The 72,089-nt window shown below is 40.7% G+C and overlaps 1 protein-coding gene and 1 pseudogene across 1 annotated transcript; both read left to right on the top strand.

Annotated features, from left to right (window-relative positions):
• Positions 1-6,681, top strand: part of LOC129457075 (uncharacterized) — an 8,892-nt pseudogene extending 2,211 nt beyond the window's left edge.
• A 32,802-nt stretch (positions 6,682-39,483) lies between these two features.
• Positions 39,484-50,238, top strand: LOC129457074 (uncharacterized). The gene is made up of 17 exons (XM_055228889.1): positions 39,484-39,489; positions 39,954-40,086; positions 40,176-40,282; positions 40,363-40,525; positions 40,628-40,746; positions 40,820-40,981; positions 41,069-41,287; positions 41,362-41,421; positions 41,512-41,646; positions 41,736-41,795; positions 41,875-41,952; positions 42,033-42,113; positions 42,194-42,274; positions 42,364-42,438; positions 42,559-44,091; positions 44,653-45,720; positions 45,817-50,238. The coding sequence occupies exons 1-17, from the start codon at positions 39,484-39,486 to the stop codon at positions 50,236-50,238; spliced, it is 8,502 nt and encodes a 2,833-aa protein (XP_055084864.1).
• The last annotated feature ends 21,851 nt before the right edge of the window (positions 50,239-72,089 follow it).

The raw sequence follows: 72,089 nt of genomic DNA, 5'->3' as shown, positions 1-72,089 counted from the left end.
AGATGAGAGTTGGGGAAGCAGCGAGCTCAAGATCAAGCTGGCAACCTCGAGTTGTGCTGAAAAAGGTTTGATGAAAATATTTACTTCATATTTGGATAGAAAATACATAATACAAGATTGGATTTGTCTAATTGGTATTTGGTTCTTTTTTAGCTGGAGACAACTGTGGCAGAGGCGCCAGTCAGACCTGCTATCGACACAGCACCGACTGAAGATCAGCAGGTATATATCATTAGATTATTATTATATTATATATAATAGATTATCATTATCAGTGGAAGTATTATGTAATTACACCATGTTCATAACAATATCTATTGTGTGTGTGCAGGAGGAGCCTGATGTGAAGAGACCCAGGAGGACCTCTAGTCCTGTTCACAGAGAAGCAGATATGCAGGTGTGTTAATAAAGTGCTAATAATAAAAGAAAATAACATAATAGTGATTAAACATTGTGGTATGTAATCTATATGCATGCTGTGTTTCTGAGTGTGAATGTGTGCTGCTGAGCGTGTATGTCTATGTCTATGCGTGTATGTGTATGTATGAGCGTCTTTTTAATAGGAAACTGTTTCTAATGAAGAAGGTCTGCTGTGGAAAGCAAGTCCCTGTTTCCAGACTGCAGCGGCCGTCACCCGAAGAGTGCAATGCAAAAGTGGCCAAGAAGGATTCCTGCCATGAAAAACAAGCATCTGTTCAACTACAGCCTCTGCAGCATGAAGACAGCAAAGCTCCTCAGTTTGACAATATTGTTGGGTCATTTCATCAAGGACACACAATATTTCATCCACAAAGTAGAGGAAAGCAGTGCACGGCCATTGCTTTGGCTGCAATTGTTAAACACACACACCTGCGGGAGGTGCATGAATGGTCTCAGAAAGATCTAAACATGGTTTTACTGGAAGGTGATCGTCTGTACATAAGGAAGAAGCATTGTATTCCTGGGGATCAGTGTTATTTGGGAGCTTTTGATTTTAAAGACGATGAGAAACTGTTTGGCAAGATGTTTTGTTTGGAAATGGTCACTGTTATTGGACGCCTGCTTTCAGTCACCAACCCTGTGGAAAAAGTATGTTTTGTCACTTTGAAGACAGCTCTGGAAGAACATCTTGCTACTGACAACGCTTGTCTCTTCACTATGTCAGCCACTACATATGCTATTATCGCTAAAAATGGCATGTATGCTATTGTGGACTCCCATGCACGCAGTAAATCTGGGATGGTAGATGGCAATGGTTCAAGTGTTGTTGTGTTTTTCAAGAGCATCAGTGAAGTTTATGACCACATAATCCAACTTCGTGCAGGATTCATTGAGCCAAATGTTCAGTTTGAGCTCAATAGCGTGGCAGTGACTTTGAAAGACTGTGACTGTGATGGTGTGACTGCTGAGCCTACTCTGGGCTGTCCTGAACCTCATGCTGTGACTGAACTTAAAAGTAACCCCAATTCCTGTGTTACTGAAAGTACTGCTGCAACTGACACGGCTGATTTGAAAGCTTCTGATCCTGGGTTCAAGACAAAGAAAAATTTACCAGAAATAGGACACAAATGTGGCAGAACACTAATGAAATCTCCATTGCACAAAAAGCGATCCAGGGTTGACACAGAGTTAAAAAGTGGATCTCCAATTGTCAAGAAAGCCAAACTGCATGATGCAAATGACATTACAATCGTTGGTCATGAGGAAAATGCTTTGCAGTTTAATCCTCTTTCTGAAAAAGTATGCAAGGCAATTTGCAAATTTCTTAATGTTGAATTTGAAAATTGCAATGTTAAAGAGTCCTTATGCGCTGGTGATGCTGGGGTGCCGTTGTTGCCGATGGTAACTGTTTCTTCCGTGCCATTTCTCAAGCCATAAGTGGGACACAGAAACACCATAGAAGAAAAAAAAATATCACTGCCTTTTGAATCAAGAACATCAGCATTTGACTGTGGCAGAGTACATTGAACTGCAAAAGATGTCTTATGTAAACACCTGGGCAACACAAGCTGAAATTCAAGCCACAGCTGATTGCATTGGAGTTGATATTTATACCTTCTATCAAGGCAAATGGTTAAGATTTAAAAACAGTGAAAAACAACAGTCTGCTGAAGGCATCTACCTACAGAATCACGGAGCTCATTATGAACATGTTGTCTGTGTCAAACAAGGTCAACAAAATGACTGTTATAAACTGTGTACGTTTGGTGAGCCCCAGGGACACGTCACAAGATCAGCACATGCAACGAATTTCTTCAGTTCAATTCCTCTTGATGAAAATACTATTGACAGATCACATGAGAACAAAAACATCATTTTGTCAAAGTATTCAAGGAAAAAGAAGGCACAGAAGAAGAGAGAATATGAAAATGTGAAATATCATGAAGAGGAGGGATATCGATTGAAAGAAAGAGGAAGGAGTATTGGAAAATATAAAACTGATCTGCAACATAAAGAATGTGTTAAAGCATACAGTGTGGAAAAATACAAAACTGACCTGGAACATAAAGAGAAATTGAAAGCACTGAGTGTGGAAAAGTATAAAACCGACCAGGAACATAAAGAGAAGTTGAAAGCACTGAGTGTGAAAAAGTACAAAACTGAACAGGAACATAAAGAGAAATTGAAAGCACTGAGTGTGGAAAAGTACAGAACCGACCTGGAACATAAAGACAAGTTAAAAGCACTGAGTGTGGAGAAATACAAATCCGACCTGCAACATAAAGAGAAGCTGAAAGCATATAGTTGTGAAAAATACAGAAGTGATTTGATACACCAAAATAAAGTTAAAGCTGAAAGTGTCCGGAACTATAAAGCAAACCCTGATCTTTGACAAAAATTAAAATCAATAAATAAAGCCAAATACCACAAAGACAGTACTTTCAGACGTAAAGTCCTGGATAAAAAACAATTCAAAAGAAATCAAGAAAAAGTGCTGGCTGATCAGATGAATGTTGTAATGAATGTTTTTTTAAAGCCAACGATGGACCTGAATTTATTTGCTGTGTATGTTTCCGATCCATGTTTAAAGCAGCAGTAGTTCCATACAAACAAAAGAACTACAAAAACAAAGCAGCTCAAGTAACGGCGGAAACATGTGTCTCAGATGAGTATTTGCATGAATGTACCTCTGACTGCAATGCACCATGTCCATTACAAGAATCAAGAGGTGAGCTTTGGATGTGCAAGGTTTGTCATTCAAAGATCCGAAGAGGTGTAACCCCAGCAGAATGGTGGGGAAACAATTTACAACTGGATTCAATTCCTCTTGAGTTGGCTTGTTTGAATCATCTTGAAAAACATTTGATTGCTTTAAACATTCCATTTATGAAAGTATTAGCTTTACCAAAGGGTGGTCAAAATGGATGCCACGGACCAATTTTTTGCGTCCCTTCTTCAGTAAATCATACTTGTTCTGTTTTGCCTCGGTCAAATCTGGAAGGTTGTCTGTTACGTGTTAAATTAAAGCGCAAGCTATCTTACAAAGGACATTATGAATATCACTTTGTCAACACAAATCACCTGAAAGAAGCACTTAAATATTTAAAGGAAAACAATCAATATTATCAAGACATAGAAATAAATGAAGAATGGGTGAATGAGTTTGCTAAAGAAGAAGAAAACCAAGCACAAGACGACTCTAATGGTAATGCACAAAACAGTTCCCCTGAGGATGCACAAGACAAAACTCAACATGAAGAAGAAATACATGCAGAAGAAGTCTCAAACAATAATAATTCAAAACAACCTGAGTCTCCTGATGAAGAAGATGAAACTCTACATGACCGGCAAAACCATTGTATTTATCAAGATTCTTGTTCCATGCCTGTTGATCTTGGTCAAGAAACTCTTGATCAGGGTTTTGAAGATATAATTAATCTGGCACCTGCTGAAGGAAACAATCTTGTGCGTATTTTGTCAGATAAAGATAATGAAGCAAAATCCTTTCCATATCTTTTTCCATCAGGGAATAATACTTATCATACGCCCAGACAGCACTACTTGACATTGGCACGATATTTTAATAACAGAATATTGCACGCTGATGGAAGGTTTGCAAAGTGCGTTGAATACATTTTTTTTGCACAATACATGTCAGAAGTTCAGCAAGTCATTCAGAAAGTGTCAATAGCATCACGCAAAGGACACACAAACCCTGCAGGCCAAAAAGACAACGCTCCACAAAACATTGAGTCTTTGCAGGACATCATTAAGACTGATGAAGGATATCATTTTCTAAGGCCAATAAGAGGTACTCCAAGCTTCTGGCAGGGTGCACAAAAAGATTCACTTGCCATGGTGCGGAATCTGGGAAAACCTACTTTTTTTTGCAGTTTTTCGTCTGCAGACTTGCGCTGGGGAGAGCTTTTAAATTCAATTTTGAAGCAAGAGGGGAGAACTGAAACTTCTGAGAGTTTGGAGTATGCTGAAAGGTGTGAACTGTTGCGTAATCGCCCTGTCACTGCAGCACGCATGTTTGACTACAGGTGGCATCTCTTGTTGAATTACGTGTTACTATCTCCATTAAATCCAATTGGAAAAATTAAAGATTACTTTTATCGTGTAGAATTTCAGCAACGTGGATCACCCCATGTACACGCTTTATTTTGGATTGAGGATGCTCCTGAGATTGGAAAAAACACAGATGAAGAAGTGATGCAATTCATCGACAAGTACATAACATGTGAAATACCGACACAAGATCAGCAATTAGCTGAAACTGTTACCTCCGTGCAGCAACATTCTCAACGGCATTCGAAAACATGTAAGAAAAAGAATACAGCCTGCCGGTTCAATTTCCCACACCCTGTATCTGAACGTACTTTCATCACCAAAAAACAGAAAATACCAAAGTGCCCAAAGTGCCAAGGTGACACTGCAACCAACAGCCAAGAACAAAATAAAAACACTGTGGAATGCATATGCTCTCAGAATGAACAGAACTTTATGAAAGAAGAGGATGCAATGAAAATACTGACAACTGTTAAAAAAGCACTTCTGGATAAAGACAATCCCATTACGAGTATCCAGCAACTGTTTCAAAATGTTGGCATTACACAGGAAGTATGGGAAAAAGCACTTAAATGTGTTGAAAAATGCATGCAAATTGTCCTGCAAAGAGATGTCAATTAAATTTGGATTAATCCATATAATGCACTTTTGTTGAAATGTTGGAATGCCAACATGGACATCCAATATGTGGTTGATGTATATGCTTGTATCGTTTATATTATCAGCTATATGTCCAAATCTGAGAGAGAGATGGGGCTGTTGTTGAAACAAACACACCAAGAGGCAACAAAACAGGGAAATCCTGATGCCAAAGAAGCTATGAAGAAGATTGGTCAAGCCTACCTCCATAACCGTGATGTGTCTGCACAAGAAGCTGTGTACAGAATCACTCAAATGCACCTCAAAGAATGTTCAAGGAAAGTTGTGTTTATCCCCACAGGTGACACAATTTTCAAACTCACCAAACCACTAAATGAACTGAAAAAGTCAGGAAACAATGACATTTGGATGACTGGATTTGTGGATCGATATAAGAACAGACCACAGAATGACACTTTTGATGATATGTGTATAGCCACATTTGCTTCAGAGTATCGTGTGTTAAGTACATCAGAAAAAAAATCCAAAAATGTGATTAAGTTACAGAATTCATGTGGATATATTTCAAAACGATTCAGAACCAAACCTGCTGTTGTGCGCTATGCACGGTTTTCGGAAACAAAGAATCCTGAGCTATATTACAAAAGCCTGTTACAGCTGTTTTTTCCTTATCGTCATGAACGACCTCAAACCTTCATCATTTCATTCTTTTGAACAGTTCTACAAAGAGGGCACAGTGCAGCTTGGCAACCAGACCGTTTCAGTGATGTCAATTGTGAACTCAAATAATCTCACTATGACATTGAAACTGAAGATTTGGAAGAGATAAAAAATAACCTGGACTCTATTGGAATATTAGAGGATGCTTGGGCCATGCTTTGTCCTGAGCAAGAAGCAGAACGTTTGGAAGCCACTGATGAACTTGCACAGAGTAAACTGGATGATGAAGACCCCTTGCCCCATATTCCCGATTTAGGGATAGCTAACAAAGAAACTGCTCATTTAGAAAAACAACACTATGCGATGACTCGAGCTGAAGGTTTGGATTTAATTCGATCTTTAAATGACATCCAGCTGTCTATTTTTTTCAAAATACAAAAGTGGTGCATACAAAAAGTCAATGGAAATGATCCAGAACCTTTACATGTGTTCATCACTGGTGGCGCTGGCACAGGGAAAAGCCACTTGATTCGGGCCATTCAGTATGAAGCCAATCGTCTATTTGCTCCAATGCGACGCCACCCAGACAACATGAGTGTTTTAATAACAGCACCCACTGGGATGGCAGCATACAATCTAAATGCATCTACAATTCACAGTGCATTTAGCATTGGAACAGATGTGACTCTTCCCTACATACCATTAGGTGAAGAAAAACTCAATTCTCTCCGTGCCAAAGATATTGACCTCAAGTTAGTAATCATTGATGAAATATCAATGGTTTCTCATAAACTGCTCACATATATACATGGACGGCTGAGGCAAATCAAGCAAAGAGGTGATGTTTCCCCTTTTGGAAATGTCAGCCGTATAGCAGTTGGTGATTTCTATCAGTTACCACCAGTTATGGCAAAATCAGCGTCTGAGTAATACTACTCCATTCATTCCAATGGGAGCATTTATGACATTGTCACGCCTGCACGGTTGGAAATAAAGGTATGTCTTCATTGGCTTTTTTGTTCAGTATGATGAGAGGAATATGTGTACCAAATTTTCAATGATCTATGACAAAGTAATTATTTTTACTTTGAAAATAGAGGTATATTCTAATTGGCATATTTGTTCAGTATGTCAATAGGGATGTCCATGCCAAATTTCAAATGTTTATGTCAAAGTAATTTTTTTGGTCAAGTTCAAAGGGGCGCTGTGGAGCAATATAATCTCCGACCTGTGTAAATTGTATATCTATGCGTTCAGATCAACATTTTGAAAGAAAAAGTATATTCCTGCCGGGACATAGGACACTAAATGTGTGAGTTACACGCATTTAAAAACTTTTAAAAATGTCTTTTTTCTTTGCAGGCTGGCCACACCCACATTTTATAACTTCTAAAAGAGTAGTTTATAATCCCACATGGGTTTACTTCATTTTGAACAATTTGCATGTTTCTTAAATGAAAATCCGAGGTGCAAAAAATTCAAATGTGAGAGGTAAAATTTTGAAAAAATGGGGTTCCGCCCACAATGGCCGACTTCCTGTTGGGTTTAGAGTGGGGTCATAATAGAATTTTTTACTTGTCTTGACATATTCTATGTTTGTCCCAAATTTCATTTGTACGATGAAAAAGGTCTCTCATTGCCGCAATGTATTTCAAATTTTGAGGTGGTGCTATTGAGTCATTTTGAACATCAAAATAATACATTTTTAACCAACCTTGAATTTTGAGTCCAATAAAATTGACTTTTCGTTAACGTTCAGGGGGTCAAAAGTGGCTTCAAAGCAGCCACCAAAATAATAATAATAAGAAGAAGAATGGAAACGCATTTTCCACCCATTATTTTTCTCCTAAACCATAACAGCTACAGTCATGTGACTTTCTCACATTTTTCCCCATCACTGTAGCTGATATGGTTTAGGAGAAAAACAATGGGTGGAAAAAAAATTTCCATTATTAGGCCCGAGCCTGGGACTCCGTCCCGGCGAGGGACTCATTAAAACCGCGTCCGAAACCCGGAAAATGGCAAAAATCAAGTAGTAAACACGCCCCGACATGGCAGTGAGTGGTGTCAAAAATTAGAACTCGACGAGCTCTAATTGTCACAAAAGACCCTGAGAAAAAGTAACGAAAGACGACTCGGTAGCGCCACCTCAAACTTTGATTTTCATGGGGCCAATGGGAGCCCGACTTGGAAAAAAAGTAAACATAAAAATCTGAAACTCACATAAAAAAATAGAACATGTCAGGACACGACAAAAATGATATTATGGCCCCGACCTAAAATGTACAGGAAGTCGGCCATATTGGATCAAACCCGTGAACGACAAAAGTGCACACCCTCACATTCAGGACATTTTCTCGCACAGTTTTGATCAGAAACACGTCAAATTTGGCCAAATCCCACTAAACCCATGTGTGATTAAAGATTATAAATTACATTTTGATTATGACTTTGGGTGTGGTCAGGGTGAATTTTCAACAAAATTGCAAATTTTGGAATATTTCAAAAAAATATTTGTCTTTCACACATTTTTTGTTGGGAAAACGCTAATACAGCGTTTATGCACATTTGTGAGCTGAACGCAATAATATGCAAATCAAGGCACTTTCTCACAAAATGGCTCTCTAGCGCCCTCTTCAAATTTCATTTTCAAAAATTCGTAGAAGACAAACGCTTTGACGTGGACTTGTGGAAAAAAATCACAGGGGCCTTATTTGTGATGGGGCACAATGTGAGAAAGTCACATGACTGTAGCTGTTATGGTTTAGGAGAAAAATAATAGGTGGAAAATGCATTTCCATTATTATTATTATTCTTTATTATTTTGCTCACGACTTTGAATCCACTTTTGACCCCCTGAACGTTAACGAAAAGTCATTTTTATTGGACCAAAAATTAAAGGTTGGTGAAAAATTAATTATTTTGATGTTCAAAAAAATTAATGTTTCAAAATAACTCAATAGCGCCACCTCAAAATTTGAAATACATTGCGTCAATAAGAGACCTTTTTCATCGTAGACAAATGAAATTTGGAACAACCATAGAACATGTCAAGACAAGTAAAAAATTATATTATGACCCCACCCTAAACCCTACAGGAAGTCGGCCATTGTGGGCGGAACCCCATTTTTTCAAAATTTTACCTCTCACATTTGAATTTTTTACGCCTCGGATTTTCATTCAAGAAACATGTAAATTTGTCAAAATGAACTAGACCTATGTGGGATTATAAGCAACTCTTTTGGAATTTTCTAAGTAATAAAATGTGGGTGTGGCCAGCCTGCAAAGAAAAAAGCCATTTTGTACAGTTTTAAATTGCATGTAACTCACAAACTTAGTGTCCTACGTTCCGGCATGAATATACTTTTTTATTTAAACTGTTGATCTGAACACATAGATATTCAATTTACACAGGTCAGACAATAAATTGCTCCACAGCGCCCCCTTGAACTTTTGAATTGTACCAAAAAAATTACTTTGACGTAAACATTTGAAATTCGACATGGACATTTGGCTTCGCAAACTGAACAAAAAAGTCAATGAGAACATACCTCTATTTTCAGCTATGTTGCCGTGGTAACATAGCAAATGTGTCATTGAAATGAATGGGGTTCAGAGTACTGCACTTTGTTGTAGACTAAATAGATGCTCTACACTCATCAAACTATGGCCTAAAATTCAAGATTGGCAAGAAATGTTGTATTTTGATGTGCAAAAAAATTAACGTAACAAAATGACTCAATAGCGCCACCTCAAAATTTGAAATACATTGCGGCAATGAGAGACCTTTTTCATCGTAGACAAATGAAATTTGGTACAAACATAGAACATGTGAAGACAAGTAAAAAAATATATTATGACCCCACCCTAAACCCTACAGGAAGTCGGCCATTGTGGGCGGAAACCCATTTTTCCCAATTTTAACTCTAACATTTGGATTTTTCATGCCATGGATTTTCATTCAAGAAACTTGCAAAATGGTCACAACTTACTAGACCCATGTGGCATTATAGGAAACTCTTTTGAAATTTTCTGAGTTATAAAATTTGGGTGTGGCCAGCCTGCAAAGAAAAAATATGTTTTTTGAAGTTTTAAATGTCCCGTAGCTCAAACATGCAGTTTCCTATTTTCCGGCATTAATATACATTTTGTTCAAAATCCTGATCTGAGTGCATAGATATGAAATTTACACTTATCAAAGACTACATTGCTCCACAGCGCCCCCTTGAAATTTTTAAATGGCACGTAAAAAAAATACTTTGTCACAAACATTTGAAATTTGGCATGGACATCCCTATTCCTATACTGAACAAAAAAGTCCATAACACCATACCTTTTTTTTTACAGGTGTTGCCATGGCATCGTCTGACATTTCTCATTGAAATACATGGGTTTTGGTCAACAAGGATGAAAAATAATTACTTTGTCATAGACCATTGAAATTTGGTACACATATTCCTCTCTACATACGGATCAAAAAAGCCAAGGAGAACATACCTCTATTTTCAACTATGTTACCGTGGTAACATAATAAATGTGTCACTGAAATGAATGGGGTTCAGAGTACTGGACTTTGTTGTAGACTAAATAGATGCTCTACAGTCACCAAACTATGGCCTAAAATTCAAGATTGGCAAAACAAGTTGTATTTTCATGTGGAAAAAAATTAACGTATCAAAATGACTCAATAGCGCCACCTCAAAAATCAAAATGCATTACGTCAATGAGAGACCTTTTTCATCGTAGACAAATGAAATTTGGTACAAACATAGAACATGTCAAGACAAGTAAAAAATTATATTATGACCCCACCCTAAACCCTACAGGAAGTCGGCCATTGTGGGCGGAACCCCATTTTTCCAAAATTTTACCTCTCACATTTGGATTTTTTGCGCCTTGGATTTTCATTCAACAAACTTGCAAATTGGTGAAAATGAACTATACCCATGTGGGATTATAGGGAACTGTCTTGTTTCTTTTTACATCATAAAATGTGGGTGTGGCCACCAATAAAAAAATATATATATATATATTTTGAAGTGTTAAAATGCACATAACTCACACATGCAGTATCCGATTTCCCGGCATTAATATACATTTTGATTAAAATCTGGATCTACACAAAATGATATACAATTTACATATGTCAGATTTTTTTTTTTGCTCCACAGCGCCCCCTTGAACTTTTGAATTGGAACAAAAAAATTACTTTGCCATAAACATTTGAAATTCAGCATGGACATTTGGCTTGGCAAACTGAACAAAAAAGCCAATGAGTACATACCTCTGTCTGCAACTATGTTACCGTGGTAACATAATAAATGTGTCATTGAAATGAATGGGGTTCAGAGTACTGGACTTTGTTGTAGACTAAATAGATGCTCTACATTCATCAAACTAGGGCCTAAAATTCAAGATTGGCAAAACAAGTTGTATTTTGATGTTCAAAAAAATTATTATTTCAAAATGACTCAATAGCGCCACCTCAAAAATCAAAATGCATTATGTCAATAAGAGACCTTTTTCATCGTAGACAAATGAAATTTGGTACAAACATACAACATGTCAAGACAAGTAAAAAATTATATTATGACCCCACCCTAAACCCTACAGGAAGTCGGCCATTGTGGGCGTAACCCCATTTTTCCAAAACTTTACCTCTCACATTTGGATTTTTTGCGCCTTGGATTTTCATTCGACAAACTTGCAAATTGGTCAAAATGAACTAGACCCATGTGGGATTAGAGACTATTCTTCCAAATTTTTTTAATTTATAAAATGTGGGTGTGGCCAGCCTGGAATAAAAAAAGCAATATTTTGAACTTATAAATTGCGCGTAACTCACACATGCAGTGTCCTATTTCCCGGCATTAATATACATTTTTTTCAAAATGTTGATCTGAACACATATATATACAATTCGCAAAGGTCAGACATTATATTGCTCCACAGCGCCTCCTTGAACTTTTGAATTGGACCAAAAAAATTACTTTGCCTTAAAAAATTGGCATGGACATTTGGATTGGCAAACTGAATAAAAAAGCCAATGAGAACATACCTCTGTCTGCAGCTATGTTACCGTGGTAACATAATTCAATTAGATTAATTTATTTTTGTAACGCCCAAAATCACAACAACAGTTGTCTCGAAGGGCGTTCATGTTTTGGTTGATGGGGGAAACCGGAGTACCCGGAGGAAACCCATCCAGACACGGGGAGAAGCATGAAAAACTCCACACAGAAAGGCCTGGTGACCCGGGGATCGAACCAACCTTCTTGCTGTGAGACATGAGTGATGCCACTCAGTCACAAAAACAGGATCATGTCAAGACAAGTAAAAAAATATATTATGACCCCACCCTAAACCCTACAGGAAGTCGGACATTGTGGGCGGAACCTCATTTTTTCAAAATTTTAACTCTCACATTTGGATTTTTTATGACGTGGATTTTCATTCAAGAAACTTGCAACATGGTCACAATTTACTAGACCCATGTGGGATTAAAGGGAACTCTTTTGAAATTTTCTAAGTTATAAAAGGTGGGTGTGGCCAGCCTGAAAAAAAAAAGACGTTTTTTGAAGTTTTAAATGGCCCGTAGCTCAAAAATGCAGTTTCCTATTTTCCGGCATTAATATACATTTTGTTCAAAATCTTGATCTGAGTGAATAGATATGCAATTTACACATATCAAATATTACATTGCTCCACAGCGCCCCCTTGAAATTTTTAAATGGCACATAAAAAAATTACTTACTAAAAATTACTAAACATTTGAAATTTGGCATGGACATCCCTATTCCGATACTGAACAAAAAGGTCAATGACACCATACCTCTATTTTCAAAGGTGTTGCCATGGCAACGTCTGACATTTCTCTTTGAAATACATGGGTTTTGGATAACTGGGATGAAAATTATTACTTTGTCATAGACAATTGAAATTTGGTACACATATTCCTCTTAAAATACTGAACAAAAAAGCCAATAAGAACATACCTCTATTTTCAACTATGTTACCGTGGTAACATAATAAATGTGTCATTGAAATGAATGGGGTTAAGTGTATTGGACTTTGTTGTAGACTAAATAGATGCTCTACACTCATCAAACTATGGCCTAAATTCAAGATTGGCAAAACAAGTTGTATTTTCATGTGGAAAAAAATTGTTTTTTCAAAATGACTCAATAGCGCCACCTCAAAAGTTCAAATACATTACGGCAATGAGAGACCTTTTTCATCATAGACAAATTAAATTTGATACAAACATAGAACATGTCACGACAAGTAAAAAATTATATTATGACCCCACCCTAAACCCTACAGGAAGTCGGACATTGTGGGTGGAACCCCATTTTTTCAAAATTTTACCTCTCACATTTGGATTTTTTGCGCCATGGATTTTTATTCAAGAAACTTGTAAATTTATCAAAATGAACTAGACCCATGTGGGATTATAGGGAACTGTCTTGGAATTTTCTACATCATAAAATGTGGGTGTGGCCAGCCTTCAAATTAAAAAGCAATATTTTGAAGTGTTAAAGTGTGCATAACTCATACATGCAGCGTCCTATTTCCCGGCATTAATATACATTTTGTTTAAAATCTTGATCTACACAAAATGATATACAATTTACATATCTCAGAAATTTTTTCGCTCCACAGCGCCCCCTTGAACCTTTGAATTGTACCAAAAAAATTACTTTGTCATAAATATTTGAAATTTGACAAGGACATTTGACTTGTCAAACTGAACAAAAAAGCCAATGAGAACATACCTCTGTCTGCAACTATGTTACCATGGTAACATAATAAATGTGCGATTGAAAAGAATGGGGTTCAGAGTACTGGTCTTTGTTGTAGACTAAATAGATGCTCTACACTCATCAAACTATGGCCTAAAATTCAAGATTGGCAAAAAATATAATGCAAAAAAAGTAATGTTTCAAAATGACTAAATAGCACCACCTCAAAAATCAAAATATATTACGGCAATGAGAGATCTTTTTCATCGTAGAAGTCGGCCATTGGGGGCGGAACCCTATTTTTTCAAAATATTTACTCTCACATTTGTATTTTTTGTGGCGTGGATTTTCATTCAAGAAATTTGAAAAATTGTCAGATTTAACTAGACCCATGTGGGATTATAGGCTGCTCGCTTGGATTTTTTAAAGTTATAAAATGTGGGTGTGGCCAGCCTGCAAAAAAAAAAAGATGTTTTTTGAAGTTTTAAATGGCCCGCAACTCAAACATGCAGTTTCCTATTTTCTGGCATTAATATACATTTTGTTCACAATCTTTTTGTTAATATAATTATATAAAATTTCATAGGTCAGACATTATATTGCTCCACAGCGCCCCCTTTAATTTTTAAATTGAACCAAAAAAATTACTTTTTCAAAATCATTTGAAATTCGGCATGGACATCTGGCTTCACAAACTGAACAAAAAAGCCAATGACAACATACCTCTATTTGCAACCATGTTGCCGTGGTAACATAATAAATGTGCCATTGAAATGAATGGGGTTCAGAGTACTGGTCTTTGTTGTAGACTAAATAGATGCTCTACACTCATCAAACTATGGCTGAAATTCAAGGTTGGCAAAAAAAATATATTTTCATGTGCAATGACTCAATAGCGCCACCACAAAAATCAAAATACATTATGGCAATGGGAGACCTTTTTCATCGTAGACAAATGAAATTTTGTACAAACATAGAACATGTCAAGTAAAAAATTATATTATGACCCCACCCTAAACCCTACAGGAAGTCGGCCATTGTGGGCCGAACCCCATTTTTTCAAAATTTTACCTCTCACATTTGAAATTTTTGCGCAGTGGATTTTCATTCAATACGCATTAATATACGTTTTGTTCAAAATCTTGCTCTGAGTGCATAGATATGCAATTTACATATGTCAAAGATAACATTGCTCCACAGCGCCCTCTTTAAATTTATTAATGGCACTTAAAAATTTGGTTTGTCACAAACATTTGAAATTTGGCATGGACATCCGCCTTCCAATACTGAACAAAAAAGTCATTGAAGACATACCTCTATTTTCAAAGGTGTTGCCATGGCAACATCTGACATTTCTCTTTGAAATACATGGGTTTTGGATAACAAGGATGAAAAATAATTACTGTGTCATAGACCATTGAAATTTGGTACACATATTCCTCTCATCATACTGAACAAAAAAAGCCAATGAAGACATACCTCTATTTCCAACCGTGCGGGCGTGACAATGTCATAAATGGTCTCTTTGGAATGAATGAAGTAGTATTACTCAGTCGCTGATTTTGGGGGGAGGAGTGATGTAAGCGGGAACGAAAGGCAGGATCTCCGTTGTGGCAGGATCTCCGCGGTCGCAAGGGGTGGCGAGGGCCTTTATCACTGCTTGCAGTTTTAATTATTATTAGGCCCGAGCCTGGGACTCCGTCCCGGCGAGGGACTCATTAAAACCGCGTCCGAAACCCGGAAAATGGCAAAAATCAAGTAGTAAACACGCCCCGACATGGCAATGAGTGTTGTCAAAAATTAGCACTTGACGAGCTCTAATTGTCACAAAAGACCCCGAGAAAAAATATCGAAAGATGACTCAGTATCGCCACCTCAAACTTTGATTTTCATGGGGCCAATGGGAGCCCGACTCCGAAAAAAGTCGACGTAAAAATCTGAAACTCACATCAAAAAATAGTACATGTCGGGACATGACAAAAATGATATTATGGCCCCGCCCTAAAATGTACAGGACGTCGACCATATTGGATCAAACCTGTGAACGACAAAAGTGCACACCCTCGCATTCAGGACATTTTCTCACACAGTTTTAATCACAAACACTTCGAATTTGGCCAAATCCCACTAAACCCATGTGTGATTAAAGATTAACAATTACATTTTGATTATGACTTTGGGTGTGGTCAGGGTGAATTTTCAACAAAATCGCAAATTTTGGAATATTTCAATAAAATATTTCTCTTTCACACATTTTTTGTTGGGAAAATGCTAATACAGCGTTTATGCACATTTATGAGCTGAACGCAATGATATGCAAATCAAGGCACTCTCTCACAAAATAGCTCTCTAGCGCCCTCTTCAAATTTCATTTTCAAAAATTCACAGAAGACAATCGATTTGTCGTGGACTTCAGAAAAAATTCACAGGGGCCTTATTTGTGATGGGGCACAATGTGAGAAAGTCACATGACTGTAGCTGTTATGGTTTAGGAGAAAAATAATGGGTGGAAAATTATTCAGAATGTTGATCTGAACACATAGATATACAATTTACACAGGTCAGACAATAAATTGCTCCACAGCGCCCCCTTGAACTTTTGAATTGGACCAAAAAAATTACTTTGACGTAAACATTTGAAATTGGGCATGGACATTTGTCTTGGCAAACTGAACAAAAAAGTCAATAAGAACATACCTCTATTTGCAACCATGTTACCGTGGTAACATAATAAATGTGTCATTGAAATGAATGGGGTTCAGAGTACTGCACTTTGTTGTAGATGCTCTACACTCATCAAACTATGGCCTGAAATTCAAGATTGGCAAAAAATGTGGTATTTTGATGTTCAAAAAAATTAACGTATCAAAATGACTCAATACCGCCACCTCAAAATTTGAAATACATTACAGCAATGAGAGACCTTTTTCATTGTACAAACATAGAACATGTCAAGACAAGTAAAAATTTACATTATGATCCCACCGTAAACCCTACAGGAAGTCGGCCATTGTGGGCGGAACGCCATTTTTTCAAAATTTTACCTCTCACATTTTAATTTTTTACGCCTTGGATTGTCATTCAAGAAACTTGCAAATTGGTGAAAATGAACTAGACCCATGTGGGATTATAGGCTACTCTCCTAAATTTTTTAAAGTTATAAAACGTGGGTGTGGCCAGCCTTCAAAGAAAAAAAAAGTTTTTTGAAATACTAAATGATCCGTAATTTGAACATGCAGTGTCCTATTTTCCGGCATTAATATACGTTTTTTTTTTTTTTTTATCTTATTTTGAGTGCATAGATATGCAATTTACATAAGTCAAATATTACATTGCTCCACAGCGCCCCCTTGAAATTTTAAATGGTGCACAAAAAAAATTACATTGTCACAAACATTTGAAATTTGGCATGGACATCCCTATTGCTATACTGAACAAAAAAGTCAATAACACTATACCTCTATTTTCAAAGGTGTTGCCATGGCAACGTCTGACATTTCTCATTGAAATACATGGTTTTTGGATAAATGGGATGAAAAATCATTACTTTGTCATAGACAATTGAAATTTGGTACACATATTCCTCTCATCATACTGAACAAAAAAGCCAATGAACACATACCTCTATTTCCAACCGTTCAGACGTGACAATGTGATAAATGGTTCTATTGGAATGAATGGAGTAGTATTACTGAGACGCTGATTTTGGGGGGAGGGGCGATGTAAGCGGGAACGGAATGCCGGATCTCCGTGGTGGCGTGTACCCCGCGGTCGCAAGGGGTGGCGAGGGCCTTTATCACTGCTTGCAGTTTTAATTATTATTATTATTATTATTACAGAAAAGTTTGGATTGGGGCCAGTCCAGATTTTGTTTGGTTTTATCTTGTGGGTTCTGGTCTTCATGATGGAGACTGGACTATTACGACCTTGGGTTTTGTCAGCAGAGTGAGACATCTGTTCTGCACGTAGTCTTTTAACACCTTCTGTTTCCACTCAACTTTACTACGTCTTTTTTGATATTTATGATGCGTGAGATTTCAAAATGTAACTTGTTGTTGAGTCTTGTATGCTCCATGAATCTAAAAGAGCGATCACTGTGTGGTGTTTCACTGCTTATGGTGCAGAGGAAAATTCAAAGTGTATTATTTTTAAAGCATGTCATAAATGACCTATAAAAACAAAGGTCAGAGCTGTTGTTTGTAGCGGTGGAGAGGACAAGTGGGAAAAGGTTGCAAATGTTTCACAAGTGCTCATGTTATGTCAGTGAAAAAGATGCCTTGGTTACTTGTACTGGAAAATGTAATGGTGTTATAATGATGAATATGCAAAATGAATACTGCAGTTGGAGTCCATAGGGAAAGTGGTTTGATGATCATCCCTTGATGCTATGGCTGGAATGTTCTACACTATGGCATTAAATGTATCTATTTTTATGGCTCCAAGCTGCCACCTGGCACCAAAGTACAGTGGCTTGCAAAAGTATTCATCCCCCTGGAACTTTTTTCAAATTTTGTCAAGTCACAACCACAAATTGTATTTTATTTTTATTTTTTTTTAATTTGCTTTATTATGTGAATAAGTTACACAAAATGGTACATGCGTAGAAAGACCATTATGCATAATTTCCAGATAAAAAATACAAAAACAACAATAGCTTGTGGAAACGCCTTTCGCTGCAATTATAGCTGCAAGTCTTTTGGGGTCTCCACCAGCTTTGCACGCCTACAGACTGAAATTTTTGCCCACTCATCCTGGCAAAACAGTTCAAGCTCTGTCACATTTGATGGAGACTGTTTTTTAACTGTAGTTTTCAGATCTTGCCACAGATTGTCAATTGGATTTAGGTCTGGACTTTGACAGGGCCATTCTAACACATGAATATGTTTTGCTTTAAACCATTCCATTGTTGCTTTGGCTTTATGTTTAGGATCGTTCTCCTGCTGGAAGGTGAACCTTCGCCCCAGTCTCACGTATTTGGCAGACTCCCCATTAGGTTTTCTTACAAGATTGCCCTGCATTTACCTCCATCCATCTGTCCATCAACTCTGACCAGCTTCCCTGTTCCAGCTGAAGAAAAGCACCCCCACAGCATGATGCTTCCACCACCGTCTTTGACTGTGGGGATGGTGTGTTCAGAGTGATGTGTTAGTTTTCCTCCATATGTAGCGTTTTGCTTTTAGGCCAAAAAGTTTGATATTGGTCTTATCAGACCAGAGCACCTTCTGCCACATGTTTGCAGTGTCCTCCAAATGACTTCTAGCAAACTGTATACAAGACTTCTTATGGATGGTTTTCAACAATGGCTTTCCTTTTGCCACTCTTCCATAAAGACCAGATTTGTGTAGTGCACGACTAATAGTTGTCTTTTGAACAGATTCCAGCATCTGAGCTGTGGATCTCTGCAGCTCTCCCAGAGTCACCATGGGCCTCCTGGCTGCATCTCTGATGGTTGCTCTTCTTGTTCGTTCTGTAAGTTTTGGTGGATGGCCATGTCTGGGTAGGTTGCCATACTCTTTCCATTTCCGGATGATGGATTGAACAGTGCTCCTTGAGATGTTCAACACTAGTGCAATTTTATGTTGCTCATTCACATAAAATGCTAAGAAAATGTATTTAAATTTGTGCTTCTGACGTGACAATATGTGAAAAAGTTCCAGGGGGATGCATACTTTTGCAAGCCACTGTAAATCTCAGAAACCATCTAGCCACACATATGGAGGAGCTACAACTACACTTTGGCTGTCTAAGAAGTAGCTTGGAGATTGTACCAAAAAAGTATCAGTTCCAAGGTGTTAGCAACAAGTGTAATTAGCATAAAAGTCAGGTAGGCAGAAGTGGGTCAAGTCAAGTTGAATACGATTTGTAAAAGTGCCATAGAACCTAATCACATGCTGTGAAAATGCAAGGCAGACTAAGGGAAGAATCTGAACGAGCCTGTAGAATTTAATTATCTATTTCTCCAGATTCTTCAGTAAAATATGTGTTTGACTGAAATCCACATTCACTTTATTCTGTTCAAACCACACTGGAGCTCATTTCCCTTATCTGTCTATTCTTATCATCTCATATTTGCAGAGTAAAACGAGGATCCGGCTGTGATAAGGCTCTATCTGTAAATCATATGTGGATGTTCATACTCACTACACCTCACACGGTTTAATTTTCCTTTGGGACTATTTTCTCTCAGCAACTTTGAAACACATGTTCATATGACCAGTGTGTGTAAACATCATAGGACTACATATAAATGGACATAGCTAACCTGCTAGTCGCCGCATTCCAATGAGGAAGTGAGCATGTTCCTTCGAGCTCTGGTTGAATTCTACTGAAAAATCACTGCCCCTCTCTTGCTGCTGTCAGTTTCGTTTTTCTGACCTGTAAAATGTTCATATTAAACCACTCTACATGATTCCTTTTTCACGATTTTGTCCCTAAATTAAGATATGAACATTAATAACAGACGAGTCATGTGCCTTCTTTCCCCGGGGTCACTCACATTAGCATTTGCAACAGGTTTGATTGGCAGCATTGCTAAGTGTCCCCTCCCTGCCAAACCAACAGTCCGAGCGGGAGGGGCTATGGCCTTTCAACAGCATTTCTACTGATTGACTCTTTGGTTTCATGCATGGATTTACAAATATATAATCTCTGGTTGCATATCAGCTGCTATAACTGCTATCCTCGATGATGGTTATAGAATATATTATGGTTGTAGTGTATTATTTTGTATCCTGCTTTTGTATATTTATGTAAAAATGTTGTGTGGGAGCATGGGTGATGTAGGCTGAATCTTGGACAAAATTGCATTAAACTGAGGGTTCAAATAGGGCTCGGGAGAGAGCAAGGTCACTCAAACATGCATGGATGGCATGTAAAACCTCTGCAGGCATATTTTTGGTGAGGGAACAATGGTATAATATGATGCAAAAAAGTTGATTTTGCATAATGCCATCCTTTTACCAATGGCACAGTTGCTTCTAATCCTCGTCTCAAAGTGAGTTAAATGCTGACAAGACACTGTGTGAAGATAAATGGACTTTGGCCCAGCACAAAGCTCACTTTTGATCGATCACATTTGAAATCTCATCACCGCTACTACACCTTTCTGTAGCAAAAGAAGAGGTGTAAAAAGAGTGGGAGAGAGGGGAGAGAAAATAGATCAATATTTAATTTTGTGTCCCGGAGATGTGTTCAGGCGCTAATCGCTATAGACAGGGAGAGATGACAGCCGGAATGGTTCTCTCCTCCCTCTACATCTACAAATATGGTCACTTTATTCAAAGACATCCATCTAGAGCTCTGTACTGTTGGGTTGACACAGAGCCTACATGGAAGAAGTACTGCTGTTAAAGAAGGCAAAGTCGGCACTGTAAAAGGATGCTAGCACAGGTCTTCTGGGGTCATAGAGAGATAACGGTAATGTAGTTGCAATGTAGTTTAATTAATCAAGTATTATTTGTCAGCTAGGGATGGGACAAGATCTTGATCTACTCCTGAGATAAAATTGTGCCCATATGAGGAAAATTATCTCATTCAATTTTTTTTTTTTCTTTCTAAGTGTTCACATTTAGATTGGGAAAAAAAATGCTGCCCTGTTATATTACACCCCTTAAGAAGCTATCGTACCACCAAACAAAGCTCTTTAAATAGATAAATCAAACTTGTGACCTCAATTGGACAACTGATTTTTTTATAGAATATGTCATAATCTTGTTCCTGTGGACCCAGTCTCGTGTCGTGTCTTGTGGACATTCGTCTCGCCTCTTCCCTAGTGTTTGTTGTGAAAGACAAGGAGCATTGATTATTAAAACAGTCAAGAGCATGTTCTGAGCAGAGTCCAAACCCCCAGTCCTCAAGTCTAATGCAAGTAGTTAAGAAGTTATTGACAACTAATCACTTGCACAGTTTGTTGACACCTGCTGACTTCTTTTCATACAATGAGTAATATCAGTATAACAAAGTCATGACAGAGAGGCAATAATATAAGAGCAATGAGGTCAATGAATATTAACTGAAATAAGAGAAAGATACATTTGTTTAAAGAGGGGGTATTATGCAAGATAGATTTTTTTTTTTTTTTTGCTTTCTACCATGTTATAATATTCCTAAGATTATAAGATTATGTAAGATTCTGTGCAATGCACAAACCTACATCATCCATGCTCCCACCCATCAATTCTCCATTAATATACAAACGCACAATGCAAAACTGTACACAGCTTATTAACAAACCTGACTCTGGCTGACCTGGCTCTGAAGAGGGAGTGACTTAGCATGGACAATAAAGGGATGGGCGACTTAGTCAAAAGCAAAAGTAAAACATAAAGCATGTTATGTTGTTTCCAGAGAATATACCAATAAAAGGTGACAAGTTGATTTAAATATTTTAGCTGTTAATACCCCATATAAGTATATTAGCCCCTCTTTAACACATAGGGACATAGGGCCATATTAATAATATACAAAAGCAACACATGGCCACATTTGTAGGTCCTGGTAAGGTGTATTGTGTCATGATCCGCAGTGTCCACTCCTGGTTTTCCTCCCTGCGTGCTCCTTCCCTCCCTCACCTGCCAGATCTGGGCTGGGCTCCTGGCTCCTCCCGCGCGCACCTGCAGCCCATCAGTGCAATCAACATGCCTGCTGGGCATAATAGGAGCTGGGAGAGGAGACTCAGCATGGGATCATTGTTGTGTTCACTTCATCCCTGTCGTGTCTCTGCATTCCTGTCGGCCCTGTATTCCTGTCTGTTCCTGCGTTCTGTGTTCCGGCCCTGGATGTCTCCTGCCTGCCCTGCCCTACGCCCGTCTGGTCTGCCTGTCTTCCTGTCATCCCTTCATGTGGTCTGTTCCTGTGTCCCGTGTTCCTGCTCATCTGCTCACCTGCTCACCTCCGGATCACCCACTGTTTGTACCTTGTCCTTATTCTTGCAATAAATCCTGTAAATATTCCCTGAGTCTGCATCCTTTGGTCCGCCACACTCACCCATTACGACATATTGTTCTTCGTTGGTATCTTAAATTTTTTTTCTGACAAAATGATCGCCTGTCACATGACAGGCAGTTTCGACATACATTAACAAAAACTTGAAGCAATGAGAGAGCATGATACGCAAAAAAAAAAAGAGTCACTACCCCATGATGAACAGGAAGTCATTGAAATTTAATAATCATCCTTTTTCCCCTTGCACTTCTTGCATGCTGCCAAAAAACTGCTTCATTTCCTGCTTTTCGATAGCTTCTCGCAACGATGGGCATTGGCCTACAGAGCCAAAATTTCAATCATCAAATCAAGTGCGTGATCCTGGCCTGAATGTTATGGACTGTAAGTAGAAGAGTAAAGAAACTGAACACTATAGCGCCCCCTATCATCAACATGAAATGTCAACATTATTTGATTTAGACCAAATTTAAGGATTAAAATCTATGCATGAGCAAAAAAGTATTATGGATATGGGGCATTTTTCACAGTTGGCCAGCAGTGGTGCAAAGACTACTAAAGAAAAAAAAAATCATGCACGTGCTTAGTCTGACAGTGTTGAAATTTGAATCACTTATATATTGACTGATATTGATAGTTTGACATTTACTAGTGGAACTTTGCTGCTTGTAGCTTTAACATTCTTCTTTTCTTTTCCTTTTGTCTTCTGTGTGTTGTATTCTTATAGATTTCTTACACCCAGTCATGTGCTGATGTGATGTTGGTGATGCAGTCAATCCTACAAAGATCCTTTGGTGTGAGAGAGAAAATAACAGTGTAAATGTCACAGTTTGACACATGTCAAACACAGAGTCACTTTGTCTGTACAGCTGTGTGTATTAAACACTTCTTCCAGGGTGACACAAGAGGTTAGATCATTGTAAGTGAGTTTGAAAAGTTGTCATGACCTTGTTTCACTCCTTGAATACTCCAGTGCCTACAGTATACAGTGATCAGGCAATACTATTAACTGCAAACCCTGGCTGTGTACCAGATTCAGTATTATTAACTATAAATGTACTGCTTGAAATAGTACATTGCAGAATCCAGACAGTGGCTATATAAAGTTATCTTTCTTTCTTTTTTTATTGTATAATTTTGTATATGTTGTTGTTGTAAAAAAAAATAAAAATAAATAAAAATAAATAACTTATATTAATATAATTTACATTATGTCCTTTTTTGTGCTTTTCAGTAATATCAGTAATATAATCTTGCACATTCAGCCCACTTAATCCAAGTGCATTCTGCTGATATGTGTGAGCTTGTTTGGTCTTTTAGCCATTGATCTCTAATCATCAGTATTGTACATATTTGTGTTTGGCAGCTTTGGTTAGCAGAACTGCCAGTAAAATTATCAAAAAAACAAATATATATATATATATATGATTGAAACAACAATAAGAACAAGTAGAAATACATGCAAACAACACCAGTGCTTTCATACAGATACACATTTGCTTTACAACAACTAGAACACAATGTAGTAGTCATCTTTACTAAAGGTCATGAACTTATGACCCCAATCACTTCACATTAGACCTGACAGAACACACATTGTACACCTCAATAATGCATTTAGACAGACTAAGTGACTTTAAACCTTTGGGGCAAACTTAGACCACATGTACAAAGCTAGCTCGCGAGCCGTCGTGTTCCAAATAGAAAGTGAGCATGGGCACTATTTTGTCAAATCAAGATATGAACATTAAAAACGCACCAATCAGGTGCCCACTTTAGACAAGGTTGGCTCCAGCTAGCGTTAGCAACAAGTTTGACTGATAGCTATCGACTCATTGCTCAGGGAAGAAGTACATTCAGCAACCTCATTCTTGATTGGTTCTTTGATTGCTATGATGCATACACTCCATTTTCAAATGGAACTTGGTTACACATTAGCCGGTATAACTGTTATTGTGGACTGGCTTAATTTGGCTGCAACCGAATGCTGTGAATAACATCCCATTCCCACAGTCCGCTTCTGTATATAGTCTAAGATTAAGGTAAGGTTAAGGTACACTTTATTGTCCTCATAGGAAAATTTGTCTTCTGCATTTGACCCATCCTTCAATGCCGCTGGGACATCTCCTTAGGAGCAGTAAGCACTGCAGCACAGTGCTCAGGTATCCATTTCCATGATCTTGTTGCTAGTCATTTTTCATGACTACTTTTGCTGGAGGATTTTAGCTACTGTGCATGTTTTGGGTTGTATAGGGGCAAACTATTAGCATCCCCTCTCACTCTGACTCAGCACAGTTGCATGCTAGTTTTCAGACATTGGTTTGTACAATGTTAGGTCCATAGAGGTCAAAGGTCACTCTAATAACTGTTTCTAATGTATTGACTTAGACAAAGATCCTTTCTCACTCATACCTACTGGCCTAAGAACACTCAGCACTTAACCCTGTGCCCTCTGAGTCTATTCTCATACCATCTATTGGGGATTTTTTATTTTTTTGCAGTAGTTTCACAAATTTGTGCAATTATTCAACTCTAAAGATGCAATTGTTGTCAGCCGAAAGGACTTTAAGCCTTAAGATTAATATTGCAAGTTTGTGGTGCCAGTCCATAACAAATAATGATATAATGATTCTGCCCAAAACAGTGAAGAGTTGGCCTATATAGAGTTATATAGGCCACTGTCCTCCATCTCAAATTATGACACCTTTAAATTGTACAATGTGAATAGATCAAGATTGTAAAAGTATTTTATTACAATCTGGATTTACACAATATATCCCATCATAACGCAGCCTTGAGTCAGTCCTTGTTTAGTCTCATCCTTTCTTTTCCATCTGCTTCTCTCATTTATCCCTCTCTCAATCTCCTCTCTTCATCCCCTCTCCCTTCCCCTACAGGCAGCAGTGTCTTGCACAAAGTGACGCGATGGCTGTAATTGGCTGTTCTCTCTAAGGCTGATGTTGCCCAGGCAATGGGAGTGTTCCGGCGATTACCCATAACCCCCTGCTCCTCTGCAGTACTGGGGGTAGCTCCTGCAGGACAAAGGACAGACAGGGAAAGTGACGGGGGCACTGACAGAGGCTAGTGACAGGGACAAAGATAAGATAAGATATGCCTTTATTAGTCCCACACTACTGCTGTCTGTTCTAATTAGATACAAGTATGACAATGGTATTTTTTTACTAAAAGTTTCTTTATACAAACAATTAGAATAAAGCAGATGAATAGAGACCAGACAATGCAATTCTCCATTATAATTCAGCATCAATAAGAATGTAAATACATGTGTGTCGTAGTACATTGGCATTGACCAGCACCCAACAGAAAAGTTACATATACTACACCTTTAAGACAGCATTGAAAGTACTCACCCTTAAGACTTTTTTACCCTGAAAATGAGTATATTTACAAGTCCTTTCCCTTTAAATGACCAACAATGACATTGGGTCTGTACCCATGTATTTGAGCAGAATTTCACCCTAGTACAGATTTATTGTAAAAGCAGCTCTTGAGAAAAAAAAAATTCAAAATTTTCGGATGAACTGGGAGCCGACACACATATTTCGCCCTAGCTCGATGAAATTCGCACTAGTGATAGAGCTCATGGAGACAAGCAAAAAAGCCAATCATAGTGCCGCCCTATGATGGACAGGAAGTCGGCCATATTGGATTGAAAATTTGCCACTTTTTTTGTATTTTCAAAACGTATCTAGTCTCAGGTTTTTGGTCCAAAAGAGCTCAAATTTCACATGCCACATCTAGGCACATGGGTTTTCATACAACATCTACATTTTCAACACATTCCCCACTGTTTGCTAGTAGCATGCCACTGAAAAACACCTTTGTTTGAATGTGGTGCATTACAGGGACCAAAAAATTATATTACAGATATGGGTCATTTCTCACAGTTGGCCACCAGGGGCGCAAAGACCTAAACAAAAAATAAATTAATAAATTAAAGCAGCAAGCGGCATCGAACGGCCCTCGTGGGCCGTGCTTCGCACTCGGCCGACCCGGCACCCCCTGTGGGTGGCACTGACGCGCCACTTGTCCCTTTTGTATTGCGGCTTTGGGCTGCACTTGTCACCAAACAAGTCAAAACACATTGGCAGTGCTGATGCACAAAATACAAAAACATGGGTTTTCCAGGCATTGCCATGGCAACACCGTGCAAAATACAAACTTGGCCCCTAGGACTTTTTTGACGGGGACGACCTGAAGAATCACTGTGCCAAATTTCACATTCCTCAATGAAGCTAATAAGTCGTTATAAGACTTTGAAATGTAGGAAAATTTGGAAATTTTCCCATTAGGATAACATGGGCGCTTTCGCGCATCACCATGGTAACCCAGTGAAAAATATGACTTGGGTCTGGTTGACTTTTTTGATCAGGATGACATGAAGAGTCATGGTGCCAAATTTCACATTATTCCATGAAACTAATATTATTCCCATGAATGGGAAAAATTGGGAGGATTCCCATTAGGATAACATTGGCAGTTTGGCGCATCGCCATGGCAACACGGTGCATAAAACGACATAGGTCTGATTGACTTTATTGATTGGGATGACCCAATGGAATTTTGTCTCAAATTTGGTAACATTGGTGAAAGCAAAATGTTCGGCCTTTCATATAAATTTATTAGATGTTCTGTAGGGGGCGCTATCGTGCCAATTTAGTTTCTGTCATAATGAGTAGCTTTAGGCCCGAAAGTTTTACAACTGATTCGAATTTGAGCCAAATCGGACTTTGCATGCTCAAACGGGAGCAAATTTTGACTTTTGAAAATTGCAAATTGGAATTGATGGAATTTTGCGGCTTCGCCGCACGGAAACCGTAAAAGGGATCATCATAAATTGGATAACTTTTGATGCCCCACTTGTCTAGATGATGTACAGTGAATTTCAGCCCCGCAGGTGAAGTGCCTCCAGAGGAGTTGATGAAAATGCGACGTCAGCGAAAACGCTGACTTTGCATTTTGGAATTTGCAATCCAAGATGGCCGACTTCCGGTGCATCAGAGGGCGTGAATAATATATATTTTTTTGGCATCACTTAAAGAATGCGTATACCGAATTTCGTGTCTCTACGGCAAAGTTGACGTCGGGACGTCTCCCATTGAGGCAGTGTATTTTGACTTTTGCAGGGGGCGCTGTCGCACCATTTTTTTATGCCCAATGATGCACCACATAAAAAAAAATAATTTTTCAGCAGACCTGAATTTTGGGCAAAATTTGGTGAGTTTTTGAATATGTTCAGGGAGTCAAATTCCTGCTCAAAGAGCAGAAGAAAGAAATAATTAAAGCCGCAAGCGGCATCGAACGGCCCTCGCGGGCCGTGCTTTGCACTCGGCCGACCCGGAACTCACTGTGGGTGGTGCTAACGCACCACTTGTCCCTTTTTTATTGCGGCTTTGGGCTGCACTTCTCACCAAACAAGTAAAAACACATGTGAAGTGCTGATGCACAAAATGCAAAAACATGGGTTTTCCAGGCATCGCCATGGCAACACAGTCCAAAATACAAAGTTGGCCCCCTGGACTTTTTTGATGGGGACGACCTGAAGAATCACTGTGCCAAATTTTATGTTTGTCGTCCCATAAGTCGTTATTAGACTTTGAAATGCATGAAAATTTGGAAATTTTCCCATTAGGATAACATGGGCGCTTTCGCGCATCGCCATGGCAACCCAGTGAAACAAATTGCATGGGTCCCATTGACTTTTTTGATCAGGATGACATGAAGAGTCATGGTGCCAAATTTCACATTATTCCATGAAACTAATATTTTTCCCATGAATGGGAAAAATTGAGAGGATTCCCATTAGGATAACATTGGCAGTTTGGCGCATCGCCATGGCAACACGGTGCAAAAGACGACATAGGTCTGATTGACTTTATTGATTGGGATGACCCAATGGAATTTTGTGTCAAATTTGGTAACATTTGGGAAAACTAAATTTTCGGTCCTCCATACAAATGTATTAGATGTTCTGTAGGGGGCGCTATCGCGCCAATTTAGTTTCTGTGATAATGAGTAGCTTTAGGCCCGAAAGTTTTACAACTGATTTGAATTTGAGCCAAATCGGACTTTGCATGCGCAAACGGGAGCAAATTTTGACTATTGAAAATTGCAAAAATTCCGATGGAATTTTGCGGCTTCGCCGCACGGAAACGGTAAAAGGGATCATCATAAATTGGATAACTTTTGATGCCCCCCTTGTCTAGATGATGTACAGTGAATTTCAGCCCTGTAGGTGAAGCGCCTTCAGAGGAGTTGACAAAAATGCGACGTCAGCGAAAACGCTGACTTTGCATTTTGGAATTTTCAATCCAAGATGGCCGACTTCCGGTGCGTCAAGGGGCGTGGCCATAATAATCTTTTTTTTTTTGGCATCACTTGAAGAATGCGTGTACCGAATTTCGTGGCTCTACGGCAAAGTTGACGTCGGGACGTCTCCCATTGACGCAATGTATTTTGACTTTTGCAGGGGGCGCTGTCGCGCCATTTTTTTATGCCCAATGATGCACCACATAAAAAAATAAATTTTTCGCCAGACCTGAATTTTGGGCAAAATTTGGTGAGTTTTTGAAAATGTTCAGGGGGTCAAATTCCTGCTCAAAGAGCAGAAGAGGAAGAAAAAAAAAAAATAATAATAATATTTTTAGCAAAAACAATATATCCGAAAACATTAGAATGACATATTATACGTTTTTTGAAAGCTCTCAACTTTCCCCACGTCACCGTGGGGTCAATGGCGAATGACGAGCGCGTTAGCGCTCGTCATTCGACGACGTCGGGGTCCACCATTGACCTCCCATTGACTTCCATTCATTTTAGCAGTTATAAGTATGGCCCATGCCTGCGGCATGGGGGCTTGGATAGGGCTCGATGCCAGGAGTGTGTTTGGGGACATGAGCGCTTCGCGCTGCGTCAGCGTCAACATTGAGTCAATGGGCTTCCAATGTTGACGCTGACATGCTAACAAGAACAAATATGCATGTCCCATGCCTACGGCATGGGTTGCTAGGACACAGGAGTCTGTGCAAGGTCGCGGTGCTGCCACGAAGTTGCGCGCGAAGCCCGCAACTTCGTGAAGACAGTCTGCAACGATGAGTGCGAAGCAATAGGCCCTACGCCCTGTAGGGGCTCGGGCCTAATAATATTTTTAGCAAAAACAATATATCCGATAACATTAGAAACACATATTATACGTTTTTTGAAAGCTCTGGACCTTCCCCACGTCACTGTGGGGTCAATGGCGAATGATGAGCGCTAACGCGCTCGTCATTCGCCATGACGTCGGGGTCCGCCATTGACCTCCCATTGACTTCCATTCATTTTAGCAGTAATAAGTATGGCCCATGCCTGCGGCATGGGGGCTTGGATAGGGCTCGATGCCAGGAGTGTGTTTGGGGACATGAGCGCTTCGCGCTGCGTCAGCGTCAACATTGAGTCAATGGGAAGCCCATTGACTCAATGTTGACGCTGACATGCTAGCAAGAACAAATATGTACGTCAACATTGAGTCAATGGGCTTCGCCCATTGACTCAATGTTGACGCTGACATGCTAGCAAGAACAAATATGTATGTCCCATGCCTACGGCATGGGTTGCTAGGACACAGGAGTCTGTGCAAGGTCGCGGTGCTGCCACGAAATTGCGCGCGAAGCGCGCAACTTCGTGAAGACAGTTTGCAACGATGAGTGCGAAGCACTCATCGTTGCGGAAGCAATAGGCCCTACGCCCTGTAGGGGCTCGGGCCTAATTAAAGCTGCAAGCGGCATCGAACGGCCCTCGCGGGCCGTGCTTCGCACTCGGCCGACCCGGCACTCCCTGTGGGTGGCGCTGACGCGCCACTTGTCCCTTTTATATTGCAGCTTTGGGCTGCACTTGTCACCAAACAAGTTAAAACACATTGGAAGTGCTGATGTACAAAATGCAAAAACATGGGTTTTCCAGGCATCGCCATGGCAACACCGTGCAAAATACAAACTTGGCCCCTGGACTTTTTTGATGGAGACGACCTGAAGAATCACTGCCAAATTTCACATTCCTCAGTGAAGCGAATAACTCGTTATAAGACTTTGAAATGTACGAAAATTTGGAAATTTTCCCATTAGGATAACATGGGCTCTTTTACGCATCGCCATGGCCACACAGTGAAAAATATGACATGGGTCTGATTGACTTTTTTAATCAGGATGACATGAAGAGTCATTGTGCCATATTTCCAAGACTCTGTCCAAACATCCACACTATTCCCTAATTAGGACACTATTTAGGGATCACGTCATTTTTCGTGGTGTCCTAATGTCCAGTAGATGAAAAAGTAGGGCACTCAAAATTTCCCACAACACACTTTGAAAAGTACCGGGCATCAGTGGTCACTACACTGGTCAATATAGGCCACAATGCACTGCGAGACTTGGAAAAACAACAGAGCTACAATACAACTGAATGAAGCAGAAGGAAGTGCTGTTGTACAACACTGTTGATCCTGATTATGATTAAAACAGTCTTAAATAAACCATTTTGGTTTAAAATAGCAACAATTTCCACATCTCAGATAAAAAAAAAAGAATAATCCAACCCATTTGCGTGAGGTCCATCTTGAGGCTAACTAGTATGATATATTATATAGTATGATATTAATCCATAACTATTTGTGTGCCAGTCAAATCTGATCATTATTTATGACAGAGATCAAGTTTTAGCAGAGTTTCGCCCTTATACTTTTTACACCCAGACACAGAGTCACATGATCTGATTGTAATGAGCTGTGTGTCCGAATCACTCTGTGAAGGAGTGCACTATATAATCTGCTTAAAGAGTGTAGGGTTATGTAGTGAGCATTTAAATCCCTCAATGATATGTGTAACTAATCAGTTCATTTCATTCAATTTTACTTTGAAGAGAATAAATACAATTCTACATAGATAGATATTATGATACATTTATTAGATGCTATTTTGCCATAATATGGATTGGTGAAACAAAAGACTGGAGAAGTTTTGAAAAAAACTAAACAAAACATTCAGCCATTTTGCAAGGTTTGGTCAAACAAAAGGCTGGAGAATTTTTGAAAAAAACTAAACAAAACATTCAGCCATTTTGCAAGGTTTGGTCAAACAAAAGGCTGGAGAATTTTTGAAAAAAAACATTCAGCCATTTTGTAAGAGTTGGTCAGACTGAAGACTTTTGAATCAAAATATTCAGTCCTGATTGGCTGAGAGACACATCAGAGAAAAGAAGTCTCACTTTCCCTGGCTTCTGATTGGCTGAGAGTTCGCACCACTGATGACGCTGCAGAAGTCTTAAATACAGGTGCAGAGTCGCCCTGCCCCTTTGTGCCTCTCATTCTTCCAAAGTTTGAGCTGCACTTGACTGCCCTTTCGCTGTCTTTTCGCTGACTTTTCATCGATTTTGTGATCATCGGATCACCGGATTACTGTTTTTCGTCGTGTGTCTTTTGTCCGTGATTTTGTCCTGTGAATCCGTGTTTTTGACAAACCTTTTGACTGAGGACATCAAACCATCTTTGTTCTCAATCCCGGACCGCAGAACTTAGGATAAAGGTAAGAAATCTGACTTTTATTTACTTTATACTGCTGGTTACTTCAAATGCGTGTTAAATAAAGCTGCTTTGTTAGTTGAATGTAGCTGTAGTGAAAATTCACCGTGTGTTGTGTAAAAGCTAAGCTAACTTTTTTTCTTGGGCGTGTCCCCATGTGCTGTGTGGCTAATGTTTTATATGGGCTGTGTATGTGTGCCAGCTAATGTGCTAATATTCACCGTCTATTGTGTAAAAGCTAAGCTAACTAGCTTTTGTGTAACCATTTGTGTATTGCGTATTGGATTTTGGGGACTTGTATGTAATGTAAATGTAATGAACTCGTTTGCACAGATAATCTGTGATTTTAAAATGATGCTTTTCACAATTGATGTTGAGTCATTATGATGTTTGTTGGTTTAAGTTTTGTGGTCTTACTGCAGTCTTACTGCAATTGTATGTGTCTTGTCCTCATGAATACTTTGCTTTAAACGGTTTTGTTCTTGTGGTGTAGTCCTGATCTAGTCCAAGTTTTGATCATGTTCAGGCCAGTTTTAGACCTATTGTCGTTGTAAAAGTTGTATTAAGTCTGTTCTCGCTCTGTTTTGTTGTTACTGATCCTTACTGATTTGAAGTGTCTCATACCAGTTAGAATTGTTCACTTTCAATTCAATTCAATTCATTTATTTTTGTAACGCCCAAAATCACAACAACAGTTGTCTCGAAGGGCGTTCATGTTTTGGTTGATGGGGGAAACCGGAGTACCCGGAGGAAACCCATCCAGACACGGGGAGAAACATGAAAAACTCCACACAGAAAGGCCTGGTGACCCGGGGATCGAACCAACCTTCTTGCTGTGAGACATGAGTGATGGCACTCAGTCACCGTGCCGCCAAGACACAAAAAACAAAACAACAGGAAGAATCAGACACAACAAGAAAAATCAGACACAACAGGAAAAATCAGACACAACAGGAAAAATCAGACAACATAAGAAATCGGCCAGGAGACCAGACGAGGAGGAGGAGAGCCGGGCGAGGAGGAGGAGAGCCAGGCAAGGAGGAGGTCCAACTGTCATCGGGGCATCTGAAAGAGATACACTCCACAGGGGGAGTGGGACAGGGGACAACATGTGAATAGCATTGCTGATGAGAAAATAGGGCAAAGTAGAGGATAGTGCTCAGGTTGCCATACTTCCCCCAGCTAGTTACTCCTACTGCAGCTTATCTTATCCCGGGTTTTAATAACCCTAACTCCCTCACTAAGTAACCTGGTCATACGCTATACCGAAGAGGAAGGTTTTAAGCCTGGTCTTAAATACAGAGACTGTGGGGGCCTGTTTAACATCAGCAGGGAGTTGATTCCATAGCACAGGAGCTTGGTAACTGAATGCTCTCCCTCCCACTGTACTTTTGGACACTCTAGGAACCACTAATAGTCCTGCATTCTGAGAGCGGAGTGCTCTGTTTGGCTGGTACGGGACAATAGCATCTTGCAGATAGGATGGGGCCATACCGTTTAGGGCTTTGTATGTCAGGAGGAGGACTTTGAATTTGATTCTAAGCTCGACAGGAAGCCAGTGCAGATATTTTAGTACAGGACTGATGTGGTCTCTTCTTTTAGTTCCTGTTAGGACTCTGGCCGCTGCATTTTGGACCAACTGGAGGCTCCTTATAGTACTTTTGGGGCAGGCGGCAAGCAGGGAATTACAGTAATCAAGTCTGGAAGTAACAAATGCATGGATGAGTTTTTCAGCATCGTTTTTAGGTAAAATATTTCTAATTTTAGTTATATTTCGCAGGTGAAAGTATGCGGTTTTACAAGCTAGGTTTATATGGGCTGTGAATGAGAGATTTTGATCAAATAGGACTCCAAGATTTTTTACAGTAGGGCTAGAAGCTATATTCACATTGTCGAGTGAGATTATCTGGTCTGACAGAGAATCTCTTTGACCTTTGGGACCAACGACAATGACCTCTGTTTTTTCAGGATTTAAGAGCAGGTAATTCAAGGTCATCCAGGTTTTGATGTCCTTCACACAGGCACTGAGTTTATCTATTTGATCAGTCTGATTTGGTTTCATTGATAAGTACAGCTGAGTGTCATCAGCGTAGCAGTGAAAATTAATGCCATGTTTTCTGATAATGTTACCCAATGGCAACATATACAGAGTAAATAGGATTGGACCAAGCACAGATCCTTGTGGAACACCACAGGCTACTTTAGAACAGGGAGAGGTGCTCTGGTTTATACTAACAAACTGGTACCTATCTGATAGATAGGATTTAAACCATTTGAGGGCGGTCCCTCTGATTCCAATGTCACATTCTAACCTCTGCAGTAGAATGTTGTGATCAATGGTGTCAAACGCTGCACTGAGGTCCAGTAGGACCAGGACTGAAGCCAGCCCGTTATCAGCAGCTAGTAGTAAATCATTTGTTACTTTAAGCAGTGCAGTCTCTGTGCTGTGGTGAGCTCTGAATCCAGATTGAAATTTTTCAAATATATTATTGTCCTGCAGGTGGCGGCAGAGCTGTTTCACCACAACTCGTTCTAGAATTTTTGAGAGGAAGGGAAGATTAGAGATAGGTCTATAGTTGACTAATTCATCAGGATTTAGGTTAGGTTTTTTCAAAAGGGGTTTAATCACAGCATACTTAAAGGACTGAGGAACGTAGCCATTTTCTAACGACATATTTAATATGTTATGGATGGAATCTATTAGGGGGAGGGCTTCTTTGAGGAGTCTGATTGGAATAGGGTCGAGCAAACAGGTTGATGGTTTTGACGACATGATGACTGAGGTAATCTCCACCTCATCAACAGGAGTAAATTTATCTAATATTATTAGAGGGTCCATATGGGATATTGACATTACAGACTGGATTTGCTCAGAGCTGATTTTTGGAGTAGCTTTGTTAATTTTGTCTCTAATGGTTGTGATTTTGTAATCAAAGAAGTGAAGAAAGTCATCACAACTAATGTTCGAGGGGATAAGAGACTCATTGGCAGTGTGGGAGTTTGTCAGCCTGGCTACAGTGCTGAACAAAAATCTGGGGTTATTTTTGTTTACTTCTATTAGATTTGAATAGTATCTAGTTCGGGCTTTCCGCAGAGCGGCCTTATAAGTGAGCAGGCAGAGCTTCCATGCCTTCAGAGACTGCTCAGAGCGCGAGCGGCGCCAAAGCTTCTCTGTGCGTCTTACATGTTGTTTGAGTGTCCTGAGCTGTAACGTGTACCATGGAGCCGGAGGTCTTGGTTTAATGTTTTTCTGTTTTAGCGGAGCTACAACATCGAGAGCAGATTTTAAGGTGAGCATTGTTCTGTCAACCAATCGATCAGTGACAATTGGATTAAAATTATTGCCATTGTCACATGACATATCTTTCAGTAATGGCTCAATAATTTCTTTAAACTCTGTAACCGATTTATCTGATAATGTTCTTTTCATTATAGTTTTTTTCTGTGGGGCTGGATAGTCTTTTAGTATAAATTGAAAGGTAATTAAGAAATGGTCAGAGAGTATAGGGTTTTGAGGAAGGACAATTAGATCATTAATCTCAATACCATAGGTTAGAACGAGATCTAGAGTGTGATTGTGACAGTGAGTCGGCTTATTCACACTCTGGGTGAAACCGATCCCATCCAGGAGTGCACCAAAAGCATTACTGAGGCAATCACTGCCGTTATCTACATGAATGTTGAAATCTCCGACTATAACAATCCTTTCCCAGTTCAAGACTAAACTTGAGATGAAATCAGAAAACTCTGTCAGGAAGTCGGCATATGGACCAGGAGGTCGATAAATTATTATAAATATAACAGCTTTTTGGTTTTTCCAATTGGGGCACGTAATGGAGAGTGCGAGGCTTTCAAAGGAGAGGTAAGTATAGTTGGGTTTGGGGCTGAGAATTAGACTAGAATGAGAGATGACGGCCACACCACCACCTCGACCTGTGCTCCGGGCACTCTGAAAGTTCATGTGACTTGATGGTGTAGATTCGTTTAGTCTAACATAATCATTTTCCTGAAGCCATGTTTCAGTTAGGGCTAACAGATCAATATTAAGGTCGCCAATTAGTTCATTTATTAAAAGAGATTTGGAGGAAAGAGACCTGATGTTTAGCAGTCCACATTTTACACACTTATCATTTTGTTTATTCGCGGCACATTTATTTATTTTTGTTAAGTTATGAGATCTGACAGCTTCCTTGTCAGAGTTTAGGGGTGTTTTATTTGTGCTTTTTGTACGTGGGGCACACACAGTCTCTGTCTGTTTGGAGCTGTTCCCTCTGACTGAGTTGTGCTTCACTGGTCTAAACTGCTCCCTAACGTCACTATCACTGTCACTGTGCTTCCCTGAGCTATTCTGCGTGCTAGTCTTACCTGGTCAATCTAGACTAGCAATCATATTCTGAGCTAACAGGGCGGAGCCAGCCTGCGTGGGATGGATGCCGTCTCTACGTATAAGCCTAGGCTTCCCCTCAAATGCCCTCCAATTATCTATGAAGACGACACCATTCTGCGGGCACCAATTGGTCAACCACTGGTTGACTGCTGAAAAGCGGCTGTACATTTCACAATTGGTATAGGTTGGGAGGGGGCCAGAGAAGTACACGGACTCCGACATCGACTTAGCCAATTGACAGACTGCAGCTATCTGTAACTTAACCACCTCTGACTGACCGCGCCGAGTATCGTTACCCCCCGCGTGTATAACGATCCGGCGGTACCTATTCTTACTTTTCTTTAAAAGCCTAAGATTCCCCTCGATGTCACCCAGTCTGGCTCCAGGGTAACACCGCGTGGAAGCTGCAGGCAGTTCCACGTCCCTGACTATGGAGCTCCCTATGACTAAAGTGTCCCGGGTCCAGTTCAGGGGAGCAAACCTGTTCTGGACGGGGAGCTCTCTACTCTCAACCCTGTGTCCCTGGTCTGCTACAGTCCTATTCTCAGCCCTGTGTCCCTGGCCTGTCCTACGCTTTCTTCTAACCGTCACAAACCTGTCCTGGTCTGATCCCGGCTGCACGGGTTGCGCTGGGGGGCTAGTCTCACTAGTTACGCTAAAGCTGTGTTCTGGTTTAGTCCTGGTCTAATGTTTTATATGGGCTGTGTATGTGTGCGTGCTAATGTGCTAATATTCACTGTCTATTTTGTAAAAGCTAAGGTAACGTTTTATTTAGGGCGTTTCCCCATGTGCTGTGTGCCTAATGGTTTATATGGGCTGTGTATGTGTGCGTTAAACTGCTAATATTCTTGTTTAGTCACGGTCTTGTAACATGAGGCTGTATGTGTTTCTACGGACTATACTTTTAGTGCTAAAGTGCTAAAGTTTAGTCCTTGGTCTGGTCTTTGTGTGTGTGTGTGTGTGTTTGGGGGGGTGTGTGCGCGCGTGCGTTAACCAATCAGAAAGCAGTGAGTCTAGAAACAGCCAATGATATCACTCATTCCAACAACGGGAATCTTGGTTCCTATGCAGTTGCAGTCTGTGTTGTGAATGTGTGGTTTGAAGTGTCTCAGAACAGATAGAATTTTTCACTTGTGTTCTTGTCTAGTTCTGGTCTGGTCTGACCTGGGTTAGATCTAGCCTAGTCCTGGTTTAGACCTGGTCTAGTCCTGGTCCTGGTCTAGTGTGCTCTGTGTTAACCAATCAGAAAGCAGTGAACCTACAAACAGCCAGTGATATCACTCATTCCAAGAGCGGGAGTCTTGGTTCCTATGCTGTTGCAGTGTCTGTTTTGTGAATGCGTGCTCTTTGAAGTGTCTCAGAAGAGACAATTTTTCACTTATGTTCTGGTCTAGTCCCGGTCCAGTCAGGTCCAGTATTATGTGTACAGGTCCAGTGTCCCGGGTTAAAGTCTGGTTTAGTCTGTTTTGAGATGGTTCTGGACCTGAATTCTGGTCTACTCACTGTTTTGTCATTGTTATATTCTAGACTAGCTTTTATTTTAATTTAGCTAACTGTTGTTGTAACCATTTGTGTATGCATGGGATTTTGGGGAAAAATTTAATAAACTCATTTGCATAGACCTACTGTGATTTTAAAATAATGCTTTTCACATATGATGTTGAGTCACTATGACGTTTGTTGGTTTAAGTTTTGGTCTTTGTCTATTCCTGGTTTATACCCAGTCTAGTCCTGGTTCTGGTCATGTGTGTGCGCGTGTGTGTTTGTTTGTTTGTTTTTAGCGGTTTGATGTGTCTCAGAAGAGATAGAACTTTTCACTTGTGTTCTGGTCTAGTCTTACACAGTTTATGCTCATTGATTATGGTGAATACTTGGCTTTAAACTGTTTTGGTCTTGTCGTGGTGTTGTCCTGATCTAGTCCAGAGTTTGATATGTGTTAACCAATCAGAAAGCAGTGAACCTACAAACAGCCAGTGATATCACTCATTCCAAGAGCGGGAATCTTGGTTCCTATGTTTTGCGAATGTGTGCGGTTTGAAGTGTCTCAGAAGAGATAGAATTTTTCACTTGTGTTCTGGTCTAGTCCCGGTCCAGTCAGGTCCAGTATAGCCTAGTCCGGGTCTAGTCCTGATATGGCCCTGTGTAAGAACGGTTTAGGCCCGGTCCTGGTCTGGTCCTGGTTGTTATGTGATTGTAAGTGTGTAAAACTTATCCTCATTCATAAGCTGTAAGTTTGCTTTAAATGAGTCTGATCCTGGTTTAGTCCTGTTTCAGTCCTGGTCCAGTTTTGGTTGTACTGTGATTGTGAAGTGTGTGTAATGCGACTTATGCTCATTCGTAATGGTCATAACTTTGCTTTAAATGTGTCTGGGTGTGGTCCTAGTCTTATCCTGGTCTAGTCTTGGATTAAAACGGGTTTAGACCTGTCCTGGTCCAGAGCTGGTTTAGAGCTAGTTTAGTCCTGGTTTAGTCCTGGTCTGGTCCTAGTCTGGTCTTAATGCAATTGTGAGTGTGTCTTATACAGTTTATGCTCATTTATCATGGTGAATACTTGGCTTTAAACTGTTTTGGTCTTGTCGTGGTGTTGTCCTGATCTAGTCCAGATTTTGATATATGTTAACCAATCAGAAAGCAGTGAACCTACAAACAGCCAGTGATATCACTCATTCCAAGAGCAGGAGTCTTGATTCCTATGCAGTTGCAGTGTCTGTTTTGTGAATGTGTGCAGTTTGAAGTGTCTCAGAAGAGATAGAATTTTTCACTTGTGTTCTGGTCTAGTCCTGGTCTAGTCCTGGCCAGGTCCTCTACTAGAAAGGGTTTGGACCTAGTCTGGTTTAGTCTGTTTTGAGATGGTTTTGGACCTGAATCCTGGTTCACTCACTGTTTTGTCACTGTTATATTGTAGAGTAGGTTTTGTTTTATTTTACTAAACTCTTGTAGTAACCATATGTGTATGTATTGGATTTTGGTCCAGTCCTGGTTGTACTGTTATTGTTCAGTGTGTGTTATACGACTTATGCTCACTCATATTGGTCATAACTTTGCTTTATATGGGTCTGATCCTGGTCTTTTCCTGGTCTGGTCTTACTATGATTGTATGTGTGTCTTCACAGCTTATGCTCAGTCATTTTGTTGAATACTTTGCTTTAAACAGTGTTGAGCATGCTCCATTCTGGTGTTAATTTTAGTCCTGGTCTTGGTCTTGTCCATAACTGTACCTGTAAATATCATTAAGCTTCATGCATATACGATTTGGTTTTGTAGCTCATTTGTGTTGTGGTTTGGTAACTGCTGGTCAGGGTGTGATCCTACTTGCTAAGGTTAATCTTAAAGCTGCTCGAGGCAGGCGATTTTCCAGTAAAACTATAACAAGGTCAGTAGATTATGCAGCACAAGTGGAAAATCGGGGCCCTGACATCATTTCAGTTAGATGCATATATTAGAAACATATAGTTTATACCTTTTACTTTCCAATGTATTGGTTTAGGGCTAGGTTTGACTCTTAAAATATTACGTTTACTTATTTTAATTGTAACAATTATAACTTTGTTATTTTCAGATGCCTAAGGACAAGGGATGGAAGCGCTCCCTTGCTGCGAAGAGGAGGAGGGAGGAGCAGCTTGAAGGAAAGCCTGCTTTCCCGATAGCGGTTCACCTTCCGCCTTTTTCCACCGGTGCCGAGACCTTTACCCGTAAGTGTATTTCAGTATGTTTTTACAACCTTCATGTCTGTCTAGTTTTGTAAATGCTGAGGTTTTTTTTAAACTTGGTTCTTTTTTAGGCCTTGGTACTGGTTCTCGCCATTCGGTGAAGCCGTGGCCAACTTCCACCGTCACCGGGAAGTGCCACAAGTTGGACTTGCCGCCGGACTTGTCCTCTGACAAGAAGGCAAGTCTATGAGTTTCAGTATGAAACAAATTCTTAAATAATAGTTGAGGATTGTTAAATATTTTTCTTCTTTTTTCTAGTTCGTTCTGATTGTCGGGAACTCGCATCTTCGTGCTGTCGTTGATGCCATCGTGCCGATGCCAGAGGGCTGCCTGTCCTTTGCCATCAGTGCGACTCCCGGAGGTTCTGCCCGTGACCTTCGGATGCAGCTGGCGGCTATGACGGCTAAGCACATACCCAAAGGTGAGTTTAGTAATGACCATTAGATCATCTTTGGTAAATATTAAATAGTTGAACCATGAACAATGTCATTGAGAAAGTTGAACGAATGATTCTTTTTTTCAGAGCCCGCTTTGGTGTGTGTCATGGCGCCGTGCAACAACCTCACGGCCAGCAGGACGGTTGACGAGGCTGCAGAGGAGTTTGGCCAACTCCTCAGGTATGTCTGCGGCCGCTGGCCAAAGGTATGTAAAATAGCTGCAATTCTTTGATAATGATTGTATTGTGTAGTTGGTAAATGGTGATTTATTTCTTAAGGTGTGTGTCGTGGATTTCCCACCTCGCCTTGCTGGCAGCGTGGAAATTCAGACCCTCCTTCGCCAGGAGTACCACCGTGTGTCAGCCCGCTTTCAGGTCAACTTTGTCCAGATAGCCGACCACTTTCCCCGACACCGACGAGAGCTGTGGTGCAGGGATGGCGTAAGTACAATCTACGCTCTCATTTTACCAACTTCCTTTTTGCATGTGAGTGGTTTTATGTAACATGTCGTTATAATTTTGTTTCAGATCCACCTGAGTGATGACGCTGGGATGGGAATCCTTGTTCAGTTGCTGTGGCAGGCTTGCTACACGCAGCTAGAGGTCTCTTCCCCCGCTTCCTCTGTGGCGGCGCCCCGCCCTCGCACATCCACCAGAAGGGTCTCGCCAAGAGTGGTTGTGACGGGACCGCTGCCCGTGCCACGACCACCCCCTCCTGAGTGGATTCCCATTGTGCGGGGCAGAAAGGTGAGAGATTGTTACTTTTTTAGTTTTAAGCCCAAGTGGTTTATTCTGTTTCTTAATGTATATTTTCGTTACAGAACCAGCCTAGGGACTCGGCCTCCCCTGTGGGTCCCAAGGGGCGCCTGGTTCAACGGGAGGTTAGTGAATGTCATTCCTGTCTTTAAATATTGACGTTGACATTATTGTTGTATTGTGATTTATATATTTTTTTAAATTTCTGTTGTAAGGTGGAGACCGTCTTCTCCATCCCCCTGTCGCCCGTCCTCTTCAGCCCTGCTATGCTGGTCGAGATGGATGCGAGGTTTCCATTTGGCCTGACCAGCTCTGTGGAGGACGTGGCCACCTTTCCTTCGGGAAAGAAGGTAAGCGTCTTGTGTTATTTTCTCATTGCTAAAAGTTAACAATTGCCTGGTGTGAGATTGAGTAACTTATGTATCCTTTTTTGTTTTAGACGTCTCGGGCGAGGCGTCGCAAGGCTGCTTCCTCAAAGAAACGCCAGCCCAAGCGGCAGGTGAGTGTTACACATTTTCAGACATGTTTTGTTGAATTTGTGCTTTTTTTATATATTAATATTATTACATTTTATGAAGGCGGGGGCAGCGCCTGTGGTTGTGGAGGTGAGACCCGGCTCACCATCCAGCTTCGTGCCTGCAGTGGAGAAGGACCAGGTTTGTGTCATTTTTAATATGTTGATTGTTTTTGACACATTGTTGCCTGTACTTGTTTTTAATTATATATGGTTTTGTAGGCGGAGGCAGTTGTGGTAGAGGTGACACCAGGATCGTCCCCTACCAGCGTGGCCATCCTGGATTCGTTCCTGGAGGACCAGGTTTGTGTCATTTTGAATATGTTGATTGTCTTCTACACATTGTTGCCTGTAATTGTTTTTAATTATATATTGTTTTGTAGGCGGAGGCAGTTGTGGTGGAGGTGACACCAGGAACGTCCCCTACCAGCGTCGTCATCCTGGATACTTTCCTGGAGGACGAGGTTTGTTTTGTTTCTTGTGTTTTGTTTTTATTCTCCAATATGTTTATCATTTAAACAGAATATGTGCTAATGTAGACATGTTTTTGCAGTCCGGAGATGTGGAAGTGACTCCAGGAACATCACTTGCCAGTTCCAGGGACCAAATGCAGATGTTGATGGACGAGGTGAGTTTATTTTTAAGGTTACTATTATTGTAGTAGTATTAGTATTATATTGCAGAAAAATTAAGTGTACAGCAACAGCCTGATTAGATTAGTTTAATATATTTTCTTTGCATCTTTAAGGCCATGGACATCAGCCCTCCTGTGACCCCGCCGCTGCCGCCTCTGACCTGTCCTCTGCCTTCTTCTTCTGTGACCAGTCAGCCTTCTCTTCTCAGCCCTCCACCAGCTGTCCAAGAGGAGAGAGCTTCTGACAAAGATAAGTCTTGTTGTGCACATGTTGTACCCGTCGGTGTTCCTTCTGTCGTGAGGGGTAGTTTTCATCAGGGTGATTTTAGGTTTGAGTATGCAGGTGTACAGTGTATGGCGATAGCTTTGGTAGCTTTAGCTAAGCACTTGGTGTGTAATGTGTTTTCATGGGATCAGAGGCAGTTAGATTTGGTTTTGAATCTCGGGGATGCACTGTACACAGACCGTCGGAATCGGGGCTTGACTCATGGGCGTGACTTGTTAATTGCTTCAGACCTGCCACGTGAGTCAGTTATAGATGGGCAGCAGTTTAGCTTTTCTTTCAGTCAGCCAGTTAATGGGGCTGCAAATGTTGTCGAACATGAGTTTATTGAGGTGGGCGCGTGGGTAACCTTAGATGGTGCTTTAGAGCAAATGTTGGCACAGTACGACACATGTCTTATGACACTCTGTGGTGCTGCTTGTGCCATTATTAAAGACAATGGGCGGTACGCTGTAGTCGATTCTCACTCGCGTAGTGCTGAAGGATTGGTAGATCCTGATGGTAAAAGTGTGGTTATGTATTTTAGTCATATTGATGAGCTTTACAGTTTTTTTTGTACATTGGCTGCATGCTATGGTGACGATTCAGATGAGTCTTTCAAAGAGTTTGAATTGACTGGTGTTAATGTCGTTGTTGCAGCTGATTGTGTGAGGGGCTTAAAGTGCCAAGAGGCCGCAGAAGTTTCTTCTTCTGTACTCCCTGACAAAAACCCAAAGCAGGACATTGAAGTTGTTTCTGATAGTGTGAGGGGCTTAAAGTGCCAAGAGGCCGCAGAAGTTTCTTCTTCTGTACTCCCTGACAAAAACACAAACCAGGACATGGAAGTTGATTTAGATGTGCTCTTTACCAGTGTTCAAGACAGTGCCCTGTCCTTTAATCCACTAAATGAAAGTGTTTGCAAGGATTTGTGCAAACACATTAAAGCTGATTTTCAGAAGCTTGGTGTGGCAGATCCAAAAACTGTAGGGCCATTAGGAGTGCCATGTAAAAATGACAAAATAGTTGCGGACGGAAATTGTTTCTTTCGGGCGGTTTCACAGGCCATTAGTGGCACTCAAAAATATCATCGGAAAATTAGACTTGCAATTGTGAAACAGCTTGAAAAAAATCCTTCAAAATACAACACCCTGTTGCGCGATGGCCACTCATCTGTGGACCAATATATCAGTGTGTCAAACATGCGTAAAGTTGGCACATGGGCCACAGAAGTAGAAATCCAGGCAGCTGCGGATTATTTAGGCGTCGATGTATTTACATTTTACAATGGACATTGGCTTAAATATGGTTGTACTACCAAGCCTCTGTCAAACAATGGCATTTACCTAGAGAATATTAACAGTTGCCATTATGAAAATGTAATTTGTGTCAAAATACCAAATGCTAATGCTTGTTATGAATGCTGCAGAGTCCATCAATTTTCAATGGAGAGCTACAATATTCGGTCCAAAAAAGTAGCTCCCAAGTCACAGATTAATGTAGATGATGAAATTCATATAAAACCTAAATTATCAAAGTATATACAAAAGAAAAAGCTAAAGCATTTGAAAAACAGGTACAATACACTTAATGAGACAATCAAGGAAAAACAGAGGACACAAAAATATAGAGATGATGCGGACTATAGAGAGGGGAAAAAGGCTGCAATCAAACATAAATACAGAACCAGCACAGAATTTAGAGAAAATCTTAAATCAACGTATAAAAAGAAATACCGAGCTGATTTAGAATACCAGAACAAACTTAAGATTGCTGGTATAAACAAATACAAAGTAAATTTAAATTACCAAAATAAACTTAAAGCTGCTGGTATCAGCAAATATAAAGTTAATATAAATTATAAAAATAAACTTAAAGCTGCTAGTATCAACAAATATAAAGTTAATATAAATCATCAAAATAAACTTAAAGCTGCTAGTATCAACAAATATAAAGTTAATATAAATCATCAAAATAAACTTAAAGCTGTTAGTATCAACAAATATAAAGTTAATATAAATCATCAAAATAAACTTAAAGCTGCTGGTATCAACAAATATAAAGTTAATATAAATTATCAAAATAAACTTAAAGCGGCCAGCATCCAAAAATATCAAGTTAATCTACAACATAAACAAAATTTAAAGGCAGCCAGTAAACATAAGTACAAAGCAAATCCCCAACATCAACAAAAAGTAAAATCATTTGGCAAACAAAAATATCATAATAATGAACAATTTAAAAAGAGAACTCGGGCAGCATTTAGGAACAACCAAAAGCAATTGAAACAAAAACGGGAAAACTTCAGTTATGTTTTGGAACAGTTTTTAAAGGAAGATCAAGATGGTCCAGAGTTTATTTGCTGTGTGTGTTTAAAACTGTTATTTAGAAACCAGGTCTTACCTTGTAGAAAGGAAGACTTTATGGTTAAACCAAAATGTGCAGATGTAGCCAATACCTGCATCTCTGAGGCCTATTTACATGTGTGTGATAGTGATTGTCCATCTCCGTGCCCCCTCTACGATTGTAGAGGTAGTTTATGGATCTGCTACACATGCAACTCGAAACTGTGTAAGGGTCAAATGCCGTCAGAATGTTCAGTAAATAATTTGGAATTGGACGATATTCCACCTGAGCTTGCTTGCTTGAACACTGTTGAACAGCACATAGTTGCTCTTAACATTAATTTCATGCAAGTTTTAGCTTTGCCAAAGGGGGGTCAGCGAGGGATCCACGGTCCAGTGACATGTGTGCCCTCAAGAGTAACCGAGTCAGTGAAGCTATTGCCGCGTAGTAACATGGATGGTATTTTATTGCCGGTAAAACTAAAACGTAAACTTACATATAAAGGGCATTATGAGTATCAGTATGTAGATACAGAACGTGTGCGGAGGGCCATTGCGTTTCTAAAACAAAACAATCGGTATTATTTAGACATTGATTTTAATGAAGAGTGGGTGAATGAATTTGTTAAAGAGGAAGCTATGGATACGGTTGTGGACGCTAATGTCGAAGGAGTTATGGATACGGGTCCGGATGCTAATGTAGAAGAAACTGCTATGGAGACGGGTGCAGATGTTAAGGTTGATGCAGAAAATCAAGCAGAACGGGAGCAGGCGGAAGATTTAGATGATGAGCTTCTACATGATAGACAGCGTCATTGCATGTATCAGGATACGTTTTTCATGCCGGTCGATATTGCTCAGGAAGCTCTTGACCACTATTTTGAGGGCATTTTGAATTTGGCTCCAGCCGAGGGGAACAGTCCGGTTAGTTTGCTGTCCGATAAAGAAAATGAGGCTAAATGTTTTCCGAAGGAGTTTCCGCTAGGTTGTAATACATTTCATAGTCCTCGGCCGGTTCCTTTGACCATGTGCAGATATTTCATTAACAGACTGCTGCATGTGGACGGTAGATTTGCACAAAATTTTAAGTTTCTTTTCTTGGCGTTGTACATGTTAGAAGTTCCGCAGGTTGTGTCAAAAGTGTCGATAGCGTTGCGTAAGGGACATTCTGGTCAGGCCAATGCTGCTGCAGGCGAAGGAACTTTAGAAAATTTGTTACAGTATGATAATGGTTATCGTTTTATGCAGCCTATTAGAGGTACGCCGCCCTTCTGGCAGACTGCACAAAAAGATTTATTTGCGTGTATTCGTCAGCTTGGTATTCCAACGTGGTTTTGTTCGTTTAGTTCCGCAGATCTCCGCTGGCCAAGCCTCCTTAAAACGCTCTTAAAGCAGGAAGGTAGTACCCGGAGTGTTGAAGATTTAGATTGGGCAGAAAGGTGTGACCTTTTGCGTCGTCCCCCTGTAACCGCAGCTCGCATGTTTGACTCCCGTTGGCATCGATTTTTACGTAAAGTTATTCTGTCCCCCGCTCAGCCAATCGGTAAAGTTATCGACTATTTTTATCGGGTAGAATTCCAACAGCGCGGGTCTCCCCACGTCCATTGTTTATTTTGGATTGAAAATGCTCCAAAGCTTGGAGTAAATACGGATGAGGAGGTAGTTCAGTTTGTTGATAAATATGTCACGTGTGAACTACCCTCTGATCCGGATTTACTGGAAAAAGTTACTTCGGTGCAGCAGCATTCTAAGCGTCACTCAAAAACATGTAAAAAAAACAACAAAGTCTGTCGTTTTAATTTTCCACGTCCGGTATCAGCACGCACGTTTATTAAACAAAAAGATCCTGATTCAGAGCCTCTTGTGACGAAGGAGGAAGCTGAATTTATTATGAGCGTGCTGAAGAATGCTATCGTTGATGAAAATAACCTGTGTCTTAGTGCAGATGAGTTGTTTGCGTCTTTGGGTTTATCGCAGTTCACATTTGAACAGGTGTACAGCGTTTTAGATGGACACACACACATAGTTTTAAAGAGGGACGTGGGTGAAGCTTGGATCAATAACTACAACGAGAAATTATTAACCTGCTGGAACGCCAATATGGACATCCAGTACGTTGTAGATGCGTGGGCTTGTGTCGTTTATATTATTTCTTATATTTCCAAAGCAGAGAGAGACATGGGTTTATTGTTAAGTAATGCACAAAAAGAAGCTTCCAAAGGTAATGTCAGTGCAAAAGAGGCATTTAAAAAATTGGGCAGCGTTTATCTTCATAATCGTGATGTCTCTGCACAGGAAGCTGTCTACCGCGTGACAAACATGCACTTAAAGGAGTTTTCAAGAAAAGTTACATTTGTCCCGACAGGCAATAATATAGTGCGTATGAGTAAACCAATTGGCGAAATAGATGATGAAATGGGGGATGATATTTGGATGACAAATACCATCGATCGTTATTTAAGTAGACCAGATGACAGCACATTTAATGACATGTGCATCGCGACATTCGTATCCGAATATCGCTTGCTTGGGCCGTCGGACAAATGTAAAAATCCTATTATTTTACAGAATGGATTAGGTGCGATTACCAAAAGAACACGGACCAAGGCCGCAGTTGTTAGATATGCGTGTTTTTCTGAAACTAAAAACACAGAGTTATTCCATCAAAGTATTCTTCAGCTATTCATGCCGTATCGCGTCGATACTGATTTGAAACCGCCTCCATTTGAAACATTTGAACATTTCTATAAAACTGGGGATGTGCGTTTGAGTGACGGGTCTGTGCAATTGGTAAAGTCGATAGTTGATTCAAATAGGCGTCGCTTTGAACTTGCAGCTGAGGACTTGGATGAGGTTCATGAGCAGATGGAATCTGGAGAGATTCATGAGGATGCATGGGGCTTGCTCTGCCCAGAACTAGAAGTGGAGAGGTTGGAGTCGAGGGAGGAGTTTAGGGAGATGTTGCAGGCTGTTGGTTCTGAGCAGGAGCAAGAGGCTATTCCAGACTTGGCTGTAAGAAACGAGCAAGTTTGTCACATAGAGAAAAGAAATGTGATGAGTCGTCAAGAGGGTCTTTTACTTGTGAAAACTCTGAATGAGCAACAACTGTCCATTTTTTACAAAATACGGCAATGGTGTTTAGACCAAGTAGCTGGTAATAACCCAGAGCCATTGCATGTTTTTATCACAGGTGGAGCAGGCACAGGGAAAAGTCACCTGATCAGAGCGATTCAATACGAGGCGTCGCGTCTATTTGCTCCTATTTGCCATAGTCCAGATAATGTTAGTGTTTTATTAACGGCTCCGACAGGGATAGCAGCATATAATTTACAGGCGGCTACTATCCACACAACGTTTAGTATCGGTACTAATGTTTCTCTCCCCTACACACCACTGGGGGAGGAAAAGATTAATACACTGCACGTTAAATATATGGATTTACATATTGTAATTATCGATGAAATATCCATGGTTGATAGAAAGTTATTTACTTATATTCATGGGCGATTGCGTCAAATTAAACAGTCAGGTGACTTTTCTCCATTTGGAAATGTGTCTGTTATCGCTGTTGGGGATTTCTATCAATTATCACCGGTCATGGGTCAAGCTCTGTACAAAGAAAACATAGGCGTTAATTTATTTACAGATTTATTCAAAATTGCAGGGTTAAGAACTGTAGACAGACAAAAAGATAACACTTTTGCAGAGCTGTTAAATCGGCTTAGAGTCCGCTCGAGGTCGACACCACTGCTTGATGGGGACATAGATATATTAAAACATTGTGAAACAGGCGAAGATCCCGACGTGTTACACATTTTCACCAAAAACAGCTTTGTATCAAATTACAATTTAAAGATATTGAATAAAGTGTGTCCAGAAAAGGTAACAATCAGTGCGCGTGATTTTGGCTATGACAAAAAGACCGGGAAGTTAATCGAGGTACAAGGCCATCTCCATAAATCCAAACAGGCCAGTTTGGAGGAGTCTTTAATCTTGGGTGTAAATGCGCGTGTTATGCTTTGTAAAAATGTAGATCTAGCTGACGGTTTAGTAAATGGGGTATGTGGCATTGTTACACATATAGTTGAAAATCCAGAGAATAAACAGCCTCCTCTAGCAATCTATGTTAAATTTGACGATGATCGAGTAGACGCACAGAGGAGGAGGAAAACACGTACCCCTGCTCACCTGACTGGTTCTACTCGCATAGAACCAGAGGAGGAGCAGGCGAATAAACGAGGGGAAAAGCGGCGTCAGTTTCCTCTTAAACTTGCGTGGGCATGCACAGTTCATAAAGTGCAGGGCGTTACTGTAGATCAAGCAGTGGTGTCCCTTAAACAAGTATTCACGGCGGGTCAGGCGTATGTGGCCCTTAGTCGCGTTAGAAGTTTAGAGGGTCTTGTCATTCAGGACTTTGATGAAGATGCCATTTATTGTAACGATGGCATTAGAGCGGCGCTTCAGAACATGCCTCCCTTCATAGTCGAGAGTATGCCCTGGCACCTTCAAGAGGCACATGTCCTGACATTTTTTTATATGAATGTTCATGGTTTAGAACGGCATGTGTCCGATTTGGCTTTATGCACACAGCACTGGCAGCCTAACTGTATCGCTGTGGTAGAGACATGGTTAACTGTAAATTCATCTTTTCAAACTAGTCAAATTGAAGGTTTTAACTTCCATAGTCGTCCCCGTAGTTTATCTTATCAGCAGAGTAACCATCCAGCACTGACTAGTCTACTGGGCAAAGCGCACGGTGGCGTTGGGATTTACTGTGAAGAAAACCTTAACTATGAAATCACAGTACGAGATTTTAGTTTAGAATGTTTAGTGAATTATTTTGCAGAGTATAAAATTATAGTTTCTGTTATTTACCGCCCACCGTCATACCCCATGTCTCTATTTAAGTACAATTTGGACAGATTATTGAATTGGCTTGAATCACATTGTGCCACTGTGGCAGTGACGGGAGATTTTAATGATGACATATTGAAATCTTCAAATCTCTGCAATTTTATGATAGAAAAAGGTTATGTTCAATATGTCACATCTCCCACAACAGAGAGGGGGACATTAATTGATCATTTATATGTGAAATCTACAGAGTATGACATAGATTCTGTAGTGGTGCCAACGTACTTCAGCGACCATGAGGGGATAGTGTTTTCTTTTAAGGCTAGATCTACATAGGCCATAATATTATTTTGAATTGGTTAATTTAAAATGAACAGTTGCTGTTTATTGACATCTCATCACATTGTTGCGCATTCCTTCGTCTTTAATCATGTATTTACATTGTAGCGCGTCACTTCGTCTTTAATCATGTATTTATATTTATATTATGTGAAGTTGTTTTAATTTTGGATCATGGAGATTGTTGTAAAGGGTTTTAAATGGTTGTTGACTTGTCGGTGTGTTATAGTGTTTATTATGCACCTTGTTAATCATGAATTTTTAAGTGTTTTAATCAGGTTTTTATTGTATATTTAAGTCTTATATATGTTTGTATTTAAAGTGACCATACAGTGATGAGTGCACACATACTGTATGGTTTGTCCTTTGTCAAAGTTCCACTGACTGGTTCACCTGCACTTTTCTGTCTCCCTTTCTGTCTCTCTCCCTAACTATACACTCACCATCTCCCATTCCCTCCCTCCACCACCCTTTCTTTTTCTTTCCATCTTCCCCTCGCCATCTCTATCTTGCCATCTCTCTTTACCTCTCCCTCTCTGTAACTCAGTCTTTCTCACCACCATCTCTGTCTGTCTCTAGCTCTCTCCTCAAGTCTTTCTAATTCACTCTCTCTCTCTCTACTCCCCCTTCGCTGCCTCCCTCTGTCAACCCCCCCTTCTCTCTCCAATTCTCTAGCTCTCTCCCTCGCTTCCTCTCTCCAACTAACTCTTAACTCCCTCACTCTATCTCTATCTGTCTCTAACTCCTATCTCTCTCTCTCCTTCTTTCTGTCCTTTCTCTCCCTCTTTGTCCTTTTCCTCCCTCTTTCTGTCCTTTGTTTCCCTCTCCCTCTCTCTCTCTCTGTCCTGTGTTTCCTTTCCTTTCCTCCTCTCCTTGAACCACCACCTTATCGCGGTGGAGAGGTTTGCGTGCCCAGATGACCCTAGGAGCTGTGTTGTGAGGGGCTTTATGCTCCTGGCAGAGTCTCCCAGGACAAACAGGTTCTAGGTGATGGGTCAGACAAAGAGTGGTTCAAAATAACCAAATTAATAGAGAAAATAAAAATGTGTTTTAAGTAATGCTTAGTAATGTTTATGTGAATTCATATGAGCATTCACTATTCAGTTCACCTGGAGTTCGTTCATTGCTATTCACATGTTATTGCTTTCCGTTTCAGATGCCCTCCCATTGACCAGCTAGATGCCCTTTTGTGCCCTGATCTTGTTCTGTGGACCTGAGCCCTCCATTCCCTCGCCTGGCCGGATGACCTGTTGCCTGTCTGGGGTGGCGTCATGCCGTGGATGGGCCCCTCTCCGTCTTAGTTGAGTGGCTCTGGCCCTACAGACTCGAACTCTATCTGCCAATGGATTTGCATTAGTCCTGGTCACATCTGCAGCTATCTGTCCATGGAAGTGGATCTCTTCTTCACTGTGGTTCTCCTCAAGGTTTCTCCCACTGATTTTTACCTTGGAGGGAGGGTCTAAGGATGGGGGCACTCTGGGACAGTTCTCCATTTGCTTGTTTTCTCTTGATTCATTTGCTTGTCTGTTTCATTGTTGATTTTCTAACTTTCTGTTGGTTAAATCAGTTCTCATGTTCTACCCTGTGTGTACGTGTGGGTGTGTATATAGACACATGTTTTGGTTTAGTTACATGGCTACCGTCAGCTCATGTATTGATGTAGTTATTTTGTGATGTATAATGGTCATGTTTTGATGAGCAATAACAACATGCTGTTATTCTCCATAAAGACTGAACTGTAAATAAATGTGCTCTTTTGTGACACATTTGTAATACATTTTGGGTTTTGTCTTGGTTTTATTTTAAGTTGTCAAGTTTAGAACAATACAGTTGAACTGATGAGATAAATAAAATATTTGAAATTAAACTAATTTCTGTTTATTTAATAGAAAATATATGTAAACATTTCAGTGTATTAACTTAACAGGCAATTGTGTCAAAACGCTTTGCACATTTTGACATAATGTATAAAGTTTAATTAGAGTGATTGTTTTTTTTCGGCAGGAGTGGTTTGGAATAATAAAGAGGATAACATTGCCCTTAAGGGCAGAAAAGTTTAAAACAACATACCTTTGGCATAATGTGAGATGTTTTATGACAAAACAGATATATTGGGGTTTATCATGGTTGCGGGAACATGCTTTAGTCCTATTTGGTTTAAAACTTAATGATATGGTGCCTCAAGCAGTATCAGCAGGTCTAATTTAGTGGGTGAGGGCTTTGACCATTATCTTCCTAGTCCAGAACAGCTAGGCCCTCCTGACCAGTCAGTGTCTTCTTCCAACTGTAATTTTTTTTTTTTTTTTTTTTGCTGGGACATTGTGTTAATGATTAGACATTATTTAACATGAGCATAAACACATCAAATTATAGCCAAAGGTTAATTTCCATCCATTGTGTTAGGGGCAGGGGTCACAAAAGGGTCAAAGTAAAAAATTGCACACTGCATTCATTGCCAAGTTCCCATAGTTGCACTTGGTGTTTAGGAGACCAAAGTAGGCAAAGGCTGAGCCAGTCATAAAATGCCATAGCAGGGACATGTACACTCCAAAGGGGTCTGAGAATAAAAACACAGTCTACACAAAATGACAGCTGGTGCACAGAGAGACCAGTCTATTGTTTCCTCAGGTACACCACACACACAGACATTTTATACTGCCCATCACCTCCAAATATGTTGTTTTAAAAACTGAAACAAAATTTTTGGCTATGTGTCATTGGGGCTTAATTGATTAATCTGCCAATGGTGTCTGACATTTTTATCAGAATGATTTTCCTAGGATTATAGAGAGTGGAATAACCTGTGTGTGTATTCAGCCTTTTTTGGACATATACTTACTTTACTCAGTTAAGAAAAAAGTGCCTCGGGGATAAAGCATCAGTGGAGGAAGATGTAAATCAGGTGTTTATGAAGTTTACTCAGATTCAGATTTCAGTAGTCAGCTGGGCTACACAATTTCAGCATGGAAATATGACCATAACATTATTACACAACCCCAGCCTTCTGCTGATAGTGACATGACATGGATACTGTGCCCTTGCCCGATAAGAATAAGCAAAGCTTTGTGTGGTCAGAGGGTCGAAATGTTTATTGCATAAAAAAATTAAAACAATCATAATACAAAATGCTAAAAAATACATATAACACATGACTTGAAATAGAGGTCACGGTTTTCTGGGAGTCGACTCACAATTTAGATTTTTGTTGTTATCTCGTATTATCACTCGTATAGCACAGACAATAACACAGGACCATACTCACCCACTGTACCTGTACTTTACTCTACTGCCTTCAGGACGACGATACAGGACTCTCAGATGTAACAAAGCACGCTTCAAAAATAGTCTCATACCCACAGCCATTATTAACTTGAACAATTTATAGACTACGGAACTCTAATTATCATTATGCACTTTTACAATGTCAATTACTTGCCTTGTGTTTGTCCAATATATGTGATGTGTTTGTGTGGCATTGTATGTATGTATGGCGTTTTTCCCTGTGTGATTTGACTGTGAAGACAAATTTCCCCTTGGGGACAATAAAGTAACTAACTATCTTTCTATTGCTTTTAAGAGGTACATAAAATAATCTGCTTCTGAGAGTTCACAGTACCCTGTGATTGGTTAAAGCTCTCTCTGAGACACTTAAAAAGGTTAATTAATAGGCGTGGATGGGGAAAAAAGAATGTGACAAAAACTTGACAGTTACATCTTATGGACAAAGAGAATCACCATGTGAAAGCAGATCGACATCGGGGTTTGACCAGGATCACCATCCTGCCCAGCCCTAATGGTGAAGTTTGGTATATTTATGGTGTATTTGTATGTGTGTAATATGTGTAAGAATCATTTTTACCATGTCTTAATGCAATATATCCATTAACAACACCACTGACTACAGCATTTCCTCCAGGGTTTACTAGTTTGGCTGTGCACGTGCGTTATCACGTACTTGTGCACAATGGAGGAGAAAAATATAGACCTTTATATTATAAATAGATTTATTATTGTCAGTTTCCTTACTGTAGTATGTATATTCCCATGTATTTAACATTGTTTAAAGCAATTAAATGGTTGTAAAACACCATGGGCATTTTGGGCATTTTAAATAAATAATCTTATAGTTTGTTTAATTTGATAACAAGCCTTTAATCAGTTGCAGTAAATAGTTCTGAAGTTATCACCTAATACAGTTATTTCTGTTGCGTTTCTGAATAAAACCAGTAGCAGTCAAAATCAACACAATAGTCAAGGAGCAAACATCAGTTTCATCCTTTTATTTCTTTACAGAACCCATGCACACTTAAATGTATCTGTCCAACTAATTATGTGCACAGACTTAAAGTAGTTGGTTTACTCTGCATTTTGTTAAATTTCAAAGTGGCACCTGTAAACTGTTTTGAGAGCCTTGAAGATGGAAAAGCATTAAATAAAAATGTGACCATGTACCATTACAAAGCATTAAAATGCATTTTATTATCATCTACAAAGGCAAGTATAAGTTAGTTATGAGCTGAAATGTTTTTTGCATCTGTCCTAGTTGTATTATCATCAGCACTAGCACCACTGTTTGTGAGCAGAGCAATGAGAGAAACAGAGACAACTATGGCGTAGAGCAAAACCCGAAGCGGATTACGTTGAGTGATGGACTGGACTAGGCAGGTAAAGTATGAGAAGATACGGACTGTGAAAACATTCAACACACTTAGTAATGTATGGGAGATTTAATGCATCGCCATGACAACCCCTAATGCGCCACTAGTCTGTTTTGCAGCGCCTTTGTGCTATACTTATATAGGCTTATAAGTATATACTTACACGCTAAACAAAGTGAACAAACATTGGAAGCGCTGATGCACAAAATGCAATAACATGGGTTATTCCAGGCATCGCCATGGCAACAGCGTGTAAGGGGACAACCTGTAGATACACTGCCAATTTTCACGTTTCTCAATGAAGTTAATAAGTTGCAAAGTAAATTTTGACATGTGTAAATTTCAAAAATTCCGTTGGATTTTTGCAGCTTCGCCGCACACAGTCTTAGACATCATCATAAATTGGATAACTTTTGATGCCCCACTTGTCTAGATGATGTACAGTGATTTTCAGCCCTACCAGTGAAGCCCCCTTAGAGGAGTTGCTTAAAATGCGACGTCAGCGAAAACGCTGACTCGCCATTTTGGAATTTTCAATCCAAGAGGGCCGACTTCTGGTTTGTCAGGGGGCGTGGCCATAATAATATTTTTTGTTTGGCATCACTTGAAGAATGTGTGTGCTGAATTTCGTGGATCTACGGCAAAGTTGACATCGGGACGTCTCCCATTGACGCAATGTATATTGACTTTTGCAGGGGTGCTGTCGCGCCATTTTTTTATGCCCAATTATGCAACACATAAAAAGATAAATTTTTTGACAGACCTGAGTTTTGGACAAAATTTGGTGAGTTTTTGAATATGAGGGGGTCAAATTCCTGCTCAAAGAGCAGAAGGAAGAAGAAGTTAAAGCTGCAAGCGGCATCGAACGGCCCTCACGCGCCGTGCTTCACACCCGGCCGACCCGGCACTCCCTGTGGGTGGCGCTGACCCGCCACTTGCTTGTTTTATTGCGGCTTTGGGCTGCACTTGTCACCAAACAAGTCAATAGACATCGGCGCTGATGCACAAAATGTAAAAATATGGGTTTTTCCAGGCATCGCCAAGGCAACACCGTGCAAAATACAAACTTGGCCCCCTTGGACTTTTTTGTCGGGGACGACCTGAAGAATCACTGTGCCAAATTTCACATTCCTCAATGAAGCGAATAAGTCGTTATAAGACTTTGAAATGTATGAAAATTTGGAAATTTTCCCATTAGGATAACATGGGCGCTTTCGCGCATCGCCATGGCAACCCGGTGAAAAATATGACTTGGGTCTGATTGACTTTTTTGATCAGGATGACATGAAGAGTCATGGTGCCAAATTTCTCATTATTCCATGAAACTAATATTGTTCCCATGAATGGGAAAAATTTTGAGATATCCCATTAGGATAACATTGGCAGTTTGGCGCATCGCCATGGCAACACGGTGCAAAAGATGACATAGGTCTGATTGACTTTATTGATTGGGATGGCCCAATGGAATTTTGTGTCAAATTTGGTAACATTTGGGAAAACTAAATCTTAGGCCTTCCATACAAATATATTAGATGTTCTGTAGGGGGCGCTATCGTGCCAATTTAGTTTCTATCATAATGAGTAGCTTTAGGCCCGAAAGTTTTACAACTGATTTGAATTTGAGCCAAATCGAACTTTGCACGCGCAAACGGGAGCAAATTTTGACTTTTGAAAATTTCAAAAATTACGATGGAAGTTTGCGGCTTCGCCGCACGGAAACCATAAAAGGGATCATCATGAATTGGATAACTTTTGATGCTCCACTTGTCTAGATGATGTACAGTGATTTTCAGCCCTACCGGTGAAGCCCCCTCAGAGGAGTTGATTAAAATGCGAGGTCAGCGAAAACGCTGACTCGCCATTTTGGAATTTTCAATCCAAGATGGCCGACTTCTGGTTTGTCAGGGGGCATGGACATAATAATATTTTTTGTTTGGCATCACTTGAAGAATGCGTGTGCTGAATTTCGTGGGTTTATGGCAAAGTTGACATTGGGACGTCTCCCATTGATGCAATGTATATTGACTTATGCAGGGGGCGCTGTCGCGCCATTTTTTATGCCCAATGATGCAACACATAAAAAGATAAATTTTTTAACAGACCTGAGTTTTGGGCAAAATTTGGTGAGTTTTTGAATATGTTCAGGGGGTCAAATTCCTGCTCAAAGAGCAGAAGGAAGAAGAAGTTAAACCCGCAAGCGGCATCGAACGGCCCTCGTGGGCTGTGCTTCGCACTCGGCCGACCCGGCACTCCCTGTGGGTGGTGCTAACGCGCCACTTGTCCCTTTTTTATTGCGGCTTTAGGCTGCACTTGTCACCAAACAAGTCAAAACACATTGGAAGTGCTGAAGCACAAAATGCAAAAACATGGGTTTTCCAGGCATCGCCATGGCAACACCGTGCAAAATACAAACTTGGCCTGCTGGATTTTTTTGTCGGGGACGACCTGAAGAATCACTGTGCCAAATTTTGTGTTCGTCGTTGACGGTAATAAGTCGTTATAAGACTTTGAAATGTACGAAAATTTGGACATTTTCCCATTAGGATAACATGGGCGCTTTCGCGCATCGCCATGGCAACCCGGTGAAAAATATGACTTGGGTCTGATTGACTTTTTTTATCAGGATGACATGAAGAGTCATGGTGCCAAATTTCACATTATTCCATGAAACTAATATTATTCCCATGAATGGGAAAAATTTGGAGATTTCCCATTAGGATAACATTGGAAGTTTGGCGCATCGCCATGGCAACACGGTGCAAAAAAAAAGCATGGGTCTGATTGACTTTATTGATTGGGATGACTCAATGGAATTTTGTGTCAAATGTGATAACATTTGGGAAAACTAAATTTTCGGCCTTCCATACAAATATATTAGATGTTCTGTAGGGAGCGCTATCGCGCCAATTTAGTTTCTCTCATAATGAGTAGCTTTAGGCCCCAAAGTTTTACAACAGATTCGAATTTGAGCCAAATCGGACTTTGCATGCACAAACGGGAGCAAATTTTGACTTTTGAAAATTGCAAAAATTCCGATGGAATTTTGCGGCTTCGCTGCACGGAAACCGTATAAGGGATCATCATAAATTGGATAACTTTTGATGCCCCACTTGTCTAGATGATGTACAGTGAATTTCAGCCCTGCAGGTGAAGCGCCTTCAGAGGAGTTGACAAAAATGCGAGGTCAGCGAAAACGCTGACTCAGCATTTTGGAATTTTCAATCCAAGATGGCCGACTTCCGGTGCGTCCGAGGGCGTGGCCATAATAATATTTTTTGTTTGGCATCACTTGAAGAATGTGTGTACCGAATTTCATAGCTCTACACCAAAGTTGACGTCGGGACGTCTCCCATTGACGCAATGTATTTTGACTTTTGCAGGGGGCGCTGTCGCGCCATTTTTTTATGCCCAATGATGCATCACATAAAAAAATAAATTTTTCAGCAGACCTGAATTTTGGGCAAAATTTGGTGAGTTTTTGAAAATGTTCAGGGGGTCAAATTACTGCTCAAAGAGCAGAAGAATAAAAAAAAATAAAAAAAATAAAAGCCGCAAGCGGCATCGAACGGCCCTCGCGGGCCGTGCTTCGCACTAGTATAAAATATATAATATATAAATAAAAAAAATAATATTTTTAGCAAAAACAATATATCCGATAACATTAGAAACACATATTATACGTTTTTTGAAAGCTCTCGACTTTCCCCACGTCACCGTGGGGTCAATGGCGAATGACGTCGGGGTCCGCCATTGACCTCCCATTGACTTCCATTCATTTTAGCAGTAACAAGTATGGCCCATGCCTGCGGCATGGGGGCTTGGATAGGACTCGATGTCAGGAGTGTGTTTGGGTACATTAGCGCTTCGCGCTGCGTCAGCGTCAACATTGAGAGTTGTGTTTTGTTTCATTCATATATGTTTAACATGGAAACCCTGCATATTTAGTTATTCTCTTTAACGGAAACACTCTGTTCCATGATTTCTACTACTTTTGAGTTCAGATGAGTTATCATTTATTAATACCACACTGGGGGAAGCGTATTGTTACCACATGATTATCCAAGTCAAGAAAGGTATCACAACATGGCAAACAAGTAATTCTCAAAATCAATCAAAAATATATTCCAGTGATAATTAACAACAACTTATTAAACTACCCTTTAAAATAAAAAAAAATTAAAAAACACATCCAGCTAAAACATTTCACATACAATAAAGAAAGTGTACTTTTCCACCACTCCTATATTTTCCATATAATCGACTCTATCTCCTTTTGCTCTTGGCCATAGAGCTTCCATCTTCTTACTGCCAATGCCTCCTGCACTTTCTGATTCACAACTCAATTATGGGCTCATTAACACTGCACATCAATGTATGCACAGTAGTGGTACAAAAACCCTCAGTCCCACGGGTGTTAGCGATCAAACTAGCAGCGCAGATCCGGTAGACATTTCTTGCTTATGTGTGTTGACTTGTAATGAAGTTGGGGTCTGAGAGGGGTAGGACAGTGCTAGGAGCTGTTAGCTTGTTAAGAACCTTCTCTGTTTGATCAGTACAACAGGAACACCCTCCCATGGGACTGCACTGTGAATGTCACCAGGATCAGTATGGGGCTGTGTGAGCACGGCAGGAGGAACTGGGCAGGGGAAAAGAACAAAAAGATAGTTGTTGTTTAGCTGGATTACATACAGATAGCATATCTGTTGTATTGTGTTCTAAGGCAAGGGCTATGTATTTTTAACTAGAGATGAACCAAGGTAGACTCCCGATACCGATAAACTGCCAATGCCTTGGCAAGTATGCTTTCCTTGTACCTTTTTTGGTGATCTACCACCTGTTCCTGTCTCCAAAGATATTATTGCATAGTCTGAAATGTCTGAAATTTATGCAATTACAGTCTTTTTTTCTTGCTAGAAAATAACTTGTACAACATGCATTTTAACAGTGAGCAGACTCGCCTCTCCACAGAACTAATGTGAACCTTGATGGCCTAAAATCTGTATTTATCTTTCTCACTGGAGATAGATAGATACCGGTGAACCCTCCATCAGAAAAGTTGTGCAGTATACCTTCAAAATACAAAGCAACTCCAATAAACTGAATCTTTTACTTTGTTTAAAAGGAGATCATCTTTGTTGTAGTGGCTGTTTTTACAGTTGTAGTCATTAAAAAAAATTGCACTAAGAAAACGGCAAAGGTTTTTGCACACATTAACTAAATAATAATTTCTATTAAACTAAATATTTATTTTCAACTTTTTTTTTTTTTTTAATCTTCAAACTGTTACTAGTAATGTAGCTGATTGTATCAGGAGAGACATTTGGGATAAAACTGTGCCTTTATGTGTTATATGCGTAGTGTCTCATATGTGCTGTTTGTTCCCCAAACCAGGACTGTAATAGTTCCCCAATTGTCTGAAATTGTCTGAATTGTGTGATAGAAGACAGAGGGGTTAGAGTATTCTGTTTGAGTCTGGTCATAAAAGGCAAACCATGACTCAGTTTGAAATACAAAAAAATCTAAATCTAACATCTAACCTACTCTAGCGGCCCTTGTCCTGTGAAGACTCTGGGGGCGCTGTACTATCATTTGGAGACATGCGTGCAATCTGATCATGAACAATATGCTTTATTTGTCCAAAGAAAAAACTGCGATGAGAGAAGTTGCCTCATGCCCCAGACTGGGCTGACCTTTAGGGGGCAGCACTCACTTAGAAACATCTCATTATCTGTGCGTGTGCCACTGTCAGGACAGAGAAGGAAAAGCAGACAGGGTGAGAGGAGACAGAGGAAGAGCATCAAGATCTTAGAGACATGTACAGTGAATAAGTCTTTGAACACCCTGCAATTTTGCAAGTTCTCCCACTTAGAAATCATGGAGGGGTCTGAAATTTTCATCTTTGGTGCATGTCCACTGTGAGAGGCATAATCTAAAAAAAAAAATCTGGAAATCACATTGCATGATTTTTTAAATAATTTATTTGCATGTTACTGCTGCAAATAAGTATTTGCAAACTGAACACTGAAGGGTATGTTAAGTTATAAAGCTTGCATCACATAAACATTGGTTTGATACTCTAACACTGAAACCATTCATTCATTTTAATAGTGTGTGTTCTGAATTATGGGAAGCAGTTGGGTGCTTTGCAGAAACTTCTTTACAGAGATAAGGCAGCCGGAGGAAACTCAAGGCCGAAAAACAGACCAGTGCAGTCGGGGATGTCTGAGAGAGGTGAACGACGCCAGAAGGAGGAGCCAAGGCGTCAACCTACTCAACATAATATTTGCATATTCATGTTGTATTTTAGCATATTCATGTTGTATTTTACTTCTGGGTCAAGGGAAAGGCAGGTAGTCAGAGCACCTGACTGTAAGTCCTGCATACGTAGGCTGTTAGGGAAAACGTTTTGACCCCAGAACTCTGTATTAGGATTGTAAGTGTCAGGGGAATAGATTTTTGAGATTTGAACTGATCGAATCCAGTCGTAATTTTTTTAATAGAACACGCCTAACAACACCTGAGAAAATCAATGTTAATATTTGGTACAATAGCCCATCCATCCATCCATTTTATTCCGCTTATCTAAGTCTAAGGAGGGACTCCCAGACTTCCCCCACCCCAGACACATCCTCCATCTCAGCCAAGAGACATAGTCCCTCCAGCGTGTCCTGGGTCTTCCCCGGGGCCTCCTTCCGGGGGGACATGCCCAAAACACCTCCCTAGGGAGGCGTCCAGGAGGCATCCTGAGCAGATCCTCAAGCCACCTCAGCTGGCTCCTCTCGACGTGTAGGAGCAGCGGCTCTACTCTGAGCTCCTCCTGTGTGACTGAGTTCCTCACCCTATCCCTGCGCCCAGCCACCCTATGGAGGAAACCCATTTCGGCCACTTTTATCCGCAATCTTTCCCTTTCGATCATTACCCAGAGGTCATGACCATAGGTGAGGCTAGAAGCGTAGATTGACCGGTAAATCAAGAGCTTTGCCTTCCGGCCCAGCTCCTTCTTTACCACAATGGACCAATACAGCGACCGCATCACTGCAGACGCTGCACCGCTCTGCCTGTCAATCTCATGCTCCATCCTTCCCTCACTTGTGAACACGACCCCGAGATACTTGAACTCCTCTACTTGAGGCAAAGGCTCTCCACCCACCCGGAGAGGGCAAACCACCTTTTTCCGGTCGAGAACCATGACCTCGGATTTGGAGGAGCTGATTCTCATCCCAGCCACTTCACACTCGGCTGCAAACCGCCCCAGTGCCTGCTGCAGGTCCTGGCTCGAAGAAGCCATCAGGACAACATCATCTGCAAACAGCAGAGATGAGATGCTGTGGTTCCTGAACCAGACCCCCTCCGGCCCCTGGATACGTCTAGAAATTCTGTCCATAAATATAATGAACAGGACCGGTGACAAAGGGCAGCCCTGGCGGAGTCCAACATGCACTGGGTACAAGTCCGACGTACTGCCTGCAGCTCCTGCTCCAGTCATACAGGGACCGGACAGCCCTTACAGTAGTACAATAGCCTTTGTTTACAATTACAGAGGTCAAATGTTTCCTGTAGTTTTTCACCAGATTTGCACACACTGCAGGAGGGATTTTGGCCCACTCCTCCACACAGATCTTCTCTAGATCAGTCATGTTTCTGGGCTGTCGCTGAGAAACACAGAGTTTGAGCTCCCTCCAAAGATTTTCTATTGGGTTTAGGTCTGGAGACTGACTAGGCCACTCCAGAACCTTGATATGCTTCTTACAGAGCCACTCCTTGGTTATCCTGGCTGTGTGCTTTGGGTCATTGTCATGTTGGAAGACCCAGCCACAACCCATTTTCAATGCTGTAACTGAGGGAAGGAGGTTGTTCCCCAAAATCTCACAATACATTCATCCTCTCCTTAATACAGTTAAGTTGTCCTGTCCCTATTTGCAGCAGTAACATACAAATAAATGATTTTTAAAATCCCCCCCCCTGCACACACACACACACACACACCCCCGCACACGCCCCCCCCCCCCCACACACACACACACAGACACATGCATACCATATACACTCTCCCTTTTAGTCCTCCAGACTCTCCTCACTCTCGCCTATAGTCCTCCAGTCCATGTCCCCCCCCCATGCTCCACACTCCTGCCCCTCCTTCCCCCTCTCTCTCGCCTTTGGTCCTCCAGCCCTCGCCCCTCCTCCCTGTCATACTCCCCTTTAGTTCTCCAGGCCATGCCCCACTGAAATCTGAACATTTCCACACTGGAATTGCCTTCACCAAGATGCATATCAACTTTGAACCAAGCAGCTATAGTATTTAGCCTTATTTAAACTGCTTCACTCCTTAGTGCACCAGAAAATGGCAACATTCTTGCATCCCCTGGCAATTTTACTGTTTTGTATGCTCAGAAACCTTCCGTACTTGTATTTGTTTTCCTTGAATGTACATTTATATAGGTGTACAATACCACCATGTGCCAAAACCTTCTTCAGTATCACATTAAATAGTTTTACTGGTTGAGAATCTTGGTCAAAATCTCATGTAGTAAACATAGCATGCTCTAGTGGTTGTTGATTAAATTGTTATTATGTTGTAGAATGTTCCTATGAAGCCATTTTGGTGCAGTGGTACACAGACCTTGGAGGAAAGACTGCAGTATGACATCCAATGATGCCACCTTTTTAACTTTAGCTGTTGTTCATTGTATACACAGCTCTGCCTCAAGGTTGTACCCTGAGCTCCAGTAGTGCCCTTGGATACTCCACTGAACACTGAACAGGACAAAGAGCAGGACCAGGACTGCTTTAATATGTTCCCATTTTGACTCTGTGGAGGTCTGCACTCCTGACCTACTCACAACCATTATAAAGACAAGGATTACATACTCATACATACTGTCATTGTGTTTGTGATATTTTCTGCTGTTTATTTTTGCATTTGTGTTTGTATGTTCTAGACAAGTATTAGTGGAGACAGGTCGACAGCTCCATCTGCAGTCCGACTTATTCCAGACAGTATCCCAGGTGTGTGAGAGTCAAAAAGCCCCTTGTCTCAGTTTAAAGTCCCATGGGCAGATTTCAGCTTTTCAATTGCCTCCTTATTCCAGTGACAATGTTTGTTATCCTCTGTCCCATGAAGTTTGCTCTGTCCCATTCTATGTTGTGGTTCTCTCTTTTGCGGTGGTCAGAAATAGATGACTTGAGTTGCTCCCGTTCAGCTTTGTATTTTGTTCTTTGTGTGCTAGTGAGCAGTCAAAACTGTCAGGTATAACAGCAAACTAAACCTTGGTTTGGAAAAATCATCTATTTAAATAAATCAATAGAAGACAAGATGAACCTCATTGGACTACTCTTCAGCTTTGTTATTGGGATCTTTGAGACACCTCAGTGATGGTTCCTGGGTTTACATGCATTTTGTGAAATTGATTTAAATTGGACAAGGTCAGTTATCTGGTTTTGTATAATGGCTTTACCTCTATGTATATATTTGCTGCTCATGACCAACCAGGAAGAACAATTAAAAACTTTATCAATATAACTAGATTTTTTTTTTTTTTTAGTTTGTTTGTTTAAATGACTGCCTCTGTATTTCAAACACTCCATTACAAAATTCACTTGTAGCATGTAAAAGTCCATTCACTGCATTATGTACCGTCAGTGACTATTTACTCCACTGAACTTCAGGATTCCTCCCACACTGTTGCCTCTCGTGTCCCTGCACGTTCCCTCTGCTCACTGACCAGTGGTGGAAAAAGTACTCAGTTTTGTGACCAAAGAAAATGTACAGATATGGGAGGAAAAAAAAAACTCAAGTAAAAGAAAAAGTATCACATGAAAAAAAAAAAAAAAAAAAATATATATATATATATATATATATATATATATACATATACTTAAGTAAAAATGTAAAATGCATGTTTAAAAATGCACTTAAAGAGTAAAAAGTTCAAATGTAAGGAATGATTTTGATAAAGATCTGTGCTGAATTTTGTTAAACAGAAACTTTTTTTTTTGGAAGCTGTTTTTATTTGTATTTATTATGTTAAAAATAAACCTCTCTCACAAAAATAAAAGTACTTTTACTTTTCAGTCCTGTTGAAAAATGTAATGGAGTGGAAGGTACAGATACCTGCTCTCAGATGTAGTAAAGTAGGTTTTATTTATTGTACAGTATATACTGTGCTTAAGTGTACATTGTAAAATGTATACTTAAGCACAGTACTTTACAATTTTTACTTTGTTATGTTTCACCACTGTCACTGAGTAAACATGCAAATGCTTTTCTTAAACCCAACTGACTGTGTGTCACAACATTGTCAAACACTGGTTTACCTCCCGCACAGCTGGAGCTTGTGCGGGAGGTTGAGCGTTACCGGCTAGATATAGTCGGCCTCACCTCCACGCACAGCTTGGGCTCTGGAACCCAACTTCTTGAGAGGGGTTGGACTCTCCATTTCTCTGGCGTTGCCCGCGGGGAGCGGCGGCGAGCTGGTGTGGGCTTGCTCATTGCCCCACAGCTCAGCCGCTGCGTGTTGGGGTTCACTCCGGTGAACGAGAGGGTCGCGTCCCTGTGCCTTCGGGTCGGGGACAGGTCTCTCACTGTTGTGTCGGCCTACGGGCCAAGCAGCAGTGCAGAGTACCCGGCCTTCTTGGAGTCCCCGGGAGGGGTACTAGACAGTGCACCAACCGGGGACTCCGTTGTTCTCCTGGGGGACTTCAACGCCCATGTGGGTAATGACAGTGACACTTGGAGGGGCGTGATTGGGAGGAACGGCCTCCCCGATCTGAACCCGAGCGGTGTTTTGTTATTGGACTTCTGTGCTAGTCACAGTTTGTCCATAACAAACACCATGTTCGAGCACAAGGGTGTCCATCTGTGCACGTGGCACCAGGACACTCTAAGTCGGAGGTCGATGATCGACTTTGTTGTCATGTCATCTGACCTCCGACCGCGTGTCTTGGACACTCGGGTCAAGAGAGGGGCTGAGCTGTCAACTGATCACCACCTGGTGGTGAGTTGGATCCGCTGGCGGAGGAGGAAGCCGGACAGACCCGGCAGGCCCAAGCGCATTGTGAGGGTCTGCTGGGAACGTCTGGCGGAGCCCTCTGTCAGGGGGGTCTTCAACTCCCACCTCCGGGAGAGCTTCTCCCTGATTCCGGGGGAGGTTGGAGACATGGACTCTGAGTGGGCCATGTTCTCCACCTCTATTGTCGACGCGGCTGCTCGTAGCTGTGGTTGCAAGGTCTGTGGTGCTTGTCCCCAACCCGGTGGAGGACACCGGAAGTAAGGGATGCCGTCAAGCTGAAGAAGGAGTCCTATCGAGCCTTGTTGGCTCGTGGGACTCCTGAGGCAGCTGATAAGTACCGGCGGGCCAAGCGTGCCGCGGCTCGGGCAGTCACAGAGGCAAAAACCCGGGGTTGGGAGGAGTTTGGGGAGGCCATGGAGGAGGACTATCGGACGGCCTCAAAGAGATTCTGGCAAACCGTACGACGCCTCAGGAGGGGGGAGTAGTGCTTCACCAGCACTGTTTACAGTGCGGGTGGAGAGCTGCTGACCTCGACTGGGGATGTTGTCGGGCGGTGGAAGGAATACTTTGAGGATCTCCTCAATCCCACTGTCACGTCTTCCGAGGAGGAAGCAGAAACTGGGGACCCAGAGGCGGACTCGTCCATCACCCTGGCTGAAGTCACTTAGGTGGTTGGCAAGCTCCTCGGTGGCAAGGCTCTGGGGGTGGACGAGATCCGTCCTGAGTACCTCAAGTCTCTGGATGTTGTGGGGCTGTCTTGGCTGACACGTCTCTGCAACATCGCGTGGCGGTCGGGGACAGTTCCTGTGGAATTGCAGACCGGGGTGGTGGTCCCTCTGTATAAGAAGGGGGACCGGAGGGTGTGGAACACTGGACCAGCTCTATACTCTCCGTCGGGTCCTCGAGGGCTCATGGGAGTATGCCCAACCAGTCCAAATGTGTTTTGTGGATCTGGGGAAGGCATTCGACCGTGTCCCTCGTGGTGTCCTTTGGGGGGGTGCTCTGGGAGTATGGGGTCCTTTGCTAAGGGCAGTCCGGTCCCTGTATGACCAGAGCAGGAGCTGTGTTCGCATTGCCGGCAGTAAGTCAGACCTGTTCCCGGTGCATGTTGGACTCCGCCAGGGCTGCCCTTTGTCACCGGTTCTGTTCATTATATTTATGGACAGAATTTCTAGGCGCAGCCAGGGACCGGAGGGGGTCTGGTTTGGGAACCACAGGATTTCATCTCTGCTGTTTGCAGATGATGTTGTCCTGATGGCTTCTTCTTCCTCCGCAGAGTGGCTGGGGGCACACTTAGGGATAGGGTGAGGAGCTCGGTCACAAGGGAGGAGCTCGGAGTAGAGCCGCTGCTCCTACACGTTGAGAGGAACCAGTTGAGGTGGCTCGGGCATCTGCTCAGGATGCCTCCTGGACGCCTCCCTAGGGAGGTGTTCTGGCCATGTCCCACCGGGAGGAGGCCCCGGGGAAGACCCAGGACACGCTGGAGGGACTTTGTCTCTCGGCTGGCCTGGGAACGCCTTGGGGTCCCACCGGAGGAGCTGGAGGACGTGTCCGGGGTGAGGGAAGTCTGGGAGTCCCTGCTTAGACTGCTGCCCCCGTGACCCGGCCCCGGATAAGCGGAAGAAAATGGATGGATGGATGGATGGATGGATGGATGTTTCACCACTGTCACTGAGTAAACATGCAAATGCTTTTCTTAAACCCAACTGACTGTCCTGTCACAACATTGTCAAACACTGGTTTATGGAGAGGCGGAAGGTAGAAAAGAAGAAAAAGACTCTACATGAGCAACATGCTAGAGGTTGTGCATGCAGGCCAATCAACAGAGCTAATACAGAGAAGATAATAAGAGCTAATCACAATCACACAGGATAAACAAAAGGGTGATATTAGCAGCAAGGCTAAAAGCAGAAGCTACAGCATTCACAAAGTTCATCAAAACATTTTTGTGTTGTTTAATATGTCCTGTCTCATGTGAGGGGTGTAATTAGACATTAGCTTTTCTTCAACAGTTTGGAAATAGTCCTATTAAAACAGGATTTTCACACCACAGAAGGAGGAATTTTTTAAAACCTGTAACCCTTCCCTAGCTCTTCCGGGCTCATGCTTGGCTTTAGCACAGCTTTTTTCAGGCAGCAAAGTGAAACCAAATGCAGCCTATTAGAGGCACTTATTATGGTTTGATGAGAAATAAAAATACTGATGATTAGTTACAGATAGAGTGCACCTGTCTCATTTTGAAAGTAGTAATTTTACAATACAAAACACAATATATAGTAATTTACCAAAACAGTCGTGATCCCCAGCTTTAATATGCTTACTTGGACTCCTGCTTGCTCAGTTGAGAATTGAGCGGTAATATGTACAATATTAAGTTGCAGTTATATTTTTTCTGCATTCAAGTCTTGAGTGTTCAGAAAATTGCAATTTTCACTTACCCCCCCCCACTCATTCACCCTGCTCAGTAAGTACTTGTGATTATTAAAAATCTGGGTCATGCATTCAGGGTTCAAAAATGTCACATAGCCAGCAATAAAAATAAGTAAATGCCTATCTATTGCTTGCTACAATAATATGCCACCTATCAGTTCTGCAGTTTGGAAGTTAATGGACATGTTTCAGTTATTAACCTTTGTAGGTCAATTTTGTGTTTTACATTGAATTAACTGTAAAAAAAAATAAAAATAAAAATAAAAATAAAAAAAATAATAATAATAATAATAATAATAAAATGTTCTGTATTATGAAGATATAATGCAGACTTCAGCCTCTACTTTGAAACCTTTAGATACACTCTTTTCACTCAGACCATCACTATCTGTCAGAAGAGAACTACACTGTATAAAATGTACCCTCACCTAAAAGATTATTAGGAACACCTGTTCAATTTCTCCTTAATGCAGTTATCGAATCAACCAATCACATGACACAGTTGCTTCAATGCATTTAGGGGTGTGGTCCTGGTCAAGACAATCTCCTGAACTCCAAACTGAATGTCAGAATGGGAAAGAAAGGTGATTTAAGCAATTTTGAGCGTGGCATGGTTGTTGGTGCCAGAGTCTGAGTATTTCACAATCTGCTCAGTTACTGGGATTTTCACGCACAACCATTCCTAGGGTTTACAAAAAATGGTGTGAAAAGGGAAAAACATCCAGTTTGCGGCAGTCCTGTGGGCGAAAATGCCTTGTTGATGCTAGAGGTCAGAGGAGAATGGGCCGAGTAATTCAAGCTGTTAGAAGAGCAACGTTGACTGAAATAACCACTCGTTACAACCGAGGAATGCAGCAAAGCATTTGTGAAGCCACAACACGCACAACCTTGAGGCGGATGGGCTACAACAGCAGAAGACCCCACCGGGTACCACTCATCTCCACTACAAATAGGAAAAAGAGGCTACAATTTGCACGAGCTCACCAAAATTGGACAGTTGAAGACTGGAAAAATGTTGCCTGGTCTGATGAGTCTCGATTTCTGTTGAGACATTCAAATAGTAGATTCAGAATCAAAATTCAGAATTTGGCGTAAACAGAATGCAAACATGGATCCATCATGCCTTGTTACCACTGTGCAGGCTGGTGGTGGTGGTGTAATAGTGTGGGGGATGTTTTCTTGGCACACTTTAGGTCCCTTAGTGCCAATTGGGCATCGTTTAACTGCCACAGGCTACCTGAGCATTGTTTCTGACCATGTCCATCCCTTCATGACCACCATATACACATCCTCTGATGGCTACTTCCAGCAGGATAATGCACCATGTCATGAAGCTCAAATCATTTCAAATTGGTTTCTTTAACATGACAATGAGTTCACTATACTACAATGGCCCCCACAGTTACCAGATCTCAACCCGATAGAGCCTCTTTGGGATGTGGTGGAACGGGAGCTTCGTGCCCTGGATGTGCATCCCACAAATGCTATCCTATCAATATGGGCCAACATTTCTAAAGAATGCTTTCAGCACCTTGTTGAATCAATGCCACATAGAATTAAGGCAGTTCTGAAGGCGAAAGGGGGTCAAACACCGTATTAGTATGGTGTTCCTAATAATCCTTCAGGTGAGTGTATTTATAAGGAACTATTTCATGGACTTCCAGAATATCTTGTTAATGCTTGTTAATCAATGATTTGGGAACATTTTATACAACATCACATGATCACAAAAGACTAAGGACTAGCTACACCACATTCAAGATGGGAAAAGGACCTTTGGCTGTTTATCTTAAAAAAAAATGAAATATACAGTGGTTCCTCATTCATCACAGGGTTACGTTCTAACATTAAGATTTTATCACATTTCTCTCTCATTTAAAACCTTTGTATATTATATCCCCCTTTCCTCAATGATCGCTTTAAATTTGATGTTCACGTGCCTCTGCTCCAGCGGTATCCACAGAGGTGACCTCTCCGTGCAGAGAAACACTTAAGTCCAAAGCATTTCCGAAATTAGTCGGTGCAGAACATTTCATCGACATTGTGGGTTTTGTCAGGTAGAAAATTTGCAAACATACAGCACTTTGGAGCCACACTTCTAGCGATCAAACATTTATGTAAATGTAACCCTAATATATTGTTATCACCAGTCTCTTGAGGCTGTGGCTTTGGCGGGTTACAGTTAGATTTAATATGATGTAAATTCTTGCTGTCTTGCTTGCTTAAATAGATCAACACAGCAGGACAAAGTACAGTTCGTCTTTATTCAACAACTTAACTCATCTCATCCCGTACACACCCTGTGCGCGTTCACTCTTGTCTGTGCTCAATTGCGCTGTAATGCAACAATAAGTAGGAACCAGTATTATTATGAAGAAAGTAAATAATTGATCCAACATGATATAATAAATAATATTCATTGTTAATAAAATAATAAACTAAGTAATAAACTAAATACTAATGACTCAAATAAATGTTAATACATAAAATAGTATACGTCAAATAAATCAAAGTTACATATACTTTGCTGAATACATTCTATACTGTACAGGAGACACGACACAGAGGAGACTGATTGACAATGGTCTACCGTCCCTTAGGCAACCAGGACGCACAACACAATGCGCATTCATATGCTGTAAAAAAAATGCATGCAAAATTGCACAAAAAAAATAATCCACTAAACAGCGAGGCCACAAAAGGTAACTGCGATATAGCAAGGGACCACTGTATATCAAGGACGTGCAAAACTGGATACTTTGGTACAACAAATGCAATGTAATAATAATCTGGTGACAAACATTTATATTCACACCTCCACCTGTTTTTAATGTTTTAAACGGATGTATGTATTTTTATTTTGCTTGTTTTTTGCTTATATATATATATGTTTTCTGTATTTCGAACAGGGCACCCATGAACGCGGCTCTCATTGGGTTTCCCTGCATAAATAAAGATAAATAAAATAAACATATATGTAAATACCTTAAACAACTTTATATGTTTTTTTAGCCCCACATGCCGCATACATATAACAAAGAAAAAAAAGCACAATTTGTTAGAAAAGGGGAACATTTTATTACATTTTTTTTCCAGGTTTAACAAGTGAAGGTAACTTGAGGAGAACCAACAGCAGATAGAGATCTTTCCATCTCTGTCAGCCAGCTTTGAAATGAGCTAATCCACATTTGTGAAAATTACTCCAGTGACTTGAAAAAAACATTTATATACTCCTTTTTATCCCATCTCTGCTGCAAATAGATTTTACGGAAATCACAAAGATTAGCAGCAAAACCGGAGGATTATGTTCCACTTTCATGTCCTGTGTTCTGCTTGCAATCTATTAGACCATTTAATGATCTCAACAGTCTCTCACCAGGATAACAGAGAATGGGAATTTAAGATAAATTCTGAAATAAATACTATTCTGAGGTATCACAGGCTTGGAAAGTGAATACATAAGGAATAATTGTTCCATTTCCAGTCCAGCTTTGGTTTTGGCCAAGGCCGAACGATTTGGGAATACTATCTAATTGCAATTTTTCTGAAGCGATTAAATATTTGATTTATGTTTTAATAATAGGATTCTGTTCACATTAAATGTGAAGAAGAAGAAGAAGAAGAAGAAGAACTGCCTTAATTCTACGTGGCAATTATTCAACAAGGTGCTGAAAGAATTCTTTAGAAATGTTGGCCCATATTGATAGGATAGCATATTGCAGTTGATGGAGATTTGTGGGATGCACATCCA

This window comes from Periophthalmus magnuspinnatus, chromosome 18, assembly GCF_009829125.3.
Source record: "Periophthalmus magnuspinnatus isolate fPerMag1 chromosome 18, fPerMag1.2.pri, whole genome shotgun sequence".
Classification (NCBI taxonomy): domain Eukaryota; kingdom Metazoa; phylum Chordata; class Actinopteri; order Gobiiformes; family Gobiidae; genus Periophthalmus; species Periophthalmus magnuspinnatus.
The sequence above is the reverse complement of the archived record's forward strand: the minus strand, read 5'-3'. Positions and strand labels throughout refer to the sequence as shown.

What these genes read in the sequence shown, in the direction of transcription:
- LOC129457074 (XM_055228889.1), top strand. An exon ending in CCATTGTGCGGGGCAGAAAG is followed by an intron (nt 41,288 to 41,361) that starts GTGAGAGATTGT and finishes TTTTCGTTACAG; the next exon opens with AACCAGCCTAGGGACTCGGC. An exon ending in ATTCGTTCCTGGAGGACCAG is followed by an intron (nt 42,114 to 42,193) that starts GTTTGTGTCATT and finishes ATTGTTTTGTAG; the next exon opens with GCGGAGGCAGTTGTGGTGGA.